The sequence below is a fragment of the Triticum urartu genome, chromosome 4A, assembly GCF_056163025.1.
Source record: "Triticum urartu cultivar PI428250 chromosome 4A, HENAU_Tu73, whole genome shotgun sequence".
NCBI lineage: Eukaryota > Viridiplantae > Streptophyta > Magnoliopsida > Poales > Poaceae > Triticum > Triticum urartu.
Window position 1 is genome coordinate 16,408,020 of NC_141876.1, and position 64,172 is coordinate 16,472,191.

At 45.0% G+C, this 64,172-nt stretch overlaps 3 protein-coding genes and 1 pseudogene across 3 annotated transcripts; all 4 read left to right on the forward strand.

The window, feature by feature from the left end:
* The first annotated feature begins 7,346 nt into the window (after positions 1-7,346).
* On the forward strand, positions 7,347-13,070 carry LOC125550282 (protein tesmin/TSO1-like CXC 2). Its single transcript, XM_048713245.2, has 11 exons — positions 7,347-7,670; positions 8,897-9,066; positions 9,184-9,922; positions 10,265-10,704; positions 10,803-10,874; positions 11,062-11,242; positions 11,331-11,426; positions 11,523-11,589; positions 11,961-12,123; positions 12,225-12,601; positions 12,696-13,070. The coding sequence occupies exons 1-11, from the start codon at positions 7,623-7,625 to the stop codon at positions 12,704-12,706; spliced, it is 2,364 nt and encodes a 787-aa protein (XP_048569202.1). The 5' UTR covers positions 7,347-7,622; the 3' UTR covers positions 12,707-13,070.
* A 3,773-nt stretch (positions 13,071-16,843) lies between these two features.
* Positions 16,844-18,697, forward strand: LOC125550281 (tRNA/rRNA methyltransferase (SpoU) family protein). Its single transcript, XM_048713244.2, has 4 exons — positions 16,844-17,206; positions 17,297-17,579; positions 17,767-17,817; positions 18,257-18,697. The coding sequence occupies exons 1-4, from the start codon at positions 16,938-16,940 to the stop codon at positions 18,674-18,676; spliced, it is 1,023 nt and encodes a 340-aa protein (XP_048569201.1). The 5' UTR covers positions 16,844-16,937; the 3' UTR covers positions 18,677-18,697.
* A 23,681-nt stretch (positions 18,698-42,378) lies between these two features.
* LOC147974475 (gamma-glutamyl peptidase 5-like) lies at positions 42,379-45,652 on the forward strand. The gene is made up of 4 exons (XM_087517519.1): positions 42,379-42,903; positions 44,749-44,904; positions 44,995-45,162; positions 45,261-45,652. The coding sequence occupies exons 1-4, from the start codon at positions 42,517-42,519 to the stop codon at positions 45,411-45,413; spliced, it is 864 nt and encodes a 287-aa protein (XP_087373645.1). The 5' UTR covers positions 42,379-42,516; the 3' UTR covers positions 45,414-45,652.
* A 1,973-nt stretch (positions 45,653-47,625) lies between these two features.
* On the forward strand, positions 47,626-48,786 carry LOC147974476 (protein NRT1/ PTR FAMILY 7.3 pseudogene; annotated as a pseudogene).
* Positions 48,787-64,172: the final 15,386 nt, after the last annotated feature.

Consider the following 64,172-nt stretch of genomic DNA (forward strand, 5'->3'; position numbering starts at 1 on the left):
GGTTCATTGCTATCTAAAGTTTCGACCTCTTCAATCCCACTTTTATCAATTTTTGCATCAAGATCTAAAAACTCTGAATCATTGGGACGCCTTCTAACTAAAGTTGACTCATCTCCAGTGCCATATTTATCAATATTTACATTGGAAAACAAAGATTCATAGGAGTCACATCAATCACTTTTAGATCTTCATCATTATTTTCATGGAAACTGGAAGAACACGCTTTTATAAACCAATCTTTCTTAGCACGTATCTTAGCGGTTCTTTGCATTCATCAATGGAAATTATCATGGCTTTGAGAGACTCATTGATATCATGCTTATGTGGAATAGATCTAAGTTTCAAAGAATCAACATCAAGAGAAATTATATCCACGTTCCTAGCCAAATCATCAATCTTAAGCAATTTTTCTTCAATCAAAGCATTGAAATTCTTTTGCAAAGTAATAAATTCTTTAACACTATTCTCAAATTCAGAGGGCATCTTGTTATAATTTCCATAAGAATTTTTGTAGGAATTACCATAATTATTAGAGGAATTACTAGGAAACGGCCTAGGATTAAAGTTACCTCTATACGCGTTATTACCAAAATTGTTCCTACCAACAAAATTCACGTCAATAGATTCATTATTGTTTTCAATCAAAGTAGACAAAGGCATATCATTAGAATCAATAGGAGCACTCTTACTAGCAAACAATTCCCACTCAAAATATTTATTTCTTCAATTGCATGCACTTTTTTACTAGTTGAAGATCTTTCGGTATTCCATGGAGAATAGTTAACCATAATATTATCTAGGAGTTTAGTAGCTTCTCCTAAAGTAATTTCCATAAAAGTACCTCCTGCGGCCGAATCTAAAAGATTTCTAGAAGCAAAATTCAATCCGTCATGAAAATTTTGTATAATCATCCATAAATTCAAACCATGAGTAGGGCAATTTCTAATCATCAATTTCATCCTCTCCCAAGATTGTGCAGCATGTTCATGATCAAGTTGCTTAAAATTCATAATATCGTTCCTAAGGGAGATGATCTTAGCGGGAGGAAAATACTTGGAAATAAAAGCATCTCTACACTTATTCCATGAATCAATACTATCTTTCGGCAAAGATGAAAACCAAGTTTTAGCGCGATCCCTAAGCGAGAACAGAAATAACTTCAACTTAACAATATCATTATCCACATCTTTTTTCTTTTGCGTATCGCACAAATCAATGAAATTATTAAGATAGGATGCGGCATCTTCATCGGGAAGGCCGGAAAATAGATCTTTCATAACAAGACTCAGCAAAGCAGTATTAATCTCACAAGATTCTGCATTAGCATCGGGAGCAATCGGAGTACTAATAAAATCATTGTTGTTGGTATTGGAAAAGTCACACAATTTGGTATTATCTTGAGCCATAATGACAACGCAAGCAATCCAACACACAAGCACACAAAAAGCAAGCGAAGAAGAGGAACGGAAGAGAGGTGAAGAAAAGGCGAATCTTTGTAATCGTGTGCGAGATATATAATAAAGTTTAGTTTGAGTTTTGTTTTCTTTACATTCATGTTCAATAAAAAGGAAAGAAAATAAATGAAAAAGATCATATGCTAATCTTATGGTAAGTAATGATACCACATAAGGAAAAGTATAAGTAGAAAATTTTATTGGAGATTGACAAAATATAGCATTGGTCAATGATGCAATTCATGAAAGAATTAATAAGGGAAGAGAAGATTCACATGCAAATACACCATCTTGGAAATCTTTTGTGACTGTGAGCCCCCATCAAAATATTATATGCCAAAACTGTTGATGTTGGACAAGGAAGACAACGTAATGATTTATGTTTATTCATATTCACATAGAAGTTATATTGTCATAGATCCTCAACATGTGTGCTTACCCCTCATCTTTGCTAGCCAAAAATTCCGCACCAAGTAGAGATAATACTTGTGCATTAAAAAACCCTTAAACCCGAATCGTATTTTCAGGAGTCCACCATACCTACCTAAGGATTGGGTAAGATCCTTCAAGTAAGTTGTTATCGGTGCAATAAGGCAATAAAAATTGCTTCTAAAAGTGTTAAATAGTTTAGTGTAAGGGAAAACTGAGCGTTGTACGGACTTGTGATGGCAAAGAATAAAAGCGACAGATTGCATAATAAATGTTGCTATCACAAGGGGCAATATAATGTGATGTTCTTTTGCAGTAAGGGATTGAGCATACAAATAAAAAGCGCATGGCAACCTATGCTTCCCTCTGCGAAGGGCCTATCTTTTACTTTTATGTATTTACTTTCATGCAAGAGTCAAAGTTTTTCTCTCTATTCCTTTTTATTTTTCTCTTTTGGCAAGCATCATGTGGCGAGGATAAATCTAGGCACATATATCCAGTTGGATATGGGTAGCATGAGTTATTATTGTTGACATCACCCTTGAGGTGAATACGTTGAGAGGCGAAATTATAAGCCCCTATCTTTATATGTGTCCGGTTGAAACGTTTTGCTCATGTGTATGCGGTGAGTGTTAGCAATCATAGAAGACTATATGATGGTTGAGTATGTGGACTTTCCTAAAGGCTCCAATACGTGACCCTTCCTAAAAAAATAATGAATTGTAGTTGCAAAGTTGACTGAGAACATACTATGTTGGTTTCCAGTAGAGTTTATGCTTTATACTTCGATGTTGTGATGAATTATTACTTATTCATGAGAAGTCTATGATAAAAGTTTTATGTTAAAGTTTGTTGTTGTTATAATAATATACATGATGCTTCTATGTCTGTATTTTGTTTTTTGACACCTCTCTCTCTAAGCATGTGGACATGTTTTTCGATTTTGGTTTTTGCTTGAGGACAAGCGAGGTCTAAGCTTGGGGGAATTGATACGTTCATTTTGCATCATGTTTACCTACTGTTATTTATTATGTTTTTATGCATAATAATGTTTTTTGGAGTAATTCTAATACCTTTTCTTTCATAATATGCAAGGTTCACACAAAGAGAGAGAATTCCGGCAACTGAAAATCTGGACCTGAAAAAGCTACGTCAGGCTACCTATTCTACACAACTCCAAATAAGCTGAAACTTCACGAGGAATTTTTATGGAATATATAAAAAATACTGGAGCAAATAACTACCGGAGTGGGCCGCCTGATGAGCAGGAGACACCAGGGCGCGCCAGGCCCCCCAGGTGCGCCCTGATGATGTCGGGGAAGGACCGGGGGGGGGGGGGGGGGGGGGTTGACCTTGCAGGTGGGCGTCAATGATGTAGAGGTTGCCGGTGTCTTCGCCGTCCAAGGAGGTGCAAGTCCGTCGGAGGGATAGAGATGGCCAGCTACGAGTGTTTGTACCCGTGGAGGCTAGGCATTGTATCAATCTAGCTGCAACCGTCGATGGTGTCGAAGCGTAACATGCGGTTCGCGTGATCAGCCGAGATGACCTTGCTCTCCGAGGCCGTGGGCAAGAAATGAAGACAACAAGGAGACCTTATGGAGTAGGAGACTTCCAGTGGCCTCACGAACAGCTCACTTTTTGGCGGATTGATCTTGGGTGCCGCCGCCTCTGCCGTCGCCAAGTCGGTCTTGCATATCCTTCTCCTGTTGGGCGCACATGCCTTGGCGGGCGTCAGTGTTGGCACCACCTTGCCATGTGTGGCCGCCTCTTGTGCGGTCCGGTGAAAAAAGTCCATCTTGGAGAGGTCCAAGCGGCGCAGCGAGTACGCGCGATTGCGCTCGTCAAACAGCCCCAGGTTTAGGAACTGGCGCCGGATGCCGCCGCTCATGTCCGATGATCCTTCTCTCCTCGGAGGGTAATAAGGACAAAAATTAGATCGATTGAACTTCCAAGGTTGGTTAGTATGAAGTGAGGTTCCTGAAACCCGCATACGTCGGTGAATCACGTGAGGTTCTTAAAACATTTGCATGACCAGGTTAGTATGAAGCTTCAGAAAATAAGTGCATCACGTGAACTTCCCTAAGTGAGTACTTTACCTCTATATATTTGACTAACAACATGACAGGTTGTGTGTGCTGTTATGAACAAAATACAATGAACAAATTGATGGATCAATATGGTTGCTTCACTTTACTTCCTAATAAGTGGATTTCTTTTCCTGAACAAATTGACTGCTGATTTCAGGCAATAGGATAGATGTTAAGCAAGCACATCGAAGACAAGATCATGCATGTATTGTAACGGGGAAGATGTGAATTACTTAACAACGTATCCAAACGAAGCAGATCGAAGACACACGTACGTACATATACAAATCCAATGAGCAACACCAAAATCACTTAAGTACGCATCCAAATTAACCTTGATGGGGAGGGAAGAAAATTGAGATGAAGAAAGCACCTTACCTTGGCGGTGGCTGGAACGGTCACGACGGTGGTGGCTAGCTAGGTATTCGCGGGCGCTCGCTCTGGAAACGGGCGGAGCCCAGGAGGCGCCTCGCCTTGACGTGCGTGGCGGGTTCCCCACGGCGCGGAACACTTCTCCTGCCCGGCGGCGGGGTCGTCGGCCAAGCGGCGACGGACGGAGTCCACGAGGCCCTCGCCTCGGCGCGGGTGGTAGGTTCATGGAGGCAAAGGGATGGAGCGCTGTACGCTTCGTCGCCGGCGACAAGCTTGGAGGGAAGAGAGGGATGGAGCGGCGGCGGCGGCGGGATGGATCTGCGGTGGCGAAGGATGGTGGGCGGCGGCGAAGGGATCTGGTGTGCGAGTCGTGCGTGCGACTGGTCGCTCGAAGGCAGGAGGCCTCGCTCGTGCGATTCGTTCTCGGGTTTTTTTTCATAGGTTTTTTTCGGCCGTTTTCTTTGGCGTGAGGGAGGTTTGCGCGTGGAATGGGTGGGGCCTCGCTAGGTTTTTTTTTCTACGCGGCTCAGCGTTAGGTGGAAGCAGGTACCAAAAAACCATGATAGATGAGACAAAAATAAACCTAAAACAGAGACTACCAACTGAGACATTAGAAGTAGAGATATAAATGAAAAGAACTCCTTTAAAGCCCAGATCAACAAGTTCACAATCATCAAAAGTATCTGGGAAGGCCACCATTTGCCCTTCAGCTCGAGCGGTGAAGGAAAAGTGCTCAAATTGCCATAACGCTTCGTTGAAATCACCCATGACGGTCCATGACAAATCTGACTTGGATTTCAGCTGCCTCAATGTGTCCTACATGAGATGTCTATTTTCTACCTTTAGCTCTTCATACACACAAGTTAATCTCCACGAACAGTGTGTGAACAGTAAACTTTTTTACAGACCCCGATTTTTTCTTTTTTGCAGAGAGCTGCTCACATGTCCAAATGAGTTAAAATTTGCAGCGAACCTCACACATCAAATTCTCTACCACCCAATTTTTTTTGGAATTTTTCTAGTATTTGTTTTGATTTTTTTCGTCAACGCGGGTGCAGTTGAACCCTGGAGCAGAAACGCCGCACTCATCTTCTTATTCTTTCATTTAATTATAGAAATTAATGGGATTTCATAGGTGTAATTTGCATTCGGTGCGTGCGCTGAACTGCGGGGCGCGTCGCGGCCCGATGCGGCGTGTTGGATGAGACTATGAGATCTTGGCGGTTTTCCTTTACCCTGTGTTTTTTTTCGCTGTTTTTTTTGGTTGAGGCATGCGAGGGGACTGGAGGCATCGCTCCCCCTGGTTTTGGTTGGTTTTTTGTCTACGGGTCATTACATGCGAGGGAATTCAGAGGTGGGAGGAGAGACGAAAATAAACCAGGCGAAGGATGGGAGGTGGGACGAAAAAATCGTGAAACGGAGACTACTAACTGCTTCATTAGAAATAGATATTTCATTCAGCTTGTTCGAAAGCTTCATCACTTCCTTACTGCCAGCTCCACGTAGCAGCAAGCTATTCAATTCAGAACGGACCGATTCAAGCTCACGAAGTATGTTACCAAATTTGGGACTGCTCCAAGCTTGCAACGATTCCATCGCGCTCCCTAGGCAATCCTGGATAGCGCCCAGGTCACTTTTATCACCAGTTGCAGCCCAAGCCTGACCAATAATTTCCGGCAAATCAAACGCCCTTTCTCAAAAGAGTTCATACTGCCGGCATCGTCTCTTATTTTGTGGCAATTTCTTAGTTTGAAGACGGGCCAGCAGTGCACAATGGTTAGAGCATGAGGAAATAATGTGTTTGACAGCGGCATTAGAGAAAGTATCTCCCCAACCTGCGTCAGCCACGACACGATCAAGCCTCACCTTGACATTCTTCCTACCTCTCCTTTTATTATCATAAGTGAAGGGAACTCCTTTAAAGCCCAGATCAACAAGTTCACAATCATCAAAGGCATTTGGGAAGGCCATCATTTGCCCTTCAGCTCGAGCGGTGAAGGAAAAGTGCTCAAATTGCCATAGCGCTTCGCTGAAATCGCCCCATGACGGTCCATGGCGAATCTTACTTGGATTTCAGCTGTCTCAATGTGTCCCACATGAAATGTCTATTTTCTATCTTTGGCTCTCCATACACACAAGTTAATCTCTATGTCACATTAGCTGGACACGATCCCACACATGCATCAATATACCGTTCAATGAGATCTTTTATTTCCACATGCACGTGCTCATCCTCAGTGCAGGCGCATTTATGCAAAATCTCCACAAATTGCCTCATATTCATTAAATACAGATCCGATGGTTGTAAATCAAGAATGAAAGACACGCTATTACCATCAACTCAGATTTTTATATGAGTAGAGAAACAGTGGATTTTATTTGCTCAAAATGAGGCATCAAAAGGATACAAAACACAATAAGCACACACCCAAACTCCGCATAGTCAGGATGCACACAACCAACACTAACACACGCGCACACACACAACAAAAGGACACCAAGACAAATAACAAAGTCGTATAAAACCAAAGCTATGCAATGCATGACAAGGAAAAAAGAAAAAAAAACCAAAGCAATTCGATCTTCGGTCAGCAAACTACAAAGTAATCATATCGGCACCAACCATCTAATGACATCACATAAATAACGAGATTTCTTCAACAACAACGTCTTCAAGACAGGAGCGACCCTCACGCGCCGTCGTCGCCGGATCCGACCAACCACGGTGCCCTGGATGGACCGAACACGAGCCGGTTACCGGACGTGTGTACACATCTGGATACAGGGCCTGGGTCGTAAATGCAAAGTACTAGTACAGTATTTAATTAGCTGCGGTGATTGGTAGTAAAGTATTGTACTACGTACTAGTATACGTGTATAGATGCTGGGGCCCCACCTGTCTCCGCCTGCTGGTCACGCGGCCTTCGCTTCCTTTTAAATTCCTTTATTTACTCCTGCTGTACGCCCGGTCCAGTGGATCAGATCCGAGCCGGCCTGCCTGCAGCCGGAAAAGAAAAAAGAAAAAAGAAAAGAAAAGCGGAAGGAAGGAAGCCCCAAAAGAGGCGGCCTTCCCGCCCTCGCGCCTCTCAAATTTATTGCCGCATCGCATCGATCCGTGGCACCGCCCGCTCCCCCTCCCCGTATACTACTCCATCCAACGCAAGGGCCCCAGGCAGAGAGGGACAGAGGGGGAGAGACGACGACGCGCGAGGGCCGGGGAGGAGAGCGAGGCTGAGGCTGCCGGAAGAGGAAGGAGGAGCGGGTGGCGGGGCGGAGGCTGATGGACACGCCCGACCGCGCGGCGGCCCCGGCGGCGGCCAGGGCGGAGGTGACGCCGCCCCCTCCCTTCCCCAATTCCGTTTACTCTGTTCCGGGGGATCTTGTTTTGTTTATATGAGTCGCTGCCGCCTCCGCCGTGCCGGTGCCGTCGCGTTCCCTCTGCTCCGCGGGGAGGAGCGGGATCCGGCAACCGCGAGCGCGGAGCGTCGCCGGACCGGTTTTTCTTCAATTTTTTGCTTGCTTTTTCGGCGGGGGGAGCGCTTCGACGGTTGGCTGGCTGGTTTCTCGCCCCCTCCTGCTTCGATTCCGGCGGTTTAGACGCCGGATTCCCCTCCGCCCGGCCGTGGGAAGACCTTTCCTCCGGCCAATTGGCCGGCCGGTTCCGCCGGCGGGCCAAATCGTCGGGGTTTGTGTCTGTCGCGGAGGTTGATTTCTTGCACTTCGTCTTCTTGGTGCTGCCGGGAGTCGTTACAGCCATTTTCGCCGCGGAGGTTGGGTTGGGGAAATCCATACAGCGGTTATCTCGGAACCCAGCGGTTCTGCTCCAACTAACGAACCTTGGACTGGGAGGCCGCGGGATCCAGTTCGTACAGGAAGCCTGGAGAGAGAGGAACAAGAAGATAGGAGATTGGCAGAGAACTTTCAGATAGGTTCAGAGTTCAGTACACAGCAGGACATACCTTTTAACCTTGGCCAAGGCCGCACGCGGCACGGCAGCGCAGGCGTGACATTTGCGCAGTCAGAATGCGCGTGCGGTTCGCTCTAGATCTACTCATTCATCTTGTCCTGGAGACAAGTGCTCCGTCCTGTTCTTGCAGTGTGGTCTCTGCTGTTAAAATTCATGCATACCCTCCGGCAGCCGGCAGGGTCAGATCCATTTCGCTTCAAGGTTTGACTTGTGGTTCCTGCGGGTGGCTTTTTTTTTTTGGTGCAAATGATTGCACTCATGGTGTTGTCGTGTACCCACAAGTTGGATGGAGGATTTACCTCTTTGTTGTCAGAAATACGACTTTCATTCATAGTCTAGTTGCCAGTAGGCAAGATGAACCACCTATCATTTTGCTTGCAAAAAAAGTGTAACTCAAGAGGAATTATATGCACAAATTGCACAGCATGTGTTGTTCATTGGTACTGCATTAAGTGCAACTTTGGTCTACTTTTGCGGGTGCACTTGTTTTGCTGTTGTTGAATGGTTGTTAATTGTCACTGTTCCAATATATTGTGTCCTGATCTACTGCTCTGCACCCCCTGACCTTCTTGCTTTTCTGAATGCAGGACTCGCCGCTTTTCAGCTTCATCGACAGCTTGTCTCCGATCGAGCCTCTCAAGTCTGCCTACTCCGGGAATGGCCTCCAAGCATACCATCAGTCGCTCAACGTCACCTCCGTTTCCTCAATCTTCACATCCCCGCATCACAATGCACACAAGGAATCGAAACTCTCCAAGTAGGCTCGCTTGTGCCATCTTTTCTTTCTTTCACACACTTGTGGATACTTACTGAGTGAAAATATTTTACTTTTGGAGCTAATCCTGATGCTCATGCTGGTACCTATTCTTCTCAGGGGCTCTTTCGCTGACTACACTGAAAATGAGCTTTGCATGGAGGAAGGCACCGATAAAAACAAGTCACCCACTTCTTCAACGGCCGTTAGATTGTTTGCCTGCACTAGCACTATAACTCGAGAGAGCCACACAATGACTACCTGCTCAGTAAATGAAGGCATTGTTGATCCTCCCAAAGGGCCTAATGATTTGCCTCAACCTGGTCGATTCGATTCTGGCAGTCCGGATCACAACACAGCGCCTTGCCACGGGGTTAGTGTTAGATCAGATCTTAAACAGGACAAATGTCCAAAATTAGAAGCAGTCCAAACCACTAATAATACTGTGGAGAAAAGGAAATGTTTGTTTTCCACTGACATGCAGCTCCAGGATGGTTGCCAGCCTGCAAAAGAAAATAATGAAGTTATGGGATGTGAATGGGACGACTTAGTTTCTGTCACTTCGGGTGAACTTTTGGCCTTTGACTCATCAATGGACCAACATCACACAGGAGTTCAGCTGGCAGTTAATAATGCAGAATCTTGTGGATATTTGCTATCAAAACTTGCAGGAGGTGCTGACATCTCTGATAGAACACACCCCACTACATCCAGTCAAGCATACTATCATGAGATGGTGGTGGGAGAAGATAAGACAGAAAATGGCCAGCTCTTTCCTGAAGATAAAAAAACAATCTTAAGTGAAGAAATACAGGATAATATTAATGAAGAGAATGCATGTATTCCATTAGGCTGCAAGGTACTGACACTATGCAATCTTCCTCATGCTTCACGTAGTTCTAACTTCATTTGTAAGCAGTAAGTTTTTTTTTTTGCGGGAAATTTGTAAGCAGTAGGTTACTGTTGTTAGAGACATATTTGGTATTCCTACACTGCACTGGATTAGATAGGAATTGCATCCATCTTATCTCTAAGAGTCTTCTTGCCTTGAGGGCGAGTGTTGAAATATTATTGCCCGCCTCTCTCCATAAGTTCAGACTTTTAGAGCAACTGTCTGGAGTATGAATTCAATATGGTATTATGGCTAAATATTCCATCATAATATTCTCTAATTATTTTTTCTTCCTGCTGGCATGTTTAGGTTGAGACCCAACAACGAGGAGTTCGAAGACGCTGCCTTGTTTTTGAGGCAGCTGGGTATTCACATAGGACTGTGCAGAAAGAATCTGCTGGGGATTTGTCCTTCTCAACATGCAAAGGCAAAAGTTCTGCCCAAAATCACAGAAATCCAGGAAAAACTCCATCACCACACGTATTCCGTGGTATTGGTCTTCATTTGAATGCTCTTGCCTTAACATCAAAAGACAAAATGGCTTGTCAGGACCCTTTGGCTACTGCCTTGGTTCCATCACTGAAAACTGAACAGGACGTGCATGGGAATTTGCTGTCTGCTGGAGGAAATTTTTTCCATTCAGGCAGTGGTTCGTTAGACCTTCAGATGGATAATGATGATTGCTCAGTTGGAGGTTTTCTTGGAAATGATCATAATTCAAGTCAAAGCAGCAGCCCCCCAAAGAAGAGGTTTGTTTCTACTTCTGATTACTTTGGGAGTGATAGCCTCTTTGATTTGTGTGTTTCATTATAATCCAGTTACCTGACATCTTTACGTTGAAGAGCAGGCGTAAATCAGATAATGGCGATGATGATTCATGCAAGCGTTGCAGCTGTAAAAAGTCAAAGTGCTTGAAACTGTGAGTCAGTTTTCCATAGTTGAGATCTTTTCAACCTAATCACAGGAACCCTCTTTTTAAAATTCTTGGCCATGGAAATTTGTGCCACCACCCCATTTACTTATACTGCACATTTTAGTATGTGTACAGTCAATTGAATCTATGTTGTACGCCTTTGATAATCTGTGTGCAATGTTGCCATGTGCAGTTATTGTGAGTGCTTTGCTGCTGGCGTGTACTGTTCTGAACCTTGTTCATGTCAAGGATGTCTTAACAAGCCTATACATGAGGAAATTGTTCTCTCCACGCGAAAGCAGATAGAATTCCGGAATCCGCTGGCATTTGCTCCAAAAGTGATCCGCATGTCTGAGGCTGGTCAGGAGACTCAGGTGGGTAATTTTATTAATAAATTCATATCTACTTCTGTTGCTCATTATACCCTATTATATGATGCTGAGACAATGTAATGAATCACAGGAAGATCCTAAAAACACTCCTGCTTCTGCTCGTCATAAGAGAGGATGCAATTGCAAGAAGTCAAGCTGTCTCAAGAAGTACTGTGAATGCTATCAGGTATTATAATTGCTTTGGAAACTGATATTGGTGACTTCATTTGGAATTATACTTCTGGTTTGTTACTTATGCTTGAACTGTTTGATTTAACAAAAGGGAGGTGTTGGTTGCTCCAACAACTGCAGATGCGAAACGTGCAAAAACACTTTTGGCACTAGAGATGGTGAGCGTTCTGCTTTTGTAATCTGTCCAGCCATGCTACTTTACAGACATGCAAATCATTTTTCTAGAAACAAGCACAATATGTTGCATTTTTTTATGTATTGATAACTTGTGTCGTAGCGCCTTACATTCACAACTTTAGGTTTTTAATGACACACATCGTCTTCTAATACAGTTTCACTCTGAATGATCAACATTTTGTATGCATGACAGTGCTACATGTCTGTTTTCATTCAGACTTTAGAGGTATCTAGGATATAGATTATGGAGCGCCTAATGTGCCCAACTTAGTGTCTGAAATGATTAAGTGAACACAGCTACCCTGGTTTTTGCCGTTTCTACTTCAATCTGATATTTATATTCTCTTGTCAGTTGCCGTATCAGCTGAGAATGAAGAAATGAAGCAAGAAGGCGAACAGACTGAAAGTTGTGAAAAAGAGAAGGAAAATGACCAACAAAAGGCTAATGTACACAGTGAAGATCACAAACTGGTTGAGCTTGTCGTCCCAATAACACCACCTTTGGATGTTTCCAGGTTTGTTGGTACATTTTAGTCTAATATGTGGAATATTCAAACAAGTTCAAAAAATAGCTGCATTTAACATGTTTTATTAATAGCTGTACGATGTTTTCCAGTTCTTTGCTCAAACAGCCAAACTTCTCAAATGCAAAGCCACCTAGACCATGTAAAGCCCGCAGTGGGAGTTCCTCTCGGTCTTCAAAAGCCTCTGTAACAGTTCAGTCTCGCAAAATCTCGAAGGTTGGTGATAGCGTGTTCATTGAGGAAATGCCTGATATTCTAAGGGAGCCTTCTTCTCCTGGTATCGTGAAGACTTGTTCCCCTAATGGAAAAAGAGTTTCACCGCCACATAATGCACTCAGCATTTCACCAAACCGAAAAGGAGGGCGGAAGCTGATACTGAAATCGATCCCCTCCTTTCCATCACTGGTTGGGGACACGAACGGTGGATCTGCAATATGCAGCTCCGACAGCACAACAGCTCTTGCTTTAGGTCAGGCTTATTCATTATGCAGACATCATATGAGTTTTTGTGTTTTTTATCAGTTGTTGCAGAAGCTTATCTGTACGTTTGTCCTTGGAACCAGGTCCATCGTAAAAGCTGGGCTGGGCAGCCGATTATCCGCGACCGGAGTACGACTTGTAGTCCGATAATGGTACCTCGCATATGAACTCTGCGGCAAGGCTCAAGGTACCGTGAGAGAATGTCATGTCATGTCATGTTAGAACTGAGGTAGTCTGTATTTGTAACATATGTAGTGAGTGAATATTCTGTATGTAAGATGTTATGAAGTCGTCGTCGTCGTCGTCATGAAATTCTATTAATACTACATAAATCACCTCTGATTAGTCAGGGGGTTTAGTTCATGCAATTCAATTCCAAGTTTTTCTTCAGAAACCATGCGAGGTCACAAATTTGCCTGAAAAGAATGAGCACTTGATCAGACATGACATTAAGATGATTTGTGTAGTGTGTGGAACTTATCTCAGGTTGGCCATGCATCTCTTTCATGATCCGAGTTCATGTAGAAAGGTAAAGGACCTGCTGTCAGCTAATGTATGAGAATAGTGCCAATTATAGTGGGTGTTGTGAACTTGCCATGTCAGTCTCGTCCTCTTCCTGCCCTTACAACTGACAGAAAATAACTGCGCAGGTGGGCAAGAAAGATGTCAGGCTAATGAGCACGGGTGTTACACGCCTTTCTAAGGCTAATTTGCTATCAACTAATGTCAGGCAGACAAGAAAATGCAGTAGTAATTCTGTTACAAAGATATCTTACAAGAGTATGTACTTCCCGTTTAAAGGGCGCCGGGTGGCAAAATTGTCAAATTTGACCTCAGAGCGAAAGTATTTCACAAACTAAACTGTTTTTAAAAATATTTCACACCGCTGACCCTTTTGTGCAGTGCCCGACAGCAAGGCACTGCACACAGGTGTGGCGCCTGAGTGTTAGGCGCTGCACAGTAGAGTGCAACATCTTGCTGTCAGGCACTGCATATTAGGGGTCAGTTGAGTGGAATACTTTCAAAAACCAGTTTAGTTTGTAAAATAGTTTCGCCCCGAGGTCAAATTTGTGTCTTTTGCCGCGCCGGGCGACCGTTGCATCTTGTGCGGCCGATGCGTCAACTCCCAGCCGTCGGATCAGACTTGCGCTTCGTCCCCAACCCCCAGCGCCTGCATCTCTTTTGTTTTTGCCCCAAGTCACACCAGCGCGGGAAGAGAATTTTGAGATGGGCCATTTAAACTGGAAGGGAGGGAGAACATGCCACTGTCCAGATTAGGTAGTGGTACAGCAGCAGCAGTAGTAGTGATGGATAAGCAGACGGCAAGGACATCGGGCGCTGGGGTAATCAAGACGGGGGACAGACAGTGCAGTCTCGAAAGGAGTTGGCTTTTGCGCTTTGCCGTTCCCGCTTTGGGGTGCTTGGGGAGGACTAAACTAGCGAGAAAGCAGCAAGTTAAAAAGAAAACTAGAGAGAAAGCAGCGGTTAATTTATGCTTAGCAAGTTAGCATGGTGAAGTGATCATTGCCCTGTAACTTTGTTCTCATCTTTGTCGACGATTGATCTGCTGTAGTACTAGTGCACAATGCCTCCGGTATCATCATCATCATCATCATTGCTGCTGATGCTGCTGCTGCTGCTTTTTGTGCAAACATTTGGGGTGTAGATTATGTTGTTTCATACGGATGTTGTGGCCGTTGCTTAGGAATAACAGACAGTGCCTGTACACTTTGCTGTTCTGGAAATAAAATGCTGGAAATAATAACCTAACCACTATGATCTTTTTCGTAATGATAAATATTATGTGTGGTGTCACCACTATCTAGGCACAGGATGGTCTCTACGCAAATGGGTCTTCCCAGTTTGCAACACGGTACTTGGGTTTTTGTCGCATTAAAGTTTATAAACATCACCTTAGTGCGTGCTAGAATTCACCATGTTAGTCGTGCGATAACATGATTGTCTATTTACATTTGTTCCTTCTTTTTTACGTCCTGGGCCTAATTTTTCCAAGTCTGTTTTATTAGCCATTACACAAAATGCTGGTTCAAAAGAACATTAATCCCAGTCCTTAAAGTTTGGCTCAGTAGGCCCCTTCTAGTTTGTTCACGAATTGAGAATATATTCACACATTCTAAAAAATGTTGGCGAGTTTGTATTTTTTTCTTAAATTTTAAAAAATGTTCATGATTTTAAAAATTAGTGCAATTTTCAAAAAAGTTCGTACATTAAAAAGTTGTTCGCGATTTTACATACAGTTTGCAAAAAAAATTTGTGAATTTGAAAAAAAAGGAAAAGCAGAAAAGAGAAAGCTAAAACAGAAAAGACGAAAACGAATAAAGAAAAAAAAGACCGACAAAAGAAAACGCAGAGACAGAGTAACGGGCCGGCCCATTTCTGCGGGCGGGATTGCGCGTTTGGTCGCTGTCCCTCGACCCGCTCAGGAAATAGGATTTGTGGTTGTCGTAGAATGACTCTGTTTTTTTTTTTTGAGAAACACTCTTTTTGGGGGACTTCATATCTATTTATCTTCAATAATGATAGTACAACGAACACTAAAAATAATTATTTTTAAAAAAACTAGAAATAATAAAAATTATATTCAGATCCATAGACCACCTAGCGACAACTACAAGCACTGAAGCGAGTCGAAGGCGTGCCCCTGTCATCGCCACTCTCTCGCCGGAGCTAGACAAACCTTGTTGTAGTAGACAGTCGGAAAGTCGTCGTGCTAAGACACCATAGAACCAACACACTAGAACAACACCAGCCGTTGATGAAGAGTGAAGATCAAAAAAATCCAATCTAAAGACACGAGAACATAGACGAAAGACGAACAAATCCATCAAAGACAGATCCTTCGGAGACACACCTCTATACGTCCATCGACGATGCTAGATGCATCAACGGAACGGGGACTAGATGTGGAGACATTTATTCCATCTTTAGGGAGCTGCCACTGGCTCATCTTTCCGAGCAGGACACAAACTCTAACAAAACTTGAAAAAGATCTAGAAACACTCTAGTTGTTATGGCTGCTGTTATTTTTGGTGGTCTTTTTGTTTTCTCAGATGGGCTTACTCATGTTACTAATTTTTTTTGTGTGCCTAAAAAAACCTAACTTTTATGTGTTTTACCTTTTTGTGTGTGTTTTTGTATCACTATGAAATAAAAAAACTTGGCTTGTATCTTTTACTTTGTAAATAACATGAAAAGAAGAATTACATATAAAGAAACTAAAAATAAAATAAGTTAGGCATGATGTCATTTCCCTAAAGAAGAAAAACCGAGGCTAAGGTCGGACAACGCATCGTACAATGTAAGGTGCTTAAGGCGGATGTTTGGAGAAATAAATCAGGCTTTCCTTAAGCACCGATATTTATTTGTACAGGGCAGACACTTAATCAGGCATCTTTTCTGTAGAAATAGACACCGATACTTCAGAAAAACACAGTTTATTTTTCTTCCTAAACATCTAGCATTGTATAAGGCCTTAGAGTCTCTTGTTCCATATTCTTAGTTGCTTCTGTTTAAGCATTTGAACCCATGATTTGGATATTTGTGCGTGGTGGGAGGGCTTTTTTTTTTGCCTTTTGAGTTTTGTTAGAATTTGTGTCATCCTCAGAGAGGCAAGGCGGCAACGACTCATGAAATAAGGTTCTCCCATTTAGTCCCATCTTGATGATGTTTCTAGCATCACCGGAGGGCATGTGAAAGTTTGTCTTCGGTGAATCTCGCGGGATTCGATAGGCGTTTGTCTTCGGTGAATCCATGTGGATATGGTCTTTGTTCGTGTGTCTATACTTTGGATCATTCTGATCTACGTTTCTGTTCGTTGGCAGCGGTTGTTGTTCTGGTGTGCTGGTCTTATGAGGCCTTATCACGATAACTTTCTGACCTTATACTACAATAAGGTTTGTCCGGTTCCAATGAGTGAGGAGCGATGTTGGTGGCGTGCCTTCGACGCGCTACAGTGTTTGTAGTCATCGTTAAGAGGTCTATAAACCTAATGTATTTTTTTATTTTTGATGTTATTTGTACTACCTTGACACTGGGCGAATAGATCATTTTCTTTTAAATAACCCATTTCCGCACCTTTGTTCGAAAACAGATACGTACATACTTCCTCCGTAAATTGATATAAAATCATTTAAATCACTATTTTAGTTATGTAAACGTTTTTATATTAGTTTGCATAGGGAGTATTATTTTTTGTCAATAGAGAAAAAAATGACACGTTGAGCGCAAAGTAGATAAGGCGGGCTTTGAACCCCCGAAGCGAAGTTGGCGGAGCGAGCGATACCACGCCACCGTCGGCCGCCGGGATGCTACTGGCGCGCGCCCCGCCGCCATCGCCGTCGGCGTTCAACTCCCCGGCGCTCTCGGTGCGCGCCTTCCGCCGTCGCCGCCTCGCTGCTCCCGGTGCCGCCGCGACGGCCGCGTCCAACCCGCCTTCTCTCCGGGTCGGGCAAAGGCGCAAGCAGGTGGCGAGCGTGGCGAACCCCCTGGTGAAGCACTGCGTGAAGCTCCGGGACTCGGCCGCCTACCGACGGTCCTGCCGCCGGCTCGTCCTCGTCGGCCTCGCCCCCATCCTGTACCCTTCTCTCCCGCCCCGTCGCTCTGATCCTTTTCAGCGACCTTTCATTTCTAATTCTTTGCTCCTCCTCCGTGCTGTCCGCTGCAGGGAGATCTGCAGGCTTGGGTTCGCCGCAATCGATTGCTTGCTTCTCCTGGACGGCGCAGAGGTCCCGGGTGAACTGCATGAGCTCTCTGGTGGCAATGTTGTGTATGTCAGCGCCACTGTGATGAAGAAGATCTCCGGGATGCAGTCGGTTGATTCAACCGAGGCGATTGCTGTCATGCACATGCCTAAGCATTTCTGTGACCTCGGTGATGATGAGGGTGGAGCTGGTCTTGACGCGTCGTTCCAGTCTCCAAAGAGGATTCTAGTCCTTGATGGGATTCAGGTGAAGACGATGAGCGACATCCCGCCATTGTTCAGTAGCAGACTTTTTGTGTAGAAAATGAGGCATATCTCTGGGGGCTGTTGCTTATTTGAGCTCTGAAGTGGTTTATTAGTAGTACATCTCATAAGCACGGATTCGAATTTTGTACAGCGCATCTGATGCCGGTTGTGATTCTGATACTTGGCAGGATCCGGGTAACCTTGGAACGTTGATAAGGTCAGCTTGCGCGTTCAAATGGGTATGCCATTTTCTCCTTCAGCTATTGTACATGCTTTCTGGAGCTTGCGCGATTCACATGACACATTCTTCTGTTATTGTATATATGAAGTTAACTATGACAACTTTTGTTTTATATTCAGTAATCTATTTAAAACTTATGTGATCAGCAAGGTAAGATGACGTGCAATAGAACTGAAAGCATGCAATTGTTTGGTTTCCAGACATTTAAGAGGGTGATAGTATAATCCTTAGTGGCATTAAGGATATTTCTAAGTCGATGCTTCATTAGGCAAAAGTAGGTTGAGTTGGTTGTGATGGGTTAAATTAAACATGTAGTTTTTACACTGATTATGTATCTTTGATTCAGGGATTGTGTGTCTGCTAAATGCATTTAGTTCTTTTCAGTTTTCACTTGTGAACGTTGATTCTTACTAACATGTAAGACAAACAACCAACAGGATGGGGTATTTCTTCTTCCGGCTTGCTGTGATCCTTTCAATGAAAAGGCTCTTCGTGCAGCTCGTGGAGCCTCTTTGCAGCTTCCAATTATCTCTGGCAACTGGTGTGATCTGCATGATTTGGTAACTAGATATGGCATGAAGATGTTGGCAGGCCATCCAGAAAGTAGCAGTGATGGATCTGAAAAAACCCATGTGCTGTCCAAAGAGCTTGCAGACTCACTGATGAGTGAGTCACTATGCTTAGTGTTAGGAAGTGAGGGCAATGGCCTCTCTGAAGAGACCGTCCAAGCTTGTGATCTTGTAAGCATTCCTATGGAAGGTATTTTTGAATCTCTGAATGTTTCTGTTGCTGGGGGTATCTTTTTATTCATGTTACAACCCAAACAGCAAACATATAGCAGAATTTCAACTCCGTAAGTTACCTGCTTGTCCAGTTCATATATATTTTTGTGGGTGTTTGTTTCTGACATCTAATTTAAAGTCAAGAAACATACCATTTAGTGTGATGCAAGATGTTGGTTAGAAATTAAAGAAAATGCAAGATATAACTTTATTTCACTAGAACAGGTTGTTTGATGTATTTTCCAATGAACAAGAAACATTCCCTACTGCAAATTAGATGGTTGTCTCATGGATCTTGCTACTGTCATGCATTTCTGTAGTTTTACTGATCCTCCAATACGTCTTAGTTGCAAGGCTTAATCAATGGTCTGCCACAAGGATGAGCCCATATGAAACTGCAAAGACTGACAAAATGGTTCAAACTATTTCACTTATACTCCAGAGCCACTTATGCTCTCCCTCTCATCTCCAGAGCCACAGTCGGCCTACCGTTGCTCCTTGGAATCGTATCCACAATCGGCGGGCAACATACGATGCTTGGACTCATGACAATGCCAATGTATTTAAATAACTTCGGCATGATAAATAAATCTCAACCATAAACTATTGCGGTATCTTTGACCCAAAATAACCAGCTTTAAGTATAACAGCTATTAGCTTTAATCAAGGTTTGTTTAACACTGTGGGCAGAGAACGTTCTCTTTAAAGTTGGCTATAAGCTTTTCAAATTACCAGACGAGCTGGGCTGCCCGCCTTCCGATTAACCGGCATAAATGATGCCTTACACTTGCCACAAGAATCTTTCTACCCGGTGCCCCGTTTCAGCCAGATCAGAAGGCCAGGCCCAGTAGCCGGCATAACTGAGGCATTGCACTTGACATGTCTACCTGTCTGGCCCAAGTGTTTGTCTGTGGAACTGAAGTAGTAGAATTTGCTTATCAGCTAACTGTTGAATCGTTTTGCCAATTGTGATGTCAGATGCTTGGAATATTTGATATGAACATTTACCAACTGACCTAGGCTTGCCTTCACTATTGATGTATGGTACGTGATAGAGAGAAAAGTTCAATAATTTGTTAACTAGGGCCCAGTAACTGTTGCTGACTGTTCTAGCCAAGCCATATAGGGCATAAGAAATAGATGTGCGGGTATATAATGCTTGGAAGTCCTGTGCCACTCAGTGGAGGAGCGACATAGATATGTGCTAGTGTTGAGTAATTGAAATAGAACATCATTATTGATAAACGATATCAGCAAATCTCCTGGCAATATGTCTACACAACAATGACATCTTCCATGGTTTTTATTAATAACTCTTGCATGTGATCCACCATGACTGAACAGACATGGTGTTGTTTTCAAATAAGACACGTTATGAAGTTGCTTTGGCGACACTTCAACCCGTTTTGGACCTTAATAGTCAGTGTTTAAAGAAAGGATGGCTTTCACTTTCAGGCGAATACTTGCTTTATTAACTTACAAGAGCATGCTGACTCATCTGCAAACTTCGGTGTTCCATTATTGTAGTAGATGTATGCACGTCTGTCATTCACCAAGATGGTAGTGCACTTCGATTCATTTGGATGCGGTCTTTGACAGAACAACACTATTTTTCAAGGCTCTTGTTTTGCCACTTCATAGAGAATTTTATGAGCACATACAACATTTTACCTTTGTGATAATTGATATGACTGCGACAATGTTTGCCACCTTATACAGTATCTTGTGATCCATTGCTTTTGTATTGTGGAGTAAAACAGTTTTCTAGGACTGTTTTATCCGATAATACATTTTCGTATTTTCCTTGGATTAACACCATCATTTTGTCGTTTTTGGAAATTATAATCCTATTTAACTACTTTCTTGCGCTCCTTCATTGTTTGTCGTCTATAACTGATAAGTGGGTTTCTATTTCTCTTATGATACTATTTGTTTATGCTGGTGTAAAACTGCTCATCTTACACTGAATGTGTATTTTCTGAAACAAAAATAGCACAAGAAAGTTGTCAAAAAATTCTTAAAAGGATAGACCCAGTGCTAGAAGCTTCCACACCTTGTCTAAAAACTTTGATTAAGTAATATATTTCTCTTGCAAGGCAGAACACTCCGAGTATATAAACCTCTTACTGCCTGAATGAGATGGGATTTCCGCTGAACCACCCATTCATTCAAGCAAAATGGTTAGTGCATTGTTTTGCCTGATCATTGCAACTGGAAACAAATGCAATGTGTACTGCAAGTAAAGATGCATGACTTAATGTGTGGACTGTGTGCTGACTTGGTGAGCAATCACCCACTTGGTTTAAATAGGGGCCAGTACTTCGACAATGCAGCGTCAGCTACATCGTAGTATCATAACTTTTTTGCTACCGAAGTACTAGTGACTGATGACAAATTTAAGATAGAATGAAATGCTCTGGGACCTTGACAACCTGTACTGACTGATCCACGAAAAGAAAGCCAAACTCAAGAAATAAAGCTGAAGTTGGTTCATATGTGCTGTCTGGCACTTCGGAACATTAAGAAGTCAAGAAGTTGGAGAAAGCAATGAAACGTTAACGTGTATTTAGTATTTAGGTAAGCAGTGCTGGAAATGTCTTACCCTATTATGTTGGCTTGTTTTGGTTCTATTAATAGATAGCTAGTCCAGCTTGTGTCTTGCCCTTTTGGATGCTTCGTATTAATTGTGAAGTGTTAATAGCTTTTGAGAGTAACTCATAATTAAAATATCAGGCAGCAGATTCTACTTTGTTTGTAAGGTGGTGAAACGACGATCGTGAACTCCTATTCCTGCTATCCTTTGTTAAGTGGTCTTGTTGTCATTGTGCATGATGTCCCCATCCGTGCTTTTGCTTTTCTGAAAGTGATAGGTTTCTTCACTTTCAAGCTACAAGCTATGTTGTTTCGAGATCAGTTACAGTAATCAAGTGTTCATTTTCAGAAATGAATATGGATGGTTCCCGAGTCCATTAGTTTTCTGCTGGCCAGCTCCCTGCTAAGCACTGTAAGTATTGCGGCCTAGCCTCTTACTCTGTCTGACAGCCTGGGCATGTCCCTGTCCATGAGCCACTACATCATTTTGCATGCTATCTCCTGCTCTAGACCATGCCCATCCACTGGCTGCAATTTTCATGCTATCTGTTGAAGTATTTCTGTTCCAAACATTATTGAAGTAGCCATGTGCTTTTACTTGGACCTCCCATGTGGAGAAGTACAAACGCAAACTAGCTGTGAACCAATCATGCGCACACACGCATATGAAATGTTTATTCGATGTTGATCAGAAGGTTACACGGAACCTAGATGCTTCCATATCATAGAGTCGCATGGTTCATATCTTTTAGTTATCGGGAGATAATCTACATTATCAGTATGGCCATATTAGGCAAATTTTTGTCTAGTGGCCAGCACATCGCCATGCAATTTCTCAAATTGTCCATGTTAAAGTTCAGAGTCCAATAGATATGCCTTTGCTAGTAGCATTAATCATGTAGAGTTGGTGCTGTTCCAGAACGGTGTGCCATTTAGCATCTTGATGTACCTTACAATCTTCGGCTCGGCTTGTCTGTTTTCTCTTGATAGATCTATGAGAACTAATAGAAAATTAGCATTGGGAGATCACTGGTTGGTGCATCATTTGCCCAATCAAGCGCCGCCAGGTTGGCCCTTAGCCTATCTGGGAAAGAGATCATGTGAGTTAACCTTTTCTGGTTGCAGCTTAGGTTGGAGTTTGATGCGTGCATGCATCTGAGTTGTACTCCCTTTGCTTTGCTGCATCTCCCTTTCTTTCTTTTCCACACATTATTATTGGCGACATTTTCCTCCTTTTTAAAAAATTTGAGCAACATTTTCCTCCTTCATTGTTTGCTGGGAAGAGCTGCCCATGCCCCCATGTGGCCATTGTGCCTCCCATGTGTCAGTCTCCCCAGAAGCGGTAATTGCGACTTTTTTGCGAGATGGTGGAAAATATCTTGTTGCAATTATTTAAACTTCAAAGGATACATTATTCAGTCAGGGATCCAATTTGGGTGGACTCGAGGCCCATGTGTTGAAAAACTCTCGGAATCACTGCTTGGCATGTTGAAAGATTACTTCTGAGAAGGTCTCAAATGACATTTCCATTGGGATGGAACATATTTCTGGGGATATTCAGCCATAGCCCTCAGTTCCTCACCAGCTGGTCTGCTCCCTCATTATGCCGCTTTGTATTTTGAACTGATTGAGTGTGATGTCAAGGGCATAATCCTATACCAAACAAACAGAGCTGGAGCCCACGACTGTGAATTATGGTTGCTTGAACCATAAGCTTAGTTTGTAGCAGTAACTCGTAATGATAGTCCTCTTTTTAGATCTGCTTATTTATGAGTGAGCTCTTGACTATTACCTTAACTGATGATGGCTTTACTTACACACATAACAAGAGAAGACATCCTAATTTATGACAGAACATACATGCGTAGATCCATCATGGAAATGCGTCAAATAATACTTGGAATCACATGGACAAGAACATGAATAGGACGGGTTAAACCGGACAAAAACATCCAAGAATATGGAAGATCCTTGATGCTGATGCCAACAATGCTGATGCGACAGGACATGGGAACCAAAGGTGAGCAGCCCAAAAATCCTTGGTGGTACAAGACAATTTTCCGACTCACCGCTCACCAACGCCAAAGCCAAAGCCACAGGGCGTGGCTGGCTGTTCTTGCTCTTGTTTGTGTACACCATCGCAGCCATCCAAGGTGTGTTCATGGGGACCCCTCTTATCTCTCTCTCGTCGACATCGAGCTCTGGTACGGTTTTTGTTTTTGTTTTGGTGGGCACCATTTTCAGATTTTGTTCTGGTATGTCTCCTATTTCCTCCTTGATGGCCAAGTGGGTTGAGTGACTTGGCAAAAAGCAGTGGCTTTTAAACTTGTGAATGGTTGTGTACATCGGTCGATGCAGATGCCGAGAGCATGTTCTTGTTTTCGAAAGAAAAGAATGTTCACGCTAGTAGAAAAAGGGCCTTCAGTCCTGGTTCTGAAACCGGGACTAAAGGGCGTTCTGAAACCGGGACTAAAGGGCGCGGCCACGTGGAGCTCCACCTTTAGTCCCGGTTGGTAACATCAACCGGGACTAAAGGAAATTTTATGATTTTTTTTTTGATTTTTTTTGATTTTTTTTTATTTTCAAATTTCTGAATGGTTTTAACCTCTAGTCTATAATCACCACCTCTCATCACTTCTTAATTTATCCTCTAATCACCCCTCATCATTCCAAATCATCTAACTTCCCGAACGGTCACCCATCCTACCACTCCCCCAGCCTGAGCACGCTTAACTTCCGGGTTCTATTCTCCCTCGCTCCAAGTCTGTACTTGTTGTTTTCCTGACAATAGTAAGATGTCAATCCTATTAAGCTTCAGGAATTTTGCTTGAGCATGAAGTGACACATTTCACTGTTTTGGTTTGAAACTATTGTTTTAAAAAACAATAATTATTTAGTAACACTAATATTTCTTGAATAATTAGTTTGACCATTGTTTGACCACAGTTTGACCAGATTTGACCAAAATTGAAATAACTGAAATAATTATTTAGTAACACTAATATTATAGAATAATTAGTTTGACCACAGTTTGCGCACTGTTTGAATTTTTTTCGATTTTTTCCACTCCAGATCTTAAAAGCCCCGTAACTTTTTTTCTGTTAGGTTTTTGAGGATTTTGAAAATGTTTAACGAGGTTTTCCCAATTAAATTCAAATGTAACTTTTCGAGTAGATGATTTTTCATATAAAAAACTTTTTCATCCGAGTTAGTATGCAAAAGTTATGCCCATTTTTACAAATTTAGAGATTTTGCAAATAAAGTCAAAATTCACATTTGCAAATTTTCCCAACAACTAGACCACATATCACATGGGAAACTTATTTTCTTTTATTTTTTTGACATTTCCATCATTTTCTTTTATTTTTTAAAAAACTGAAAAGGCGATCCACCGGGGGGGGGGGTAGAGTTTGAAAATGGGACCTTTAGTACCGGTTCGTGGCATGAACCGGGACTAAAGGTCTAACCTTTAGTCCCGGTTCGTGCCACCAACCGGGACTAATGGGCCTCGCACCCTTTAGTCCCGGTTCGTGGCACGAACCGAGACTAAAGGGCCCAGATGAACCGGGACTAATGCCTTAGCCGTACGAACCGGGATAAATGCTCACATTAGTTCCGGTTCGTGATTGAACCGGGACTAATGTGAAAACTGCCCCGTGACCATAGGCCTGTTTTCTACTAGTGTCAACACCCAAGCCGTACTGTTTCCATGCACATGGAGCCGTAAATATGGAACTGAAATATACTTTTTTTTCCCTGAATGAGAACTGGAAAGAAAATACCGGTGCCTTGCTAACAAGTGGAATGTTTTGTTAAGGACCCTTGACCTTGAACCTGGACTTTTGAACCATATACATTGTGTCAGATCACAAAATTTCCTGAGATGACAATGCATATTCAGGCGTCACCTGTTTGCAAAACAGGGAAATGTTGCTAGATCCAAAACTAATGACGTGCTAAGAAGTCTACCTTTTCCTAATTAACTGTTGTACCTGGCCTGGTGCTTGAACTTGACCCAAAAATACCCATATCCTGACAAAGAAGTCCGATGAATGGGCGTGTGTTCCACATACACAGAATTGAATTATTCCACTTGACAAAGACTTGGAAATTTGGCTCCGTTTCAAACCCTGACAAACCGACTAAAGGGTGGTCACTCAACGTAAAATGTCGGTCAAAAAACTCAGAAGCATTTTACAAAGATGGTGTGGTCTCCGGTGGAACCGACCCAAATGCTTAATTTCAGCAAACATGGGGCTTGACCTCCGTGGTACAGCAAGTACTAGTTTGCAAGGTCCAAAGCATTTAGTTTCTTCTATAACAAGCACACTTTGTTGACAGGCTTTCAAAAAACTACAGACCCCTTTGAAGACTACTTAGAGTGAGAATAGAAAAACTGAACACGGGTTGTCGGATCAAGGATGGGTGTCTCACATTTGGTAAAGCTTGTGCGTTCCTTTTCTCTAGATGCCATTTAGATTAGACGAATGAGGATGTATATGCAATGACTCAATTCATGGAAATTTTGAAAGAATTCAAACACGAGCTCAAGCCTCGTGGAAATAAATCACATGGGTCTTACACTATTTTTTTTCCTTCGGGGGTCTCAAGACTAGCCATGTCATCTTACTTCTCCTTTTTCAATTCTTGTGTTTCTAGAGTTTTTCGTTTTCAGAATACAGTAAACATACTTTTTGTAGATCATGGTTTCAAGGAAAAGAAAGTCAATTTTATATTCTGAACTATAGTGCCAGGTTCACCTTTTGTAATCCTAAACTATGAAACTGACCATATAAAACGTAAACTTTTATAAGTCTGTTTAACATCAAACATAGCCCGTGTTGGATAGAGACTTTGCATTTTTTAAGTGTTTTCAGAAAAGGTGAAAAAATCATAAATATAAGGAATATTGTTGTACAAAATTTCGCCCACATCCTTATAATAAACTCATATGTACGCAAAATATGAAACCATATATTTATATTTTGTTAACCAAGCATGACAGTTCGGAGTATAATATGGATTTCTTTCTCATTAAAAAACGCACCTTTTAGGACTTCTTTTTAATGTGGCTTTTCAGACATGAATGAAAGTGAGGAATGTGCACACACATCCTCGTCACAAGAGCGAGTTAACGGTCCGTTAGGAGGTTGCAATATGAGTGTGTGGAAGCAAGTGTTGTTTTGTGAGATACACAATAGATGGTCAAAGATCAAAGTATGAACTTGGTGTTCAATGTTCTTTGAAGATCTATATGTATTTTGGATTGGTGGTAATACTAGTTATTTGATATAGTGTACGAACAAAGGTGTTTCGATAAGTTTGTTCGGCGAAGGATCTATAAAGTAGAGGCCGGTCTATGGACTTGAGAGAGATATTTCTTGAATTTCCACCTTCCAGACATTAGCACGTCAAAAGGGGGGAAAGTCAAGCGCTCCTATGAACAAAGTACTGTACGTTGATTTTCTTGCCGGGATCATGCATTTGGCTCTGAGGAGTCGGTACGTGCGTGATCCATGCCTTGGAGGCCAGGTCACCTGACCAATTAGCGGCTACGGGACACGTCGAAAGCTTAATTTCCAGCTTCTAGCCGCCGCGTCGGGACACAGGTTTTGACGAGGCGACGACCGTGCGTATCATTATACTATCATTGTCAGAAGTAGAGGAGTTTATAGCCATGTAATGTCAACTTCATAAACACCGTAAGTAATTAAATGTAGACATAATGAAACACAAATAAATTGTTGTAATTTTGTAATGTTAAAGACGAAACACGCAAAACGGTCAAAATGTCGGGCTTTTATATGTTGAAAATGTGGTCGCGGTACCATCAACGTTCAATTAAGAGAAATGTGGTCGCAGCCGGCTAAACAATGGTCATGACTAGACTAATATATTTCATGCTCCAGGGCGGTCTTTGAGACCCACACCACAATTGCATATTGCAAAAGCCAACACTATTGTTCGTTCTATCCAAGACCGCACTCATGCAGGAATGGCCAGGCTCGTCAAAATAAGAACAACTCTAGAAGAGTCTGTATATTGGGTCGGTCGACATAATAATCATACATGGATGATCTTGACAAAAAGGATATTCAAGTAGAGTCCTCATTCGACCCTTGATATGGAGAACGCTCCATATACAGCCCGCAAGTATCCGAAAAGTTATGGGATGTTGGTTTGGAGAGCGTTCCATCCGCCAACCACTTGCGTGGGAGGGAAGTTTCGTCTCCCTCCACAGCCTCCCGCGCATACCATCTCCTCGCCATGTCAATGACGCAGACGGCAGACGCCATGGCATTGGGAAGCGTGTCAATTAAAGCTGGCTAGCCACATGCCAACTGATCGTGGCCATTCCCACCACATTTTCCCATCGGCCGCCATGTTTTCCCGTCGTCACCCGCGGCTACAAAAAGAGTGTCGTTGTGGCCAAATAGCTCACAACCTACACTTTCAACACCACTGCCCACAACCTCCATCTCCCTCCTCGTCGCCATGTCTGAATAGATCATATCATGATGTCCATAACCTCCACTTCCCACCCCGTAGCCATGCCACTTCCCCCGACGACCAAACTGAGTGCCACTTTTTGACGACGAGGAGGAGTGAATCCTGGACGAGGAGAGAATGGAGGAGATGGCTTCCCTCATTGTCGAGGAGAAGGGTCGCCTTTACACACTGGAGGCCATGCAGGAGGATCCCGTTTCCAATAAATGTCTGGATTGGGATCCCAAAACACATGTCATTGTTTGGGATATCGAGCATGACTACGTGCAGATCATGTATGGGAAGGAGAGAGCCACCCACGCAGATCATATCGTCCACCATGTTGCGACACTATTAATGAGGCACGTGATGAGTGCTAGGCCTACGCCTTGGCCGTCCGCCCCAGCGAAATCTTCAGGGGGACTGCCGACGGGAAGGTGTTGGCAGTGAAGAGGGACCGCGCCATCTGGCTCCATTACGGGGAGAAATATGCGGACTTGGTTGTACAGAGGGAGCGCATCATATGGAGCAAATTTTACATGGAGATGATGACATTCACCAAGATGAATTGCCCCCCCCCCCCTCGTCGACTGCATGCGTGAATGGGACGAAGACGAGCTCACTCGACAGGCACACCACCGTTCCTATAGGACATGTTAAATCATCACGTATGCATGTGCCACCATCGACATGGTGTGGCTCAAAATCATGATATAGTCAATAAAAACAACAAATTTTTAACCTATGAAATGAAGATGTCACCAATCGATTTTCTCCCCTAGAATTTTGTAATGCAGTATTAGCTAAAATCGGTGTTTTAATCCCTCCAATTGAGTGTGTGACTATTGAATTGATGCAACAGAAAAATTGAAGATAATAAAATAAAATATATGGAGGCAGCCAATATGACGGCTCCAAGTTTGCGCGTCACCTCCGCAACCTTCAAATGCATTTAAAGTGCGCTCATATGCATTATGGCAACTCTGCTAGAGTTGTTCTAACATGATTAAAGTAGTCTATGCGACCGTAGATTAGCTTGGCCTATTTGCAATTATGCTTGTATCGTTTGTTTCAGTGTTGTGGTTTAAAAAGGTGCATCTATAGCTTTTTAAAACTTTATGAGAAGTTAGTTGTAATATTTGTGTCCCGTGCGCAAGCATAAATTATGTACGCAAACGAAAACCTAAGACGCACTTCCTCCGTCCGGTTTATTAGGCCCCATTGTATTTTGCATTAAATTTTAAATTAGATTTTTCTTTGAAGAAGGCAAAATATTTGTCATTACATTGATTAAGGAGATGTTTGGAACAAGACCTGCAAGGGGGTTGGTGGACTATTGAATGTGAGCAAGGATGAAGCCATTACTCATATTGGTGCATGAAATCTTGAAGTTACTTGCTAGAGCTAGTTGGACCGGGGAGTTCTTTTTGCGGGAGAGCTCGAAGATCTTAGGTGCAACGTCACAAAGGCGTAGGCCATGGAGCCACAAAGAGTTCCAGAATCAGGCAGTGTGGCAATTACCAATGGTGACGCGGGTGCAACCACAAAGAGGTCGCGGTCTTCAGCAGTGCCGATCCAAAGGTTCGGTGGCATCCTTCCACTCTACCCATCCCCAGAGGCGAAGGGCTTTTGAATTGGATTTGGCTTGTAAAATATAACTGATATGACATAAAAATATAGGACCGGAATATCAGCGAAGGCCAAATTTTTAGACATGACAACTCGAATGTTTTTCATGACGAAATATGTTTGAAGACGATGACAAGGTTAGTTGACGAGCATGACAAACCGCCTCAGTTCATTTTTTTATCAGGAAATTGCCGTACTTGCAAACTAAAATTACCATCATCGCGCCAACTTAAATTGCCATGAAAGACATTCAGCTTGCATGCCTAAAAATCCGACGCCAATTTTTAGCAATTCTGAAAATATATTGATCGTATTCAAAAGAACTTTTTAATGGTACTATTTTTACTACATATAAAACTTAATTTTATTTACGTAAATGTATGATCAAAAAAATTCTTAAAATATGAGGGGACCAGTTGCAACCAGCTGCGGTGGTGGTAGTACGTACTCCCTCCGTTCGGAATTACTTGTCTCGAAAATGGATGTATCTAGAACTAAAATACGTCTAGATACATCCATTTTTGCGACAAGTAATTCTGAACGAATGGAGTAGTACATACCACATTATTCTTACAAGGAAAATGCTACCAGCTCTTTCTGTGAGCAGAAGAGTCAGAGCACCAGATTGGCCAATCCTACGGGCGACAGATCCGATCTTTTCAAACTCGATGTCCCGCCCAATACTAGCAACCCCTCTAGTACTACCGGACAGTAGCCACTAGCATGACTTGGAACTCGGAAGCACTCCCCCGCCATTCGCGTGTCACCGTGTGTGGCCGCCCGCGAGCCCACGTACCGCGGCCAGCCGTTGGACACTCAACGGACCCAACCAAACCACGCCCCACCTCCATGGCTCCATGCCCTCGCCGGACTTCTCCACGGAGAGAAAAGCTTTCCTCCTTGACGAGGCAACAACGTACTACGTACCAATCGGCATGATGTGCTGGAGCGCACGCACCCCGCCGGCTTCCCTTTTAGCAGAGGGATGAGACGAACGGGGCGGGGCGTGCAGGCCGCCGACCGATGAGTCATCTCGCCGTGTGATAGACAGTGTAGCGTGTGCCGGGCTCCCTCCTAACCGCACACGTCTCTTTCTCCAGCTGAGAGGTGAGACCAGGCAGGACAAAGTTTTGGATTCCTTTGTTTGTGCTAACTTTGGACGGTATGCGTAGGCGTGTAGCTTAGCTGGCCTGTACACGGTGCGTGGCCAGATGTGCTATCTATACTCAAACAGTCCAACCGATTAACAAGCTTGCTTGTTTGGATAGCACCAACGAGGGGAGAACCGGCCAACTCCTCTGCATAGTGTATATATACACGGTGAATTGGTGATGTAATAATAAGTAGATAAATGCTCCCGTGCGCTTCTAAGAAATGAAAATTTTATGCTACAACTGAAAAAAAATACTTAGGGCATGTATAATGGTGCTATCTTAGAAGTGCCACATAGGATAAATGATGAGGTGGAGAAGAGAGAAGGCTTGTCTTTTCTTATTTAAGATAAGACAAGAGATGATCTCTTAGCACAATATGTCTCACCACATTTTTAGGAATTGCTAGTTATTGAAGATAAGGCTAAGAGATGACCCATTGTAGACATTTTTCTTTGTCATCTCTAAATTACATGCAAAACTTAAAATAAGACTATCTTATCAACCATTGTACATGCCTTTATATGTTAGTACATCAAGTGGAGGTATTTATGCTACGAGCATGAGTGCCGAGCTAAAATTTATACCACCACACCGTGGCCCCCTTCTGATTTCTTACTTCCATTTGGCTTTATCTCTAGCTCAACCAATATCATGTTCTTTTTTTTGCAGGGATAACCAATATTATGGTATCTTGTCCTTTCACTCTACTAGATAGCACTATAAATTAACGTAGTGTCTAGTCACAGTACATGATACTAGAAGGATTGAGCGCGCTTCGTTGCCTGGTTGGTGTTGTTGAAATGTTTAAAAAGAATGGTGAAGATGTATGTGTGTGTTGAGGAACGTAGTAATTTCAAAATTTTCCTACGCACACACAAAATCATTGTGATGTATAGCAACGAGAGAGGAGAGTGTTGTTTACGTACCCTCGTAGACCGAAAGCGGAAGCGTTAGCACACATGTATTACGATTTCCGGATAACACAATTATAGCATGAATAAAGACAATTATCATGAACAAGGAAATATAATAATAATGCTTTTATTATTGCCTCTAGGGCATATTTCCAACACTTTTCAGGTACTTCAGGATGTTCTTGACCGCTGTCCAGTGATCCACTCCTGGATTACTTTGGTACCTCCCTGCTAGACTTATAGCAAGGCACACATCAGGTCTGGTACACAGCATTGCATACATGATAGAGCCTATGGCTGAAGCATAGGGAACATCTTTCATTTTCTCTCTATCTTCTGCAGTGGTCGGACATTGAGTCTTACTCAACTTCACACCTTGTAACACAGGCAAGAACCCTTTCTTTGCTTGATCCATTTTGAACTTCTTCAAAACTTTGTCAAGGTATGTGCTTTGTGAAAGTTCAATTAAGCGTCTTGATCTATCTCTATAGATCTTAATACCCAATATGTAAGCAGGTTCACCGAGGTCTTTCATTGAAAAACTCTCATTCAAGTATCCCTTTCTGCTATCCAGAAATTCTATATTATTTCCAATCAATAATATGTCATCCACATATAATATCAGAAATGCTACAGAGCTCCCACTCACTTTCTTGTAAATACAGACTTCTCCAAAAGTCTGTATAAAACCAAATACTTTGATCACACTATCAAAGCGTTTATTCCAACTCCGAGAGGCTTGTACCAGTCCATAAATGGATCGCTGGAGCTTGCACACTTTGTTAGCTCCCTTTGGATCGACAAAACCTTCTGGTTGCATCATATACAACTCTTCTTCCAGAAATCCATTCAGGAATGCAGTTTTGATATCCATTTGCCAAATTTCATAATTATAAAATGCGGCAATTGCTAACATGATTTGGACAGACTTAAGCATCGCTATGGGTGAGAAGGTCTCATCGTAGTCAATCCCTTGAACTTGTTGAAAACCTTTCGCAACAAGTCGAGATTTATAGACAGTAACATTACCGTTAGTGTCAGTCTTCTTCTTGAAGATCCATTTATTCTCAATTGCTTGCCGATCAACGGGCAAGCCAACCAAATTCCACACTTTGTTCTCATACATGGATCCCATCTCAGATTTCATGGCTTCTAGCCATTTTGCGGAATCTGGGCTCACCATCGCTTCTTCATAGTTCGTAGGTTCATCGTGATCTAGTAACATGACTTCCAGAGCAGAATTACCGTACCACTCTGATGCGGATCTTACTCTGGTTGATCTACGAGGTTCGGTATAACTTGATCTGAAGTTTCATGATCATTATCATTAGCTTCCTCACTAATTGGTGTAGGTGTCACAGAAACCGGTTTCTGTGATGTACTACTTTCCAATAATGGAGCAGGTATAGATACCTCATCAAGTTCTACTTTTCTCCCACTCACTTCTTTTAAGAGAAACTCCTTCTCTAGAAAAACTCCGAATTTAGCAACAAAAGTCTTGCCTTCGGATCTGTGATAGAATGTGTACCCAACAGTCTCCTTTGGGTATCCTATGAAGACACATTTCTCCGATTTGGGTTCGAGCTTATCAGGTTGAAGCTTTTTCACATAAGCATCGCAGCCCCTAACTTTCAGAAACGACAACTTTGGTTTCTTGCCAAACCACAGTTCATAAGGCGTCGTCTCAACGGATTTCGATGGTGTCCTATTTAACGTGAATGCAGCCGTCTCTAAAGCATAACCCCAAAACGATAGCGGTAAATCAGTAAGAGATATCATAGATCGCACCATATCTAATAAAGTACGATTATGACGTTCGGACACACCATTACGCTGTGGTGTTCCGGGTGGCGTGAGTTGCGAAACTATTCCGCATTGTTTCAAATCTAGACCAAACTCGTAACTCAAATATTCTCCTCCACGATCAGATCGTAGAAACTTTATTTTCTTGTTACGATGATTTTCAACTTCACTCTGAAATTCTTTGAACTTTTCAAATGTTTCAGACTTATGTTTCATTAAGTAGATATACCCATATATGCTTAAATCATCTGTGAAGGTGAGAAAATAACGATATCCGCCACGAGCCTCAACATTCATTAGACCACATATATCTGTATGTATGATTTCCAACAAATTCGTTGATCTCTTCATAGTACCGGAGAACGGCGTTTTAGTCATCTTACCCATGAGGCACGGTTCGCAAGTACCAAGTGATTCATAATCAAGTGGTTCCAAAAGTCCATCAGTATGGAGTTTCTTCATGCGCTTTACACCGATATGACCTAAATGGCAGTGCCACAAATAAGTTGCACTATCATTATCAACTCTGCATCTTTTGATTTCAACATTATGAATATGTGTATCACTACTATTGAGATTCATCAAAAATATACCATTCTTTAAGGGTGCATGACCATAAAAGATATTACTCATATAAATAGAACAACCATTATTCTCTGATTTAAATGAATAACCGTCTCGCATCAAACAAGATCCAGATATAATATTCATGCTCAACGCTGGCACCAAATAACAATTATGTAGGTCTAATACTAATCCCGAAGGTAAATGTAGAGGTAGCGTGCCGACCGCGATCACATCGACTTTGGAACCATTTCCCACGCGCATCATCACCTCGTCCTTAGCCAATCTTCGCTTAATCCGTAGCCCCTGTTTCGAGTTGCAAATGTTAGCAACAAAACCAGTATCAAATACCCAGGTGCTACTGCGAGCATTAGTGAGGTACACATCAATAACATGTATACCACATATACCTTTGTTCACTTTGCCATCCTTCTTATCCGCCAAATACTTGGGGCAGTTTCGCTTTCAATGACCAGTCTGCTTGCAGTAGAAGCACTCAGTCTCAGGCTTAGGTCCAGACTTGGGTTTCTTCTCCTGAGCAGCAACTTGTTTGCTGTTCTTCTTGAAGTTCCCCTTCTTCTTCCCTTTGCCTTTTTTCTTGAAACTGGTGGTCTTATTGACCATCAACACTTGGTGCTCCTTCTTGATTTCTACCTCCGCGGCTTTTAGCATCGCGAAGAGCTCGGGAATAGTCTTATTCATCCCTTGCATATTATAGTTCATCACGAAGCTTTTGTAGCTTGGTGGCAGTGATTGAAGAACTCTGTTAATGACACTATCAACATGAAGATTAACCCCCAGTTGAGTCAAGTGATTATGATACCCAGACATTTTGAGTATATGTTCACTGACAGAACTATTCTCCTCCATCTTATAGCTATAGAACTTATTGGAGACTTCATATCTCTCAATCCGGGCATTTGCTTGAAATATTAACTTCAACTCCTGGAACATCTCATATGCTCCATGACGTTCAAAACGTCGTTGAAGACCCGGCTCTAAGCCGTAAAGCATGGCACACTGAACTATCGAGTAGTCATCAGCTTTGCTCTGCCAGACGTTCATAACATCTGGTGTTGCTCCTGCAGCAGGCTTGGCACTTAGCGGTGCTTCCAGGACATAATTCTTCTGTGCAGCAATGAGGATAATCCTCAAGTTACGGACCCAGTCCGTGTAATTGCTACCATCATCTTTCAACTTTGCTTTCTCAAGGAATGCATTAAAATTCAACGGAACAATAGTATGGGCCATCTATCTACAATCAAACAGAAACAAGAAAGATACTATCAGGTACTAAGTTCATGATAAATTTAAGTTCAATTAATCATATTACTTAAGAACTCCCACTTAGAAAGATATCCCTCTAATCCTCTAAGTGATCACGTGATCCAAATCAAATAAACCATGTCCGATCATCACGTGAGATGGAGTAGTATCAATGGTGAACATCACTATGTTGATCATATCTACTATATGATTCACGCTCGACCTTTCGGTCTCCGTGTTCCGAGGCCATATCTGTTATATGCTAGGCTCGTCAAGTTTAACCCGAGTATTCCACGTGTGCAATTGTTTTGCACCCGTTGTATTTGAACGTAGAGCCTATCACACCCGATCATCACGTGGTGCCTCAGCACGAAGAACTTTCGCAATGGTGCATACTCAGGGAGAACACTTATGCTTTGATAATTTAGTGAGGGATCATCTTATAATGCTACTGTCAATCAAAGCAAGATAAGATGCATAAATGATAAACATCACATGCAATCAATATAAGTGATATGATATGGCCATCATCATCTTGTACTTGTGATCTCCATCTTCGAAGTACCGTCATGATCACCATCATCACTGGCGTGACACCTTGATCTCCATCGTAGCATCATTGTCGCCTTGCCAATCTTATGCTTCCACGACTATCGCTACCGCTTAGTGATAAAGTAAAGCATTACAGCGCAATTGCATTGCATACAATAAAGCGACAACCATATGGCTCCTGCCAGTTGCCGATAACTCGGTTACAAAACATGATCATCTCATACAATAAAATTTAGCATCATGTCTTGACCATATCACATCACAACATGCCCTGCAAAAACAAGTTAGACGTCCTCTACTTTGTTGTTGTAAGTTTTACGTGGCTGCTACGGGCTTAGCAAGAACCGATCTTACCTACGCATCAAAACCACAACGATAGTTTGTCAAGCTGGTACTGTTTTAACCTTCGCAAGGACCGGGCGTAGCCACACTTGGTTGAACTAAAGTTGGAGAAACTGACACCCGCCAGCCACCTGTGTGCAAAGCACGTCGGTAGAACCAGTTTCGCGTAAGCGTACGCGTAATGTCGGTCCGGGCCGCTTCATCCAACAATACCGCCGAACCAAAGTATGACATGCTGGTAAGCAGTATGACTTATATCGCCCACAACTCACTTGTGTTCTACTCGTGCACAACATCAACGCATAAAACCTAGGCTCGGATGCCACTGTTGGGGAACGTAGTAATTTTAAAATTTTCCTACGCACACGCAAGATCATGGTGATGTATAGCAACGAGAGAGGAGAGTGTTGTCTACGTACCCTCGTAGACCGAAAGCGGAAGCGTTAACACAACGCGGTTGATGTAGTCGTACGTCTTCACGGCCCGACCGATCAAGCACCGAAACTACAGCACCTCCGAGTTCTAGCACACGTTCAGCTCGATGACGATCCCCGGACTCCGATCCAGCAGAATGTCGGAGTAGAGTTCCGTCAGCACGACGGCGTGGTGACGACCTTGATGTTCTACCGTCGCAGGGCTTCGCCTAAGCACCGCTACAATATTATCGAGGATTGTGGTGAAGGGGGGCACCGCACACGGCTAAGAGATCAATGATCAATTGTTGTCTCTATGGGGTGCCCCCTGCCCCCGTATATAAAGGAGCAAGGGGGAGGAGGTGCGGCCAGGCAAGGGGCACGCCAGGAGGAGTCCTACTCCCACCGGGAGTAGGACTCCCCCCTTTCCATGTTGGACTAGGACTTGGGGGGAAGGAGAGAAAGAGGGGAAAGGAAGGGGGGGCGCCGCCCCCCTCCTTGTCCAATTCGGACTTGGGGGGAGGGGCGCACGGCTGCCCCTTGGCCTCCTCTCTACTTCCTCCACTAGGCCCATTAAGGCCCATTAGGTTACCGGGGGGTTCCGGTAACCTCCCGGTACTCCGGTAAAATGCCGATTTCACCCGGAACACTTCCGATGTCCAAACATAGGCTTCCAATATATCAATCTTTATGTCTCGACCATTTCGAGACTCCTACATGTCTTTGATCACATCTGGGACTCCGAACAACCTTCGGTACATCAAAACATATAAACTCATAATGAAACTGTCATCGTAACGTTAAGCGTGCGGACCCTACGGGTTCGAGAACAATGTAGACATGACCGAGACACGTCTCCGGTCAATAACCAATAGCGGAACCTGGATGCTCATATTGGCTCCTAATCTTTATCGGTCAGATCGCATAACAACATACGTTGTTCCCTTTGTCATCGGTATGTTACTTGCCCGAGATTCGATCGTCGGTATCTTAATACCTAGTTCAATCTCGTTACCGGCAAGTCTCTTTACTCGCTCTGTAATACATCATCCCGCAACTAACTCATTAGCTGCAATGCTTGCAAGGCTTTAAGTGATGTGCATTACCGAGAGGGCCCAGAGATACCTCTCCGACAATCGGAGTGACAAATCCTAATCTCGAAATACGCCAACCCAACAAGTACCTTCGGAGACACCTGTAGAGCACCTTTATAATCACCCAGTTACGTTTAGACATTTGGTAGCACACAAAGTGTTCCTCCGGTAAACGGGGGTTGTATAAGTCATGAAGAAAGCAATAGCAACAAACTAAACGATCAAGTGTTATGCTAACGGAATGGGTCAAGTCAATCACATCATTCTCCTAATGATGTGATCCCGTTAATCAAATGACAACTCATGTCTATGGTTAGGAAACATAACCATCTTTGATCAACGAGCTAGTCAAGTAGAGGCATACTAGTGACACTCTGTTTGTCTATGTATTCACACATGTATTATGTTTCCGGTTAATACAATTCTAGCATGAATAATAAACATTTATCATGATACAAGGAAATAAATAATAACTTTATTATTGCCTCTAGGGCATATTTCCTTCAGTGTGTTTCTTTCTTATAATGCGGTATTTTTAGGTCTTTTTCTGGGGGTATAATTATGTGTTATCTGCGAACTATTAGCCCACATTTACGCGGAGGGTTTCTTGCAGTGGTGACCACATGTATTATATTGGTGTTGCAATGTCACATGTTGGCATTTATTTTTTAAGGTGATGAGAGGGTGTGAGACTAATGCATTTTTATAAGCTGGTTGTTGTGGATTGATTTGAGAAATCATTGACCAGTCAAAATGACACCTCACTTGAATGAGAGAGCTCCTTGAGATATTGTTGACTAGGTCAAAAATTGGGAATTCAATCCAAAATCATATTGGTGCTACAGTGTTGCATTTTGGCATTTATTTTTTGTCAGGTGATGAGAGCGTGCGCGAGACAGATATATTTTTATAAGCTGGTTATTGCGGATTGATTTGAGAAATCCATGGCTAGTCAAAATCGGGAAGCAAATTTAAAATTGAGCACCTCACTTGGATGAGTGAGCCCCTTGATTTCGTTTTTTTACCAAGTCAAAATTGGGGACTCAATCCAAAATCAGTGTCCTCAATTGAATGAGAGGTCTTCAACCCTAGGAAACTTAGAAATATAGTAGATTAATATTTTTCTTGATAAACTTGATCGTATTTTAAATGGTTCGACTTAAAACAAAACAAATGAGCCATTTTTAGTGTATTTGCTGTTAAGTAGTATTAGAGATTAAAACCCACAATTTTGTGTGTAGCTGGGGAATACAAAAATTATAGCAGTTTGATATGTATATGTTTTATCATGTTGGCACCTGCAAGCTTCTACGTAGATATTTATGTGTCTTGCACGTAAAACATACTAGGCCTGATATTTAACATCCAATTCTTTTCACGGGTGTGAATATAAAATAAGAGGTGGCGAGATCATAGTCGACTGAGACTTAATTGCATGCCCGCGCGTCTACGCAATTACAATTGCATGTGCACCGGTCGGGCGCCCAAATCTCGCTGTAAGATACGATGAACATAGCATCTACAGAGACTTAATCAAGTCTAAGTCGCCAAAGTTAATTTTGGCAAACAGCTGTATGAATAAAAGAGCACATGATGCTAAAACATCCTCTAGAACATGGATTTACTAGTGAAGTCCTGGAGATACACCGGGGTGAGTTATTATAGCACTAGCGTACTCTAGAACCTGGGTTTTATAGAGCCCAACTATGCATTTACGGAACAAATTACTGAGTTGGCTAGCAAGCTGGTTGGAGAACCACTTGAAATATGTGTTGCGTAGCCACGAAGTTTCTTGGCAGCTTCAATGATTTGAAACTGGCAAGATTTAAACCTTTTACTCTAATTAGATTCCCATACCCAAAGACTAATTAAAGAGCGTGTTCGTGTGGTTGAATTGACTAAACCCTCCGCTTGAAAGTGCTGGACACACATGGATGCACGCACCAGAAAACAAAGACAAAACTAAGTCAAAAGTTCAGACATGTAGATCCGTAGCTTACGCACACAAGAAGGGAAGAGAAAAGAACATTTTAGACCCTAACTAGACTAGACCTCATATAGAGGTTTTCAGCTGCATGTTTTGTAGAACTGAAAATTTTCTAGCTTCATTCTTAATAGTCTACGGACCTTGATGTAATTTCTGTTACTTTTGGTTTACTTTTACTGCTATGACAGTAGATGAATATATATGTAAATATTTGTAAAAAAATACAGGGGTAAAAGGAAAAACAGAAATGTTGGAGCCGGCCGGCGAGACAAGCAGGATCTGTCCGTATCGCCGGCGATCACATGCCGCCACATGCGGTCCTCGCCTCGGCAATCGGCATCCCGGCGTCGTCGTCGTCGTCGTCGTTGCGCGCGTGCATGCATGTGCGCGCTGCAGCTACAGTACGGCACACACGTAAACTACTACAAGAATTCTCGTGCAAAACAACGCCCTCTGCATCTTGTAACAGTGGTGGTGCACAGTAGCTAGTGTTCTTTACACTTCGCTCTCCTACTTGTCTATGTACGACGTCGACCAATGCCAGTGGGCGATATGCCTATTTCTATATGACACGCAACTGGCCCCGCATTGCCCCATTCCATGCCTAGCTAGCTTGTTGGGTGTTTGCTCACTCAACACGGCCTAGATTGTGTGGCTAGTCCGCTAGTGGCGTATGACGAAGAGCAGCTAGGTCGGCCTCTTTTCATGCTAGGGGTCATATAATATATACTCCCTCCGTATCTAAATATAAACATTTTTAGAGATTTTAATACGACCATGTACGGAGCAAAATGAGTGAATCTACACTCTAAAATACTTCTATATACATCCGTATATAGTCCATATTGAAATCTCTAAAAGCCTTATATTTAGAAACGGATGGAATACACAATGTTGCGAGTTTTCGTTCTTGCTGCACCATATCATAGTCACATTTACATTGTTTGCTTTTAGGTGATTAGGTTGGTAGCCACATTTACCATGCGGCTCGATTTCAAATGAGCCCTGGTTGCACTTTTTGAATTGAATGAAATCATAGTCGACTTAGAGGTAGACGAACTACTATACACATTTTGCATAGTTGTTGATTTATCGAGTATAGCTGACATGATACCTCGACATAGTTAGCGGGTCGAGGGGCAGGATAGGGTCACTCTTTGTTGTGTGTGTGTGTGTGTGTGTGTGTGTTGGGGGAGGGGGGGGGGGTTGAGTTTGACGCAATATGTGCTCTAAATTAAGTGGAACTTTGAATGTATAGGAGCAGTCTAAGAAAATGCTCTAAAAGATAAACAAACAAATATTTTATGTTGGGCCTTTTCCAAATTTTTGCAACAAAACTTGAAACTACAAAGTTAAAACAGGACAAACAAGAACAATGCAGTAGTCATGTACTACCCTCTGTAACTAAATATAACATCTTTTTTGATACTCCCTCCGTGAACTAATATAAGAACGTTTAGAATACTAAAATAGTGATCTAAACGCTCTTATATTAGTTTACAGAGGGAGTATTTAGTTAAAGAGGAGCAGTAAATTTTTTTTGAGTGGGAAGTAATATGTACTTTTTTTTTGCGGGGTAGGGAAGTAATATATACAATCAATAATATCAGCAAAGTGACTAAAGACTGGTGATGGGAAACCTTGAAACAGATAGAAATCGAGACATTATTATTTTTTGCGGAAAGGAATCGGGGAAATTAATAAAACGTCGTCCTCTTTATATTTACCAAAAGGAGACCATCGAATATTCTTTCACTCTCCACATTGGAGCACAAATTTTGCCAAGATGTTATTTTCACGAATCCACACTTGCTGATCGAGACGAATCAATCCCACCGTTTGACGCCGAGCGATTCTTTGGAAGTCCGAAAGTGAAGGCAGGGGTATATCCGATCCCATCGACACCAAATGGAATTAATTTCATGCCTCGCATTAAGCGACGTGCGATCTATCCATCCATCCTTTCAGAGTTTCTATGGCACGCAGGTTCATTGAACCTGGACGCCTTCTACCACTTCCAAAACCACGTCCAGGTCCATTCGGAAAGCCGGCAGAAACCCAGGGCCGGTTACTGCCTTTGAGCCTTTGACACGGTACGTTGAAGTTTTTCCCAAGATAAAGAAAATGAGCCTTGTGTCAGTTTCAAAAAATAAAACAAAAAGTGAGCCTTGTGATGGCAGTTTCGTACACCTCGGAAAGCGTGCTGGGCCGTTGTTTTCTGCTGGCCCGCGCGCGCAAATGGACGCAAAGGTGCCGGTGTCCGCGTCAGCGGCGGACACCGTGACACGAGTATCTAAACGGAATCGCTCCGTGGCAGACAAGTCGGAATGGCCCCGTCCGATGCACCAGCTGATGATGAAGGGCGAACCTCGACGCACCGGTGATGCGGACTGTGGGGCTTGTCCTGTGCGCGCGCGCCAAAATGCACCTAAATGCACACTCAGCAAAAACTCAGTGCTACCAACACACACAAAGAGAAAGAGAAATAACCAAGAAATAGTTGCCAATTTTCTCTTCTGTCAATGCCACAACACCGTCAATACATTTTGCATGAACGCACTGTTATTTTGTTTATTTATTTTCGCTCAAGCAAAATAGTCTTTTTTAACGTATGGTACTGCCAGTGCACACCAAGCAAAATGTGAGTGTTACGAAAACACAAAAGAAAAATAACGAAGAAATGGTGTAGGAGCAAAAATTTCTTTTTTGCCACTGCTACAGCACTGTCACTGTGTCACACACACAATCGCTGGAAGGAAGTACTACTACAGTACGTAAATTAATTGGTCGCGTGGATTGAGCGGTCAAAACGGAGACTAGGCACGAAAAGCGAGAAGGAAATGATTTGAACCGGCCCGTGATGCGCTCGGGAGGGGAAAAAAACGGCAAACCGCGCGCGGTAAACCGGAGTTACTGTGGGGGGGCATTTACTTTGCGCCACTTTTCGGCACGGGAGAAACGGCTTTAAATACGGCCCCCTCATCTCCTCCCCCACAGCGAGCCAAATTAGCCAGCCAGCCAGACAGCCAGCGAGCGAGCGCAATCCCTAGCGCCGAGGCCCATTCCCCCGTCGTCCTTCCCCGCCCATTCCACGATCCCTCGGCCGCGGTCGGGTCGCCATGGGAATGGGGCCGCTCGAGAACGCCGCCGCCGTCGTCGAGGGCGGCGTCGCCGCCCCGGTGGTGACCGCGGCGGCGGCGGGAGGGGGGTCGTACGCGCTGCTGCAGTGCGGGGAGGACTCGGCGTACGTGCGGGACGCGTACGGGGGCTACTTCGAGGTGTTCCGCGCGCTGCTGGCCGAGGACGGCGAGCGCTGGCAGGTGTACCGCGCCGTGCGCGGCGAGCTGCCGTCGGAGGAGGACGCGGCGGGGCTCGACGGGTTCGTCATCTCCGGCAGCTGCAGCGACGCCCACGGCGACGAGCCCTGGATCCTCGCCCTCGTCGACCTCATCCGCCGCCAGCTCGCCGCCGGCAAGCGCGTCCTCGGCGTCTGCTTCGGCCACCAGGTGCGTCCCTCCGTCGATTCCGTCGTTGGATTTCTTGGTTTGGTCGGCCTCGGCGTCTGGTCCGGAGGGTAGGATGGTAATTGAGGCCGCGCCCTCGAGCTGGCCGGCCTTGTTCTTTCCGTGTGAGGTCGAGCTGGTGGGCTCCGAGGTTGGCGCCTCGCAATCGGACAGGCCGCACCGGCTGAGAGGAGTGGCGCCCTTCTAGGGCCTTCCATGCTTCTCCCATTTTCTTTACCACGCACTCGTCCGGTAAAACCAGCAGGGTAAACGTAAAAACACACGCTGATTCTCAGCGAGAAATGCAAAATGTTTCTGAAAGCGCTGGCACGAAGCTTAAATCTGAAGTAGAAAATAATTCAACTGGTAGACATTCACGAGGTTCTCTTAGTTTGAACTTTGAAGTAGATCAGAGGATCGATGCATCTAGACCGGGTAAAAATAAGTTTTGGGGCAACACAAAGCTACTTTTTTAATAAACTTTGTGTCTGTAAATACACATTCGTAACTTGCTTTTACTAAGTGTTCATTCATGTATCGTTAAATAAAAATTAACTCAAAAGGATTTGACAAGAGTGCAAGCAGAGCGAGATCTCAGCGCCCGTGGCCAGGAATCCCCCGGGCCACCAGCTAAGATTAATGACGTGCACTCCGGCTGGCTCCTCCGACCAAGCACGTGACGTGGCAGCTTAGATAGAGGTTAACAGCAATCCTGTCTATCCACGTGGGCCAACGTGGCGTTGCCCGCCACTTGTGCCGTTAATCAAGCATCTTCCCCATTGCTACCCACACCCAGTCAGCCAGCGCGCCAGTTGCACATTTGATTAGATTACCGCCGCCTAATTGTTCTGCTTGTTTGTTTGAACATTTGAAATGCTGCAACTTGCAAGCAAGCACGCACGCACGCCGCCGGCGTGATGCATCTAACTAACCGACTGACCCTTTCGAACCGGCCGATCGCGCTCATGCGTGCAAGCTAACGACCACGCACCTGTTTGCCGCCATCTTTTGGCGTGCGAAGCCACGAGGACATGTCGGTGACGGGGCCATCCGTGCTTGGAAAAAAATTTCAAGGAAATTTGGTCAAGGTCGCCTTCTTATAACCCTCCTGGCTGAATGTGTCGGCTGTTGCCTGTTGTAAAGAAAACTATTTTCCAATCTGTAGAATATTACTACTAGGACGAGCCCTGACCTCACCGTAGAGATGTTGTAAAGAAAAGTTTAGACTTGGAACGCAATTATACGGTGTACTTGTACGATGCAAAAGTCAGAGCTCCCTTCCCGGAGCCGTACAAGCCCAGCCGTCGAGTGGGTCATGGGCTCATGGCATGGCATGGCATGTTCGCGACAGCTGCTAGTGCAAGACCTGAATTCTTTTCTCCCATTGATCGAGTAGTACGATAGATGATCTAACTGCACTGATGCATTGGTTGCCCATGATTCACGGTCGCTGAACGCTTCTGTCAGAAGAAAACGACGCTGCTTAACCCTGAAAATAATGGCTCCAATCGAAACGGGTTGGGTTGGGATGCGATCTGCCGGCCGGGTCCCGCGGTTACCGGTGCCTGATGACAGCCGGAAGCTTGATCCTGTGTCGCAACGCGCTTGGCTTAGGCGCATAATGATGATGTCGGGTTACGCGCTAATCAAATGTTAGCATGCCTCGCTGTCATTCATCACGTACTAGTTGGATTTTTATTCAGAATATTTTCTCGTCACAATCTGAGAAATGCTAAAGAGATGGTCATTGTTGGCCCGTACTAGCAGTCTCTTTCTTCCTGCAAATGATGAATGTTGGCATAGACAGCGAGCGGTGAATTAACAGTAATTTCCTTCTTTGTATTGCAGATCCTGTGCCGGGCGCTGGGCGGCAAGACCGGGAGGTCGTGCAAGGGGTGGGACATCGGCGTCAGCTGCATCCACCCCACCGCCGCGGCGGCGAGGCTCTTCGCGCCCCTCAAGATGCCGGTGCACCTGCCCATCATCGAGTTCCACCAGGACGAGGTACACATACAGATTCAGATTTTTACTGTTTTGCTGCATGTCAATGTCGTTTTCAGTGTGCTGATGTTATGCTGTTCTTACAACTCTCAGGTGTGGGAGCTGCCTCCTCACGCCGAGGTGCTGGCCCGGTCAGACAAGACCGGCGTCGAGATGTTCCGGCTGGGCGACCGCGCCATGGGCGTCCAGGGCCACCCCGAGTACAGCAAGGACATCCTCATGAGCATCGCTGACCGCCTCCTCCGCCAGAACCTCCTCCTGGTAAACCTCGGCGCCGCTTGGTTTTTTTCTTCAGATACTTGAGTTGCAAGCGCCATTTCCTTATGTTTGAAAGCTAATCGATGGTTGTGTGTGTGCAGGACTGTCAGGTGGACGTGGCCAAGGCGAGCTTCGACGTGCGGCAGCCGGACAAGGAGTTCTGGAAGAAGGTGTGCAGGGGGTTCCTCAAGGGCAGGCTCCAGCCGCAGCAGCAGAAGCAGCAGCCGCCGCAGCAACATAAGCTTCAGCTATAGGAGTCGGAGGATGAGACGGTGGCGAGTCCGAGAAGAAGGCCGTCATCGCTGCCGCCGGAGGAGGAGGAGGACATAGTAGCGTTACTGAGCTGGGGGGGTTGCCATTGCGAGCGTAGAATTAATCCTTATTTTTCTGCTTCGGAGTTTGACATCACCATCACCATCATCATCATCTTGTACAGAAACCGCCTATTTAATCGAAGCATTAATAAAGAGCGATCGATGCTAATTTGGCAGCCTCTCGTTTCTGTTGGCGATGTTCTCTGCTTGGAGAAAGCTTCCCACCGGATTCTCCCATGTTGTATTTTCGCTTCGAGACCTACCACGGCACACGCCAACCTGAGCGAGTGAGTGAGCTGTCTGTCGGTGCCTACTTTTGGATGTTGATGAAGAGGATGTTGGGATCGGACAAGGTGACGTCTCAACTGTCTTCAACAACAGGTCTGACCTCCGTGGAGGTTGGGGAAATGGAATGATCCAAGTCTAGCACTCTCGTGAAACTGAACCCCCTCCGGGACTAAGGGCATCCCGGACACGGATCAACAATCAGACCTGTTCGAATGTTTGTGGAAATTTGAACCAGCAGTCAAAAGGAGAGAGATATGAGCGGGTAGACGTGGTTTAGCTGACAGTGGGCTGTGCGGATGTCAGAATTCCCCCAAAGCCCCCTGAGTTTGAGGACCGTTTGTGAGATTTCGGGTGTTCGGACTAGTCTACGGATATTCAGTGAATAGCGTTGAAGGCCTAAAATCGCCCGATCCTAGCATTTTGGAGATGCACCGAGGCATTTCTGTCGATGACACTTGTGCTGGAATTGAGCTGCTCTTCTTATTCTATTCCCTCCGTTCCAAATTACTCATCACAGAAATGGATGTATCTAGAACTAAAATACATTTAGATACATTTATACCTGCAACAAATAATTCGGAACGGAAGGAGTACATGTGTTCTGCAGAAATTGAGCCGTGTCCTAACATCGACGGTCCACGCCGAACTTGCAGGCATCAGTACCGATCTGCCGGTGGCCACGATTTGCACGACCGGCCAGCTGACAGTGGCTCGAGAACACTACTGCTACCGAATTTTCGCCGACTGCCACACATTGTTTGCAGGTAGGATGAGCGTCCAGGTTCAGTGAACGGCAGGCACTTGCTGTGCCGTGATGCGGTGCTGCTCAACTCCGGTGATGTGGGTAGAGGTCGCCGTCACGCTAACGGCGGAGCTGCCTGCCTCTTGCGAGTTGCGATCTGCAGAGGTAGAGGACAGCGACCCTTCGCTACCTTCGACTTGGGATATAAGATGTGACATGCACGGAGCCGACTTGTCAACAGCACACGTTTGAGTTTTATACTACCCAACAGCTGACTTGTCAATAGCATCAGAAGTCCTGCAACTTGTGCAGAATGTAATGATTTAGTCCAAAACTTGAGAAAGCAAATTATTTCATCCTACAACTTGTACTCAATGTGCAAATTTGGTCCTATCCAATCAGACGACGACGGTGGAGCCAAGTCGGCACAGCCCACTCCACCCGGTCAGCGCCGCACCTTTTGCAATTACCCCTGGCCTTAGCACTGTTAGAAATTTAGGATTTGCGGTCTACCCCCTAATTTCTCTGCGCTTATCCGTGGTGCCGCTCACAATTCGCATCTCTGAGGCTAGGGGGTAGGGACCTTCTTATATTGTTTTTTCAAAGAGTCCACCTCTTATACAGATATAAGATTCTTAGTTTTTTTCACTAGTTTTCGGGATAGAGTCCAGATCAAATTACCAACCACGATCATATTTGTCTGTTAATGGATTCTACCCGTTATGTCCCCGGAGCACGCGCTTGTGAGCAACGCGCCATAATAGAGTGTAGATTCCTCTAGTTACGTAGATCAACATTAGGGCTGTAATCTAACTATACGATCTAGCTCCTTCCAATTATCAGTGTACTCGGGTAGCCTTTTCAATATAAATGATATATTGTATTCCACTGATAATCGACCAGCTTCCTTAAGCATATAACTTAAGTACGTTCCAACAAGTGATAATTTTCCATGCTAAACATGTAAAACAATTCCATGTACAAGTACATGTACAATTCCATAATGAGGTATTCCGAATATTTAACAATTCCAAGTAATTTGAATATAGTTGTTGGACACATAATTCTAACAAGCACAAATAAACCCACGCCTCTTCGGTCTCACCGCTCCACTAACTGAGGATGGACAGGCGAGGAAACCCAGCAGTCAAGGCAAACACTGGGAAATGGAAATCTTCCATCCCGCTGCTAGGTAAAGCCTTGTTTATTTGATGTTGTTCTTCGATCATATGCCACAGACAGTCTGTTTTTGTCAATGAGTTAACTTGATCTGGATTCTGATCGAGATTTCTTGTGCTGTTGATGATGATGCAGTTAACTATGCGCTTGTAACGTGCGCCTTCTTCGGCGTCGGGGTGAACCTGGTGGTGTTCCTCCGGCGGGTGCTCCACCAGGACAACGCCAAGGCGGCCAACAACATCAGCAAATGGACCGGCACCGTCTACATCTTCTCCCTCATCGGCGCCTTCATGAGCGACTCCTACTAGGGCCGCTACATCACCTGCGCCATCTTACAGATGATCTATGTCACGGTATGCAGCTCAGATCGGTCGTAGCACAAAATCATTTTTGTTTGGATTGGTTGCGTGTGTTGTTCTGATCTGAACTTGTGATGATCAGGGCCTTGTGATACTGTCACTGGCGTCGTGGTTCCTGCTGGTGAAGCCCACTGGGTGCGGCGACGTGGAGACGCACTGCGACCCGCCGTCGACGGCGGGGGTCGCTCTCTTCTACCTGTCGACTTACATGATCGCGTTCGGCAACGGCGGGTACCAGCCGTCCATCGCCAAGCTGGGCTCGGACCAGTTTGACGAGACGGACCCCGACGAGGCGCGCTCCAAGGTGGCCTTCTTCAGCTACTTCTACCTGGCGCTCAACGTGGGCTCCATCTTCTCCAACACGGTGCTGGTGTACTACGAGGACGCCGGGCAGTGGGTCATGGGCTTCTGGGTCTCGGCGGGCGCGGCGGCGCTGGCGCTCATGCTCTTCCTCCTCGGCACCCCCAACTACCGCTACTTCAAGCCCACCGGCAACCCGCTCACCCGCATCGCGCAGGTGCTCGTCGTCGCGTGCTGCAAGTGGCGCGACCACGCGCCCACCTGCGACGAGCTGCTCCACGCCTCTAGTGGTGAGATCGAAGAGGCGTGGGTTTATTTGTGCTAAGGCCAGGGGTAATTGCAAAAAGTGCGGCGCTGACCGGATGGAGTGGGCTGTGCTGACTTGGCTCCACTTGTCGTCGTTTGGTTGGCTAGGACCAAATTTGCACATTGGATGCAAGTTGTAGGATGAAATAGTTTGCTTTTGCAAGTTTTGGACTAGATCATCACATCCTGCACAAGTTTCAGGACTCCTGGTGCTATTACCTCTTATTTGTACTCCCTCCGTCCCATAATATAAGAGGAATAGTTCTTTGTGCCGTGACTCCATGACAACCCAAACAAGATCAGGGCATCTCTACCGATCCCTTAAAAACAACTTCAAAAGATTTTTTTTGTTTCAGAAGTTAACCACATATAACCGGACCCTCAAATTGAATGAGTTAACTCCCAAACCCAGCTCAACTCTCTCAAATTTACTCGGACATGGCTACTTCTTGAAAAATCGGTCTCTCCCAACTCCCGCCCGAGGCGCCTCCTCTTCCTGCCACTGCTGCCACCGCGGGTACCGACTGTCATGGATCTAAGGCTGACAGTAGAATGGGGGGCAGGTATGAGGAGCCAAGATCCTAGTTATGGAGTAGTTGTACGCACGAGTTTTACGAGTTCATGCCCTTTTCGGAGGAAGTAACAGCCCTACGTCTCGGTGCCCTGAGGCGGTCGACTGGATTATACGTGTGTGTGTTTACAAAAGTGCGAACCCTTGTCCCAGAGGAGGGAGGTGGCTTATATAGAGTGCGCCAGGACCCCAGCTCCCCTCCATTACATAGAGTTCAATGCTCATAAAGGAAAGGCGTTACAGGTAACGTCTACAGTAAATGTCATAAATGCTCATAATGCTATGGTTTAAGTCTTAACCGTTGCAGAGTGGAGGGTTCCTCATCTTCTGGTGGTCGAGTGTCTTCAAGGTGGTCGAGTGAGCGCATCTCCACGGTCGAGTGGATGATGATTTCTCTTCAACTGCTTCTGATTCTTTGTAAAGATGTCCTTGGGGAGGGTACGCTGGACGGGTTCATGACCCTACCCTAGGTACATAGCTTCATCATTAGCCCCCGAATGGATCAGGGTTTGAGTGAGGAAGGGGTCGAGAACACTTCCGACCCACTCTTTGTGCTATGAATATGCCTTGTCCTGAAACAATGAGTTGAGGAGACGACGTCGACTCCTTTCTCAACCGCCTTGGTCCATTCTTGGTTGTTGTCGAGTGAACTTTCATGGTTGAATTCCGAATGATGATGTAGAGGGTGTTTGTCTTCAGTCTGACAGGTTGTTCCGCTCTCCGCGGATCTTGCGGGATTCGAATTTTGGGAATCGCGCCAGACGGGAGGAAACGAGGTTATCGGGACGGATTAGGTAAGTCTTCTCGATCCCCGCGCCATCTTTTTCGCCACGTACTGCGCGCGCGACTGTTGCGGGATTTGTTTAGATCGCTTGGGTCCACTAGTCAGCCACTCGGTGGAAGGCCTTATAAAAGGTCTCGGGCCAGGCCTTTGCTCCGCACGCCCCCATTCTCTCTTCTCTTTCTCTCGATCCCTCCGCCACTCTCGCTTCCGCCTTGTCGCCGGACCTCCGCTCAAGCTCGATCTGGCACCATGGGGAAGGACAAGACGGTGGCGTTGGAACGCGCGAAGAAGGCGACCGCGAAGGCGAAGGGCAAGCGGACCAGCCGGGGCGGATCCTCGTCGAGGTCCGGCCTGCCGGCTGGCTGGATCCAGGGCGACTGGATCCGCTCGGCAATCACGCAGGACGACCTCGACGACCTGGTGGAGGGGGGATTGATCCCCCACAAGTCGGCTCGGCTCCCAGGGGACGAAACTGAGTCGCAGCCTAGAGAGGGTGAGTGTGTCCTCTTAGCAACCCACGTAGATCGCGGATTCTCGCTGCCTCCCCACCCTTTCTTCCGGGGTTTTTTGAACTTCTTTGGGGCTCAGCTCCACCATTTCACTCCGGACACCATAGTCTATCTGGCCGCTTTCGTGTCCATGTGCGAAAACTTCTTGGGCTGTCGACCGCACTGGGGGCTTTTCAAACACATTTTCACTTGTCGTTCCCAGTCGGTTAAAAAGGCCAAGTCGAGTGACGAGAGGACGCGGGTGATCCAGATGTGCGGTGGTCTGGGGATCCAGATGAGGAGCAAGAGTACTTTCCCAGCGATGATCCTTCCTGACTCGGTCCGGGGCTGGCAGTCGACTTGGTTTTACTACAAGGATCAGCCAACCCCTGGCCAGTCGACTGGACTTCCTCCTTTCTCCTTGGCTCGAGTGGAGAAGCCTGCTCCCCTGAAGGTAGTTCCAGAAGAGAAGGCGCGGGTCAAGGAGCTGGTCGAACGGGTCGTCCAGCTTGTCCGCGACGGAGTGACCAGGATGGATCTGCTGGAGGTCTTTCTCGGTCGACGCATCCAACCTCTTCAGGCGCGCGACCATCCGATGTGGATGTACTATGGGCTCGAAGATACCACTCGGATCCACCCGAAGGAGGTCAGCAAGGATATCTTGGAGAACTGGTTGAGGGGAATCACTGGCAACAAAGACAACCCTCGGGGATCCAGGAGGGTGATTCCATTCGACAACTCGCGCCGGCCGGCGCAGGTATATTTCTGTTTTATCAAGTATCTTTCCAATTCACCACGTGATGTCCCGTTTGTGGTCGACTGAATGTCTTTTGATTGTTATCCTTTCAGGCCCTCATTGAAATGTACTCGATGCCCAACGGAGTGCAGGACCCTGGCGCTGAAGAAGAAGGGAGCGGGGGTGAGAGCGGCAAGGAGCATTCGGAAGCCGAGGAGGACGAGGAGAGCGATGAATCGACCGATGAGGAAGAAGTCGACTCGCCTCCTCGCAGGGAGAGGAGGTCCAAGCACACTCATGACCCGGCACGCGCTCCGGACTTGGTGGTTGCGCCGATCGGGCAATCCTCGAAGCGCCCCAGGATGTCTTCCCCGATGTCGACTGAGAAGCCTCCAAAGCAATCCAAGGTCGCGCCGCTTCTAGCGCCGGAAGTGCCGAAAGCCATCTCTTCCAAACCGCCCAAAGCTTTGCCTCGGATCAAAGTGACCGTTCCTACTATCTCCGGGTAACCATCTGACTTGTCCTTTATGTGGATTCAATTAACTGGATGTAACCGATTGAATGCGGGCCTTTGCAGCGCTGCTACGTCAGGGACCTCTTCATACCAGTACCGGGATGAGGAAATGGAGGATGCGGTGACCTCTAACCCAGGTATGAACTCTTACGATTTCGATTCTTGATCCTTTTAGGGTCGAGTGGTTCACTTGGGGTCGAATGTTCTGTCTTGCAGCTCCACCCAACATCATTGACCTTCCGGACGACGACGAAGATGTGGCTCCTAAGCCTAGGAAGAGCAAGAAGGTAACAGCTGGCAGGGTGGCTCGGCAGGAACCAACTGCAACGCCTCCCATCTGTCAGGCTGAGGATGCGGGCAGGGCCGCTGTGACGTTCGCTGCACCCTTGCCAAGTGGGCACCCCACGCGGTCGACCGCGCCTGTGGTTCCTTCAACTATCCAACTCCACACCGCAGAGCCTCAAGCAGCTGCACCTGGGTCGTTTGCACATTTTTTCACCAGCTACCCCGTCCCAGACAACCAGTCGGAAGCGGCTGCGGAAGCCATCCGACAGGCTGATATGATGATGGAGCGGGTGAAGATAGTGCACGAGAGCAGTCAGGCTGCCTACGATGCTAGTGCCGCTCTTCGGGCCAACGTCGAGGTGAGTAGACTTTCCGACTGTTTTTGTTCTCGAAAAATCTTCTTCTGCACAATCTCCGGTTGTTCGCGTTGAATTAGAGCACCCACTGGGTGTTGCTGTCGTTTTTGGTAGTTTCGCTCTTCCACTCGGTCTGGGCGAGTGGGATCAGAACCGATGGGGGCACGCCAAGTGCACCCACTGGGTGTAGTCCCCGAGTCCGCGGTCGACTGCTGGCAGTCGACTGTGGTATGAGTTCTTCTTTTCTTGACGACGCAATTGTTCTTTCTGTTGGGGAACGTAGTAATTTCAAAAAAATTCCTACGCACACGCAAGATCATGGTGATGCATAGCAACGAGGGGAGAGTATGATCTACGTACCCTTGTAGATCGCAACGGAAGCGTTGACACAACGTAGAGGAAGTAGTCGTACGTCTTCTTCCCGATCCGACCGATCCAAGCACCGTTACTCCGGCACCTCCGAGTTCTTAGCACACGTTCAGCTCGATGACGATCCTCGGGCTCCGATCCAGCAAAGCGTCGAGGAAGAGTTCCGTCAGCACGACGGCGTGGTGACGATCTTGATGTACTACCGACGCAGGGCTTCGCCTAAGCACTGTAACGGTATGATCGAGGTGGAATTTGGTGGCAGGGGGCACCGCACACGGCTAAGGAACGATCTCAAGGATCAACTTATGTGTCTAGAGGGGCCCCCTGCCCCCGTATATAAAGGGGCAAAGGGGGAGAGGTGCGGCCAGCCCCTTGGTGCGCCAGGAGGAGTCCTACTCCTACCGGGAGTAGGACTCCCCCCCTCCAATCCTATTCCAACTAGGATTCTCCAAAAGGAAAAGAGAAAGAGGGGGGTCGGCCCCTTCTCCTAGTCCTAATAGGACTAGGGAAGGGGGGAGGCGCGCAGCCCTATGTGGGCAGCCCTTTCACCTTTCCACCAAGGCCCATGTTGGCCCATTTGGCTCCCGGGGGGTTCCGGTAACCCTCCCGGTATTCCGGTAAAATCCCGATTTCACCCGGAACACTTCCGATGTCCAAACATAGGCTTCCAATATATCAATCTTTATGTCTCGACCATTTCGAGACTCCTCGTCATGTCCGTGATCACATCCGGGACTCCTAACAACCTTCGGTACATCAAAATGCATAAACTCATAATAACTGTTATCGTAACGTTAAGCGTGCGGACCCTACGGTTCGAGAACAATGTAGACATGACCGAGACACGTCTCCGGTCAATAACCAATAGCGGGACCTGGATGCCCATATTGGCTCCTACATATTCTACGAAGATCTTTATCGGTCAGACCGCATAACAACATACGTTGTTCCCTTTGTCATCGGTATGTTACTTGCCCGAGATTCGATCGTCGGTATCCAATACCTAGTTCAATCTCGTTACCGGCAATTCTCTTTACTCATTCCGTAATACATCATCCCGCAACTAACTTATTAGTTGCAATGCTTGCAAGGCTTAAGTGATGTGCATTACCGAGAGGGCCCAGAGATACCTCTCCGACAATCGGAGTGACAAATCCTAATCTCGAAATACGCCAACCCAACATCTACCTTTGGAGACACCTGTAATGCTCCTTTATAATCACCCAGTTACGTTGTGACGTTTGGTAGCACCCAAAGTGTTCCTCCGGCAAACGGGAGTTGCATAATCTCATAGTCATAGGAACATATATAAGTCATGAAGAAAGCAATAGCAACATACTAAACGATCGGGTGCTAAGCTAATGGAATGGGTCATGTCAATCAGATCATTCAACTAATGATGTGACCTCGTTAATCAAATAACAACTCTTTGTCTATGGTTAGGAAACATAACCATCTTTGATTAACGAGCTAGTCAAGTAGAGGCATACTAGTGACACTCTGTTTGTCTATGTATTCACACATGTATTATGTTTCCGGTTAATACAATTCTAGCATGAATAATAAACATTTATCATGAAATAAGGAAATAAATAATAACTTTATTATTGCCTCTAGGTCATATTTCCTTCAGTCTCCCACTTGCACTAGAGTCAATAATCTAGATCACATCACCATGTGATTAACATCGATAGTTCACATCATCATGTGATTAACACCCATAGTTCACATCGCCATGTGACCAACACCCAAAGGGTTTACTAGATTCAGTAATCTAGTTCACATCGCTATGTGATTAACACCCAAGGAGTACTAAGGTGTGATCATGTTTTGCTTGTGAGAGAATCTTAGTCAACGGGTCTGCCACATTCAGATCCGCATGTATTTTGCAAATTTCTATGTCAACAGTGCTCTGCGTGGAGCTACTCTAGCTAATTGCTCCCACTTTCAATATGTATCTAGACCGAGACTTAGAGTCATCTAGATCAGTGTCAAACTTGCATCGGCGTAACCCTTTACGACGAACCTTTTTCCACTTCCATAATCGAGAAACATATCCTTATTCCACTAAGGATAATTTTGACCGCTGTCTAGTGATCTACTCCTAGATCACTATTGTACTCCCTTGCCAAATCAATGCAGGGTATACAATAGATCTGGTATACAGCATGGCATACTTTATAGAACCTATGGCCAAGGCATAGGGAATGACTTTCATTCTCTTTCTATCTTCTGCCGTGGTCGGGCTTTGAGTCTTACTCAACTTCACACCTTGTAACACAGGCAAGAACTCTTTCTTTGACTGCTCCATTTTGAACTACTTCAAAATCTTGTCAAGGTATGTACTTCATTGAAAAAACTTATCAAGCGTCTTGATCTATCTCTATAGATCTTGAAGCTCAATATGTAAGCAGCTTCACCGAAGTCTTTCTTTGAAAAACTCCTTTCAAACACTCCTTTATGCTTTACAGAACAATTCTACATTATTTCCAATCAACAATATGTCATTCACATATACTTATCAGAAATGCTGCAGTGCTCCCACTCACTTTCTCGTAAATACAGGCTTCACTGCAAGTCTGTATAAAACTATATGCTTTGATCAACTCATCAAAGCATATATTCCAACTCCGAGATGCTTGCACCAGTCCACAGATGGATCGCTGGAGCTTGCACATTTTGTTAGCACCTTTCGGATTGACAAAACCTTCTGTTGCATCATATACAACTTCTTCTTTAATAAATCCATTAAGGAATGCAGTTTTGTTTATCCATTTGCCAGATTTCATAAAATGCGGCAATTACTAACATGATTCGGACAGACTCAAGCATAGATACGAGTGAGAAGCTCTCATCGTAGTCAACACCTTGAACTTGTCGAAAACCTTTTGCGACAATTCTAGCTTTGTAGATAGTAACACTACTATCAACGTCCGTCTTCCTCTTGAAGATCCATTTATTCTCAATTGCTTGCCGATCATCGGGCAAGTCAACCAAAGTCCAAACTTTGTTCTCATACATGGATCATATCTCAGATTTCATGGCCTCAAACCATTTCGCGGAATCTGGGCTCATCATCGCTTCCTCATAGTTCGTAGGTTCGTCATGGTCAAGTAACATGACCTCCAGAACAGGATTACCGTACCACTCTGGTGCGGATCTCACTCTGGTTTACCTACGAGATTCGGTAGTAACTTGATCTGAAGTTACATGATCATCATCATTAGCTTCCTCACTAATTGGTGTAGTAGTCACAAGAACAGATTTTTGTGATGAACTACTTTCCAATATGGTAGAAGGTACAATTACCTTATCAAGTTTTCTACTTTCCTCCCACTCACTTCTTTCGAGAGAAACTCCTTCTCTAGAAAGGATCCATTATAAGCAACGAATGTCTTGCCTTAGGATCTGTGATAGAAGGTGTACCCAACAGTCTCCTTTGGGTATCCTATGAAGACATATTTCTCCGATTTGGGTTTGAGCTTATCAGGATGAAACTTTTTCTCATAAGCATCGCAACCCCAAACTTTAAGAAACGACAACTTTGGTTTCTTGCCAAACCATAGTTCATAAGGCGTCGTATCGACGGATATAGATGGTGCCCCTTTTTAACGTGAATGCAACTGTCTCTAATGCATGATCCCAAAAACGATATTGGTAAATCGGTAAGAAACATCATAGATTGCACTATATCCAATAAAGTACGGTTATGACGTTCGGACACACCATTATGCTGTGGTGTTCCAGGTGGCGTGAGTAGTGAAACTATTTCACATTGTTTTAACTGAAGACCAAACTCATAACTCAAATACTCTTTTCCACGATCAGATCGTAGAAACTTTATTTTCTTGTTACGATGATTTTCCACTTCACTCTGAAATTCTTTGAACTGTTCAAGTGTTTCAGACTTACGTTTCATCAAGTAGATATCCCCATATCTGCTCAAATCATCTTGTGAAGGTCAGAAAATAATGATACCTGCTGTAAGCCTTAATATTCATCGAACCACATACATCAGTATGTATGATTTCCAACAAATCTGTTGCTTGCTTCATTGTTCCGGAGAACGGCGTTTTAGTCATCTTGCCCATAAGGCATGGTTCGCAAGCATCAAGTGATTCATAATCAAGTGATTCCAAAATCCCATCAGCATGGAGTTTCTTCATGCGCTTTACACCAATATGACCTAAACGGCAGTGCCACAAATAAGTTGCACTATCATTATTAACTTCGCATCTTTTGGTTTCAATATTATGAATATGTGTATTATTAAGATCGAGATCCAATGAACTATTTTCATTGGGTGTGTAACCATATAAGGTTTTATTCATGTAAACAGAACAACAATTTATTATTTTACTCAAATGAATAACCGTATTACAATAAACATGATCAAATCATATTCATGCTCAACGCAAACACCAAATAACACTTATTTAGGTTCAACACTAATCCCGAAAGTATAGGGAGTGTGCGATGATGATCATATCAATCTTGGAACCACTTCCAACACACATCGTCACTTCGCCCTTAACTAGTCTCTGTTCATTCTGCAACTCCCGTTTCGAGTTACTACTCTTAGCAACTGAACTAGCATCAAATACTGAGGGGTTGCTATAAACACTAGTAAAGTACACATCAATAACATGTATATCAAATATACTTATGTTCACTTTGCCATCCTTCTTATCCGCCAATCACTTGGGGTAGTTCCGCTTCCAGTGACCAGTCCCTTTGCAGTAGAAGCACTTAGTCTCAGGCTTAGGACCAGACTTGGGATTCTTCACTTGAGCAGCAACTTGCTTGCTGTTCTTCTTGAAGTTCCCCTTCTTCCCTCTGCCCTTTTCTTGAAACTAGTGGTCTTGTCAACCATCAACACTTGATGTTTTTCTTGATTTCTACCTTCGTTGATTTCAGCATCACGAAGAGCTTGGGAGTCATTTCTGTTATCCCTTGCATATTATAGTTCATCATGAAGTTCTACTAACTTGGTGATGGTGACTAGAGAATTCTGTCAATCACTATCTTATCTGGAAGATTAACTCCCACTTGATTCAAGCGATTGTAGTACCCAGATAATCTGAGCACATGCTCACTAGTTGAGCGATTCTCCTCCATCTTTTAGCTATAGAACTTGTTGGAGACTTCATATCTCTCAACTCGGGTATTTGCTTGAAATATTAACTTCAACTCCTGGAACATCTCATATGGTCCATGACGTTCGAAACGTCTTTGAAGTCCCGATTCTAAGCCATTAAGCATGGTGCACTAAACTATCAAGTAGTCATCATATTGAGCTAGCCAAACGTTCATAACGTCTGCATCTGCTCCTGCAATAGGTCTGTCATCTAGCGGTGCATCAAGGACATAATGTTTCTGTGCAACAATGAGGATAAACCTCAGATCACGGATCCAATCCGTATCATTGCTACTAACATCTTTCAACACAATTTTCTCTAGGAACATATCAAAATAAACATATGAAAGCAACAACGCGAGCTATTGATCTACAACATAATTTGCAAAATACTACCAGGACTAAGTTCATGATAAATTTAAGTTCAATTAATCATATTACTTAAGAACTCCCACTTAGATAGATATCCCTCTAATCCTCTAAGTGATCACGTGATCCAAATCAACTAAACCATAACCGATCATCACGTGAGATGGAGTAGTTTTCAATGGTGAACATCGTTATGTTGATCATATCTACTATATGATTCACGCTCGACCTTTCGGTCTCCGTGTTCCGAGGCCATATCTGTATATGCTTGGCTCGTCAAGTATAACCTGAGTATTCCGCGTGTGCAACTGTTTTGCACCCGTTGTATTTGAACGTAGAACCTATCACACCCGATCATCACGTGGTGTCTCAGCACGAAGAACTTTCGCAACGGTGCATACTCAGGGAGAACACTTCTTGATAATTTAGTGAGAGATCATCTTATAATGCTACCGTCAATCAAAGCAAGATAAGATGCATAAAAGATAAACATCACATGTAATCAATATATGTGACATGATATGGCCATCATCATCTTGCTTCTTTGATCTCCATCTCCAAAGTACTGTCATGATCTATATCGTCACCGGCATGACACCATGATCTCCATCATCTTGATCTATATCAATGTGTCATCGCGTGGTCGTCTCGCCAACAATTGCTCTTGCAACTATTGCTATCGCATAGCGATAAAGTAAAGCAATTATTGGACGCTTGCATCTTATGCAATAGAGAGACAACCATAAGGATTTTGCCAGTTGCTGATAACTTCAACAAAACATGATCATCTCATACAACATCTTATATCTCATCACGTCTTGACCATATCACATCACAACATGCCCTGCAAAAACAAGTTAGACGTCCTCTACTTTGTTGTTGCAAGTTTTACGTGGCTGCTACGGGCTTAAGCAAGAACCAATCTCACCTACGCATCAAAACCACAACGATAGTTTGTCAAATAGACTCTGTTTTAACCTTCGCAAGGACCGGGCGTAGCCACACTCGGTTCAACTAAAGTTGGAGAAACAGTCACCCGCAAGTCACCTATGTGCGAAGCACGTCGGGGAAACCGGTCTCGCGTAAGCGTACGCGTAATGTCGGTCCGGGCCGCTTCATCCAACAATACCGCCGAACCAAAGTATGACATGCTGGTAGGCAGTATGACTTATATCGCCCACAACTCACTTGTGTTCTACTCGTGCATATAACATCAAACCATAAAACCTAGGCTCGGATGCCACTATTGGGGAACGTAGTAATTTCAAAAAAATTCCTACGCACACGCAAGATCATGGTGATGCATAGCAACGAGGGGAGAGTATGATCTACGTACCCTTGTAGATCGCAACGGAAGCGTTGACACAACGTAGAGGAAGTAGTCGTACGTCTTCTTCCCGATCCGACCGATCCAAGCACCGTTACTCCGGCACCTCCGAGTTCTTAGCACACGTTCAGCTCGATGACGATCCTCGGGCTCCGATCCAGCAAAGCGTCGAGGAAGAGTTCCGTCAGCACGACGGCGTGGTGACGATCTTGATGTACTACCGACGCAGGGCTTCGCCTAAGCACTGTAACGGTATGATCGGGGTGGAATTTGGTGGCAGGGGGCACCGCACACGGCTAAGGAACGATCTCAAGGATCAACTTGTGTGTCTAGAGGTGCCCCCTGCCCCCGTATATAAAGGGGCAAAGGGGGAGAGGTGCGGCCAGCCCCTTGGTGCGCCAGGAGGAGTCCTACTCCTACCGGGAGTAGGACTCCCCCCCTCCAATCCTATTCCAACTAGGATTCTCCAAAAGGAAAAGAGAAAGAGGGGGGCCGGCCCCTTCTCCTAGTCCTAATAGGACTAGGGAAGGGGGGAGGCGCGCAGCCCTATGTGGGCAGCCCTTTCACCTTTCCACCAAGGCCCATGTTGGCCCATTTGGCTCCCGGGGGGTTCCGGTAACCCTCCCGGTATTCCGGTAAAATCCCGATTTCACCCGGAACACTTCCGATGTCCAAACATAGGCTTCCAATATATCAATCTTTATGTCTCGACCATTTCGAGACTCCTCGTCATGTCCGTGATCACATCCGGGACTCCGAACAACCTTCGGTACATCAAAATGCATAAACTCATAATAACTGTCATCGTAACGTTAAGCGTGCGGACCCTACGGTTCGAGAACAATGTAGACATGACCGAGACACGTCTCCGGTCAATAACCAATAGCAGGACCTGGATGCCCATATTGGCTCCTACATATTCTACGAAGATCTTTATCGGTCAGACCGCATAACAACATACGTTGTTCCCTTTGTCATCGGTATGTTACTTGCCCGAGATTCGATCGTCGGTATCCAATACCTAGTTCAATCTCGTTACCAGCAAGTCTCTTTACTCGTTCTGTAATACATCATCCCGCAACTAACTTATTAGTTGCAATGCTTGCAAGGCTTAAGTGATGTGCATTACCGAGAGGGCCCAGAGATACCTCTCCGACAATCGGAGTGACAAATCCTAATCTCGAAATACGCCAACCCAACATCTACCTTTGGAGACACCTGTAATGCTCCTTTATAATCACCCAGTTACGTTGTGACGTTTGGTAGCACCCAAAGTGTTCCTCCGGCAAACGGGAGTTGCATAATCTCATAGTCATAGGAACATATATAAGTCATGAAGAAAGCAATAGCAACATACTAAACGATCGGGTGCTAAACTAATGGAATGGGTCATGTCAATCAGATCATTCAACTAATGATGTGACCTCGTTAATCAAATAACAACTCTTTGTCTATGGTTAGGAAACATAACCATCTTTGATTAACGAGCTAGTCAAGTAGAGGCATACTAGTGACACTCTGTTTGTCTATGTATTCACACATGTATTATGTTTCCGGTTAATACAATTCTAGCATGAATAATAAACATTTATCATGAAATAAGGAAATAAATAATAACTTTATTATTGCCTCTAGGGCATATTTCCTTCACTTTCTCTCTCTCTTTTTTTACTCCTTGCACTCGACTCCGACGGGCCGGGCGAGTGGGATCAGAACCGATGGGGGCACGCCAAGTGCACCCACTGGGTGTAGTCCCCGAGACCGCGGTCGACTGCTGACAGTCGACTGGGGTCTGAACAGCTTGTTGTCCACTTCTTTAGGTTTTATTCTTTCAGAAATGAACTGCTTTCGAATCTATCGATTGACCTGTCTCTTGCCTCCTGCAGAAGTCTTGTACTCTTATCTCCAAGTTTGCCGAACTCGAAGAGAAGCAGAGGCAACTCAACTTAGACTTGGAATTGGCTCAGCAAAATCTGAAAAAAGCTCAAGACGAGGCTGCTGGTATGGAAGGTAACTGATTGCCGACTGAATTTCAATATATCTCTTTGATCTTTTTTTGATTCGATTATTTCTTTTGCAGAGAAAATGAAGTTGGCTCTGGAACGGGACTCGGACCTCGCCGCCGCGCAAAAAGCAGCCCAAGACAAAACCGCTCTCGCAGAGAAGAAGCTTGCTTCAGTCGGAACGCTTGAAGGAGAGGTGACTAGACTGACATCTTGTCTTAATGAAGCTAACCGCGAAGTGACCATCCTGAAGAAGGATAAGGTCGCCCTGAACGAAAAGTTGGAGTCTGCGATCCGCAAGAGGAACGACACAGAAGCCTATCTGAGGACCCTCGCCAAGAAGCTTTACCTCGTGCTGGGAGGTATTTCTTTTAATCCGACTGTGTTGATGTCTGCCATCGGATTTTGCTCGGTTGATTGAACTGACTCTTGGCTGCAGAACTTTGTCAAGACTTTGACGAAGAAACTGGGAGGGTCGAGACGGGCCTAGACCCTATCGCTTCCCCGGTCTGCGACGAAACTACGATGAACATGCTCCGACTGGAGTCCCGTATCGCCAGCGTCACAAGCTACCCCGCACGCCTGAAGGAGGTTGTCTCTCGAATCGACTCTACGCTTTGGCCGCAGGCGACGCCTCAGAATGATCTGGAATCTCTGATGACTCGACTGAACGAGATCCCTGACCGAGTGCAAGAATGGAAGAAATCCTCCACCCGGTGTGGTGCTGACGTGGCGCTGTCCCTGGTGCGAGTCCATTGCAAGGAGGTTCGTGAAGACAAGCTGGCTGCGATCAAAGTCGCTAACACCAAAAAGCACGACTTCCAGTCCTTCATGGAGACTTTCATTGCTGCTGCCACTCGGATCGCTGATGGGATCGATCTGGACTCATTCGTGGAGCCTGCCAGTCCTCCTCCGGCTGAGTGAACAATCTTATGAAACTTGGATACGCTTTAAATTTGCCTCGGAATGCCGAGTGGTTTCTGTAACCGTTAAACTCCTTCGGGCTTGGTGCCCGAGTACTTTTGATTCGCTGCTTGGAACCTTTTAGTATTTATCTGAATTTGGTTTATCTCCGAATGTGCTTGTGTTTGCCTTCAGATGGACTTTGCTTGCTGCACCTCTTCGTCCTTGCGGATAGGGATGGAGCGGACGTTGTATTTGTGCCGCAGCTCCGAAGGAGAAGGTGGCAGTCGACCTGCACCTCGTCTTCCTTGCGGATAGGGATGGAGCAGACGTTGTATTTGTGCCGCAGCTCCGAAGGAGAAGGTGGCAGTCGACCTGCACCTCGCCGTCCTTGCGGATAGGGATGGAGCGGACGTTGTATTAGTGCTACAGCTCCGAAGAAGAAGGTTGCAGTCGACCTGCACCTCGTCGTCCTTGCGGATAGGGATGGAGCGGACGTTGTATTTGTGCCGCAGCTCCGAAGGAGAAGGTGGCAGTCGACCTGCACCTCGTCGTCCTTGCGGATAGGGATGGAGCGGACGTTGTATTTGTGCCGCAGCTCCGAAGGAGAAGGTGGCAGTCGACCTGCACCTCGTCGTCCTTGCGGATAGGGATGGGTCTCAAACTTAGGCGAGTAGTGGACTGCAGCTAAGCCCCCGAGTGGGAGGATTGCTCTCCACTCAGTAGGATTTTTCCAAACTTAGGCGAGTGCTGGACTGCTGTTAAGCCTCTTAGTGAGAGAACTTAGGCGAGTGCTCGACTGCAGCTAAGCCCCCGAGTGGGCGGACTGCTCTCCACTCGGTAGAATTTTTTTCAAACTTAGGCAAGTGCTGGACTGCCGTTAAGCCTCTAAGTGAGAGAACTTAGGCGAGTGCTCGACTGCAGCTAAGCCCCCGAGTGGGAGGACTGCTCTCCGCTCGGTAGGATTTTTTTCAAACTTAGGCGAGTGCTGGACTGCCGTTAAGCCTCTAAGTGAGAGAACTTAGGCGAGTGCTCGACTGCAGCTAAGCCCCCGAGTGGAAGGACTGCTCTCCGCTCGCTAGGATTTTTTCAAACTTAGGCGAGTGTTGGACTGCCGTTAAGCCTCTTAGTGAGAGAACTTAGGCGAGTGCTCGACTGCAGCTAAGCCCCCGAGTGGGAGGACTGCTCTCCGCTCGCTAGGATTTTTTCAAACTTAGGCGAGTGCTGGACTGCCGTTAAGCCTCTTAGTGACAGAACTTAGGCGAGTGCTCGACTGCAGCTAAGCCCCCGAGTGGGAGGACTGCTCTCCACTCGGTGGGATTTTTTCAAACTTAGGCGAGTGCTGGACTGCCGTTAAGCCTCTTAGTGAGAGAACTTAGGCGAGTGCTCGACTGCAGCTAAGCCCCCGAGTGGAAGGACTGCTCTCCACTCGGTAGGATTTTTTCAAACTTAGGCGAGTGCTGGACTGCCGTTAAGCCTCTTAGTGAGAGAACTTAGGCGAGTGCTCGACGGCAGCTAAGCCCCCGAGTGGGAGGACTGCTCTCCACTCGGTGGGATTTTTTCAAACTTAGGCGAGTGCTGGACTGCCGTTAAGCCTCTTAGTGAGAGAACTTAGGCGAGTGCTCGACTGCAGCTAAGCCCCCGAGTGGGAGGATTGCTCTCCACTCGGTAGGATTTTTCCAA

Bases quoted from the DNA above. Each gene is read 5' to 3' on its own strand.
- LOC125550282 (XM_048713245.2), top strand. From the start codon at position 7,623: ATGGACACGCCCGACCGCGCGGCGGCCCCGGCGGCGGCCAGGGCGGAG. The intron at 9,923-10,264 runs GTACTGACACTA...TGGCATGTTTAG, and splicing joins GTATTCCATTAGGCTGCAAG to GTTGAGACCCAACAACGAGG. The intron at 12,124-12,224 runs GTTTGTTGGTAC...GATGTTTTCCAG, and splicing joins CCACCTTTGGATGTTTCCAG to TTCTTTGCTCAAACAGCCAA.
- LOC125550281 (XM_048713244.2), top strand. From the start codon at position 16,938: ATGCTACTGGCGCGCGCCCCGCCGCCATCGCCGTCGGCGTTCAACTCC. The intron at 17,207-17,296 runs GTACCCTTCTCT...TGTCCGCTGCAG, and splicing joins GTCGGCCTCGCCCCCATCCT to GGAGATCTGCAGGCTTGGGT. The intron at 17,818-18,256 runs GTATGCCATTTT...AACAACCAACAG, and splicing joins CAGCTTGCGCGTTCAAATGG to GATGGGGTATTTCTTCTTCC.
- LOC147974475 (XM_087517519.1), top strand. From the start codon at position 42,517: ATGGGAATGGGGCCGCTCGAGAACGCCGCCGCCGTCGTCGAGGGCGGC. The intron at 44,905-44,994 runs GTACACATACAG...TACAACTCTCAG, and splicing joins TCGAGTTCCACCAGGACGAG to GTGTGGGAGCTGCCTCCTCA. The intron at 45,163-45,260 runs GTAAACCTCGGC...GTGTGTGTGCAG, and splicing joins TCCGCCAGAACCTCCTCCTG to GACTGTCAGGTGGACGTGGC.